Source organism: Ranitomeya variabilis, chromosome 5, assembly GCF_051348905.1.
Source record: "Ranitomeya variabilis isolate aRanVar5 chromosome 5, aRanVar5.hap1, whole genome shotgun sequence".
Taxonomy (NCBI): Eukaryota; Metazoa; Chordata; class Amphibia; order Anura; family Dendrobatidae; genus Ranitomeya; species Ranitomeya variabilis.
This window is the reverse complement of record NC_135236.1, coordinates 473,916,710-473,988,798: the sequence shown is the minus strand read 5'-3', so window position 1 is coordinate 473,988,798 and position 72,089 is coordinate 473,916,710. Positions and strand designations below refer to the sequence as shown.

General features: G+C 42.4%; 2 protein-coding genes across 3 annotated transcripts; both read left to right on the top strand.

Moving 5' to 3' along the window:
• The first annotated feature begins 31,172 nt into the window (after nucleotides 1-31,172).
• On the top strand, nucleotides 31,173-37,039 carry MYF6 (myogenic factor 6). 2 transcript variants are annotated; one of them, XM_077261098.1, is made up of 3 exons: nucleotides 31,173-31,739; nucleotides 32,703-32,793; nucleotides 36,280-37,039. In XM_077261098.1, exons 1-3 carry the CDS (start codon nucleotides 31,230-31,232, stop codon nucleotides 36,408-36,410), a joined length of 732 nt encoding a protein of 243 aa, XP_077117213.1. In that variant the 5' UTR covers nucleotides 31,173-31,229; the 3' UTR covers nucleotides 36,411-37,039. The 2 variants fall into 2 exon arrangements, with proteins under 2 accessions (XP_077117213.1, XP_077117212.1); XM_077261097.1 differs by having other exon boundaries at nucleotides 36,277-37,032.
• An 8,670-nt stretch (nucleotides 37,040-45,709) lies between these two features.
• MYF5 (myogenic factor 5) lies at nucleotides 45,710-47,993 on the top strand. Its single transcript, XM_077261096.1, has 3 exons — nucleotides 45,710-46,362; nucleotides 46,863-46,938; nucleotides 47,348-47,993. The coding sequence occupies exons 1-3, from the start codon at nucleotides 45,862-45,864 to the stop codon at nucleotides 47,539-47,541; spliced, it is 771 nt and encodes a 256-aa protein (XP_077117211.1). The 5' UTR covers nucleotides 45,710-45,861; the 3' UTR covers nucleotides 47,542-47,993.
• Nucleotides 47,994-72,089: the final 24,096 nt, after the last annotated feature.

Genomic DNA, 72,089 nt, shown 5'->3' with positions numbered 1-72,089 from the left:
TGCAGCTCCCCAACACACAGTATAGTGCAGCTCCCCTCCAACACAAAATATAGTGCTGCTCCCCCGACACACAGTATAGTGCAGCTCCCCATCACATAGTATAGTGCAACTCCCCCAACACATAGTATAGTGTCGCCCCCCCACACACAGTATAGTGCAGCCTCCCCAACACACAGTATAGTGCAGCTCCCACAACACACAGTATAGTGCAACTCCCCCAACACATAGTATAGTGTCACTCCCCCCACACACAGTATAGTGCAACTCCCCAACACACAGTACAGTGCAGCTCCCCACACACATAATATAGTGCTGCTCCCACAACACAAAGTATAGTGCAGCTTCCCCAACATACAGAATAGAGCAGCTCCCCAACACATAGTATAGTGCAGCTCCCTCTACTTATAGTATATTGTCGCTCCCCCCACACACCGTATAGTGCAGCTCCCTAACACACAGTATACTGCAGCTCCCCCAACACACAGTATAGTGCAGCTCCCCTCCAAAACAAAATATAGTGCTGCTCCCCAACACACAGTATAGTGCAGCTCCCCATCACATATTATAGTGCAACTCCCCCAACACACAGTATAGTGCAGCTCCCCCAACACATAGTATAGTGCAGCTCCCACACACACAGTATAGTGCTGCTCCCCCTACACACACAGTATAGTGCAGCCTCCCCAACACACAGTATAGTGCAGCTCCCACAACACACAGTATAGTGCAACTCCCCCAACACATAGTATAGTGCCACTCCCCCCCCCACACAGTATAGTGCAACTCTCTAAAATACAGTACAGTGCAGCTCCCCACACACACAATATAGTATAACTCAGGAGAAAAAAGAGTAACCCGGTTTTTTATAAAAGTATGCAAAGAATTTTATTAATAAATATATAACACCATAGCAAACAATTTATATATAGTAGATAGCAGGGGAGAACCCCAAGAAAGGAAAAACAGGACTCCCAAAACAGGCCCGGTTACCAGATGCTAAGCACATCATAATTTCAAAGCATGGCATAAAGTGCACAGTGCTAGATCAGAGCCGCATCCAGGCAGCATATCAATATATAACCCCATGCGTCGCAGCACAATACTGTGGCGGTAAATAGCCCCTTAGGGTGAAATGCTTACCGGGCAGTCAGAGTTAGGAGGTCCTGGGTCAGGTGTGCGGACACATAGTATAGTGCAGCTCCCTCAACTTATAGTATATTGTCACTCCCCCCACACACCGTATAGTGCAGCTCCCTAACACACAGTATACTGCAGCTCCCCAACACACAGTATAGTGCAGCTCCCCTCCAACACAAAATATAGTGCTGCTCCCCAACACACAGTATAGTGCAGCTCCCCATCACATAGTATAGTGCAACTCCCCCAACACATAGTATAGTGTTGCCCCCCACACACACAGTATAGTGCAGCTCCCACACACACAGTATAGTGCTGCTCCCCCTACACACACAGTATAGTGCAGCCTCCCCAACACACAGTATAGTGCAGCTCCCACAACACACAGTATAGTGCAACTCCCCCAACACATAGTATAGTGCCACTCCCCCTCACACACAATATAGTGCAACTCTCTAACATACAGTACAGTGCAGCTCCCCACACACACAATATAGTATAACTCAGGAGAAAAAAGAGTAACCCGGTTTTTTATAAAAGTATGCAAAGAATTTTATTAATAAATATATAACACCATAGCAAACAATTTATATATAGTAGATAGCAGGGGAGAACCCCAAGAAAGGAAACACAGGACTCCCAAAACAGGCCCGGTTACCAGATGCTAAGCACATCATAATTTCAAAGCATGGCATAAAGTGCACAGTGCTAGATCAGAGCCGCATCCAGGCAGCATATCAATATATAACCCCATGCGTCGCAGCGCAATACTGTGGCGGTAAATAGCCCCTTAGGGTGAAATGCTTACCGGGCAGTCAGAGTTAGGAGGTCCTGGGTCAGGTGTGCGGACACATAGTATAGTGCAGCTCCCTCAACTTATAGTATATTGTCGCTCCCCCCACACACCGTATAGTGCAGCTCCCTAACACACAGTATACTGCAGCTCCCCAACACACAGTATAGTGCAGCTCCCCTCCAACACAAAATATAGTGCTGCTCCCCAACACACAGTATAGTGCAGCTCCCCATCACATAGTATAGTGCAACTCCCCCAACACATAGTATAGTGTTGCCCCCACACACAGTATAGTGCAGCTCCCACAACACACAGTATAGTGCAACTCCCCCAACACATATTATAGTGTCACTCCCCCCCACACACAGTATAGTGCAACTCCCCAACACACAGTATAGTGCAGCTCCCCACACACACAATATAGTGCTGCTCCCACAACACAAAGTATAGTGCAGCTTCCCCAACATACAGAATAGAGCAGCTCCCCCAGCACATAGTATAGTGCAGCTCCCTCAACTTATAGTATATTGCCGCTCCCCCACACACCGTATAGTGCAGCTCCCTAACACACAGTATACTGCAGCTCCCCAACACACAGTATAGTGCAGCTCCCCTCCAACACAAAATATAGTGCTGCTCCCCAACACACAGTATAGTGCAGCTCCCCATCACATAGTATAGTGCAACTCCCCCAACACATAGTATAGTGTTGCCCCCCACACACAGTATAGTGCAGCTCCCACAACACACAGTATAGTGCAACTCCCCCAACACATATTATAGTGTCACTCCCCCCCACACACAGTATAGTGCAACTCCCCAACACACAGTATAGTGCAGCTCCCCACACACACAATATAGTGCTGCTCCCACAACACAAAGTATAGTGCAGCTTCCCCAACATACAGAATAGAGCAGCTCCCCCAGCACATAGTATAGTGCAGCTCCCTCAACTTATAGTATATTGTCGCTCCCCCACACACCGTATAGTGCAGCTCCCTAACACACAGTATACTGCAGCTCCTCCAACACACAGTATAGTGCAGCTCCCCTCCAACACAAAATATAGTGCTGTTCCCCAACACACAGTATAGTGCAGCTCCCCATCACATAGTATAGTGCAACTCCCCCAACACATAGTATAGTGTCACCCCCCCACACAGTATAGTGCAACTCCCCCCACACACAATATATTGCTGCTCCCCCAACACAAAGTATAGTGCAGCTTCCCCAACAAACAGTATAGTGCAGTTTACCCAACACATAGTATAGTGCAGCTCCCCCAACACATAGTATATTGTCGCTCCCCCCACACACCATATAGTGCACCTCCCTAACACACAGTATAGTGCAGCTCCCCCAACACACAGCATAGGGCAGCTCCCATAACACAGCATAGTGCAGCTCCATCACACACAGTATAGTGTATATCCTCCCACACACACACAGTATAGTGCAGCTCCCCAACACACAGTATAGTGCAGCTCCCCCAACACACAGTATAGTGCAGCTCCCACAACACACAGCATAGTGTAGCTCCCCCCAACCCATAGTATAGTGTCGCTCCCCACACACACACACAGTATAGTGCAGCTCCCCAACACACAGAATAGTGCAGCTCACCCCCGCACACAGTACAATGCAGCTCCCCTCCAACACACAGTATAGTGCAGCTTCCCCCAACACACAGTATAGTGCAGCTCCCTAACACAGAGTATAGTGCAGCTCCGTCCCCAACACACGGTATAGTGCTGCCCCCCAACGCACAGCATAGTGCAGACACAGACACACACACAGTATAATGCATACATTCACACACACACAATACTCACCTCTCCTCCTTTTTCCGGTCTCGTCGGCTCCACTGCTGACAATGAGTGGCGCATGATGAAGCGATGTCATTGCACGTCTGCTGAGTCACAGGCAGGGGGAATAATGGGAGAGGGAGCATCAGCAGGTGCTCTTTCCTCCTTCAATACTTTCAACTGTATCAGCGTCTATGATGCCAATTAGGCTACTTTCACACTTCCGGCAAAGTGCCTACGTTGCATTGCGTCATTTTGGAAAAAAAAAACGCATCCTGCAAAGTTGCCCGCAGGATGCGTTTTTTCTCCATAGACTTGCATTAGCGAAGCATTGCGATGTATGGCCACACGTTGCATCCGTCATGCGACAGATGCCTCGTGTTTTGGCGGACAGTCGGCACAAAAAAAGTTCCATGTAACTTTTTTTGTGCGAAGTGTCCGCCATTTCCGCCCCCTCCTCCCCAGACATTACAATGGGGCAGCAGATGCATTGAAAAACTGCACCTGCTGCCCCCGTTGTTCATTTATTTCACAACATCTGTCGTTCGGTTGAGAAACACGTGATGGTGTCTCCGCGGGGTTGGATGTTATTTCTACATGCATTTGCATATTTCCCTTAAGGGATGGGGGCAGTGTTCTAGATCACTGCGTTGAGAAACACGTGATGGTGTCTCCACGGTGTTGGATGTTACAGTTTTTCTACATGCAAACGTCTGTCGGTACGTCGGGCAGATGCATGGCGACGGCCCCGTACCAACGGAAGTGTGAAAGTAGCCTACGTTGAATCAGCAAAGGAGGGGGCGGTGCCGGGCCCCTTAGCGGCCATGTGGTGTGCCGCCATTAGAGACCCTAGGCAGCTGCCTGGTCTGCCTGCCCCTAACGCTGAACCTGCTTGCAGAGATCATTTCATCTTCAACTTGCTTAACGGTTCACAATAACAGTAATTTTGACCAGGGTAGCCCAAACTTTTACATACCACTGTATACAGTTGTGCTCAAAAGTTTACATACCCCGGCAGAATTTTTGCTTTCTTGGCTTTTTTTCAGAGAATATGAATGATAACTAGTGTTGAGCATTCCGATGCTGCAAGTATCGGGTATCGGCCGATACTTGCTGTATCGGAATTCCGATACCGGGATTCCGATACTCTTGTGGTATCGGGTATCGGGTATCGCAACAACATTAATGTTAAAATGTGTAAAAGAGAGAATTAAAATAAAAAATATCGCTATACTCACCTCTCCGACGCAGCCGGGACTTCAGCGAGGGAACCGGCAGCGTTGTTTGTTTAAAATTCGCGCTATTACTTGGTTACGTGAATTCCCGGCTTGTGATTGGTCAGGTCGGCCACGTTGCCGGGACGCGGACCAATCACAGCAAGCCGTGACGAAATTACATCACGGCTTGCTGTGATTGGTCCGCGTCCCGGCAATATGGCCGCCCTGACCAATCACAAGCCGTGACGTCACGGGAGGCTGGACACGCGCCCATTTTAAAATGAGCGCGTCCAGCCTCCCGGCTTGTGATTGGTTGACCGCGGCGCAACCAATCACAAGCCGTGACGTCACGGGAGGCTGGACACGCGCCCATTTTAAAATGAGCGCGTCCAGCCTCCCGGCTTGTGATTGGTTGACCGCGGCGCAACCAATCACAAGCCGTGACGTCACGGGAGGCTGGACACGCGCCCATTTTAAAATGAGCGCGTGTCCAGCCTCCCGTGACGTCACGGCTTGTGATTGGTCAGGGCGGCCATATTGCCGGGACGCGGACCAATCACAGCAAGCCGTGACGTAATTTCGTCACGGCTTGCTGTGATTGGTCCGCGTCCCGGCAACATGGCCGACCTGACCAATCACAAGCCGGGAATTCACGTAACCAAGTAATAGCGCGAATTTTAAACAAACAACGCTGCCGGTTCCCTCGCTGAGGTCCCGGCTGCGTCGGACAGGTGAGTATAGCGATATTTTTTATTTTAATTCTTTCTTTTACACATTTATATGGTTCCCAGGGCCTGAAGGAGAGTTTCCTCTCCTTCAGACCCTGGGAACCATCAGGAATACCGTCCGATACCTGAGTCCCATTGACTTGTATTGGTATCGGGTATCGGTATCGGATTGGATCCGATACTTTGCCGGTATCGGCCGATACTTTCCGATACCGATACTTTCAAGTATCGGACGGTATCGCTCAACACTAATGATAACACCAAAACTTTTTCTCCACTCATGGTTAGTGGTTGGGTGAAGCCATTTATTGTCAAACTATTGCTTCATTGGTTGAAAAGCAATGTCTGACTTTCATTTGTGCATCTTTTATTTATTATTACTTTTGTCAGATTCAAGTTATTTCTGTGACCACTGTGGGTTTTTCTGTCATTAAACGAGGCGTACCAACAATTTTGACCACGTGTGTATGCTGTATATATAAAAAACTTCCTTCCCACCCCCCAATGGGGTCGTCTTTTTTTTTGTATTTTCTCATTCTCAGGTCTGGGAGTTTGAGGGCTCTGCGCAGGATCTTAATTGTTCCCAGCATTGTGCTTTTCTGGAGAGAGAGTTCAGATGTTGCTCCTGGGATCTGTTGTTGCCATTTTTCCAACTTAGGGGTCACGGCTTCAAGTGCTCCTATCACCACAGGAATCACTGTTGCCTTTAGAGTGCCCTCATGTCTCCCTGAAGACCCTCTCTCCCTGCAGAGACACCAGCATACTCACCACTGGTGCTCCCGTCCTGCTCTTTGCAGATCTGCAGCTGCCCGGGGTGCGTGCACTCCTAGCAGGTCTCCAGGCACTGTACATAAGGCGCATGCACACTTCCTTTTTCTTAAAGGGGCCACGCATGTTCCTTTAAAGTATCCACAGCCAATATCTGGAGGTTACTTACTATTTAAAGTGCCTACTTCAACATGGAGATGCCTGTGCAATGTTGTGAGTTTGTTCCTAACACACTCGTCAGTTCTCATGTCTCAGTACATGTATCTTAGGCTGCTGCACCCACAACACACAGTATAGTGCAACTCCCCCAACACATAGTATAGTGTCACTCCCCCCACACACAGTATAGTGCAACTCCCCAACACACAGTACAGTGCAGCTCCCCACACACATAATATAGTGCTGCTCCCACAACACAAAGTATAGTGCAGCTTCCCCAACATACAGAATAGAGCAGCTCCCCAACACATAGTATAGTGCAGCTTCCTCTACTTATAGTATATTGTCGCTCCCCCCACACACCGTATAGTGCAGCTCCCTAACACACAGTATACTGCAGCTCCCCCAACACACAGTATAGTGCAGCTCCCCTCCAAAACAAAATATAGTGCTGCTCCCCAACACACAGTATAGTGCAGCTCCCCATCACATATTATAGTGCAACTCCCCCAACACACAGTATAGTGCAGCTCCCCCAACACATAGTATAGTGCAGCTCCCACACACACAGTATAGTGCTGCTCCCCCTACACACACAGTATAGTGCAGCCTCCCCAACACACAGTATAGTGCAGCTCCCACAACACACAGTATAGTGCAACTCCCCCAACACATAGTATAGTGCCACTCCCCCCCACACAGTATAGTGCAACTCTCTAAAATACAGTACAGTGCAGCTCCCCACACACACAATATAGTATAACTCAGGAGAAAAAAGAGTAACCCGGTTTTTTATAAAAGTATGCAAAGAATTTTATTAATAAATATATAACACCATAGCAAACAATTTATATATAGTAGATAGCAGGGGAGAACCCCAAGAAAGGAAACACAGGACTATCAAAACAGGCCCGGTTACCAGATGCTAAGCACATCATAATTTCAAAGCATGGCATAAAGTGCACAGTGCTAGATCAGAGCCGCATCCAGGCAGCATATCAATATATAACCCCATGCGTCGCAGCGCAATACTGTGGCGGTAAATAGCCCCTTAGGGTGAAATGCTTACCGGGCAGTCAGAGTTAGGAGGTCCAAGGTCAGGTGTGCGGACACATAGTATAGTGCAGCTCCCTCAACTTATAGTATATTGTCACTCCCCCCACACACCGTATAGTGCAGCTCCCTAACACACAGTATACTGCAGCTCCCCAACACACAGTATAGTGCAGCTCCCCTCCAACACAAAATATAGTGCTGCTCCCCAACACACAGTATAGTGCAACTCCCCATCACATAGTATAGTGCAACTCCCCCAACACATAGTATAGTGTTGCCCCCCACACACAGTATAGTGCAGCTCCCACACACACAGTATAGTGCTGCTCCCCCTACACACACAGTATAGTGCAGCCTCCCCAACACACAGTATAGTGCAGCTCCCACAACACACAGTATAGTGCAACTCCCCCAACACATAGTATAGTGCCACTCCCCCCCACACACAGTATAGTGCAACTCTCTAACATACAGTACAGTGCAGCTCCCCACACACACAATATAGTATAACTCAGGAGAAAAAAGAGTAACCCGGTTTTTTATAAAAGTATGCAAAGAATTTTATTAATAAATATATAACACCATAGCAAACAATTTATATATAGTAGATAGCAGGGAAGAACCCCAAGAAAGGAAACACAGGACTCCCAAAACAGGCCCGGTTACCAGATGCTAAGCACATCATAATTTCAAAGCATGGCATAAAGTGCACAGTGCTAGATCAGAGCCGCATCCAGGCAGCATATCAATATATAACCCCATGCGTCGCAGCGCAATACTGTGGCGGTAAATAGCCCCTTAGGGTGAAATGCTTACCGGGCAGTCAGAGTTAGGAGGTCCTGGGTCAGGTGTGCGGACACATAGTATAGTGCAGCTCCCTCAACTTACAGTATATTGTCGCTCCCCCCACACACCGTATAGTGCAGCTCCATAACACACAGTATACTGCAGCTCCCCAACACACAGTATAGTGCAGCTCCCCTCCAACACAAAATATAGTGCTGCTCCCCAACACACAGTATAGTGCAGCTCCCCATCACATAGTATAGTGCAACTCCTCCAACACATAGTATAGTGTTGCCCCCCACACACAGTATAGTGCAGCCTCCCCAACACACAGTATAGTGCAGCTCCAACAACACACAGTATAGTGCAACTCCCCCAACACATATTATAGTGTCACTCCCCCCCACACACAGTATAGTGCAACTCCCCAACACACAGTATAGTGCAGCTCCCCACACACACAATATAGTGCTGCTCCCACAACACAAAGTATAGTGCAGCTTCCCCAACATACAGAATAGAGCAGCTCCCCCAGCACATAGTATAGCGCAGCTCCCTCAACTTATAGTATATTGTTGCTCCCCCACACACCGTATAGTGCAGCTCCCTAACACACAGTATACTGCAGCTCCCCCAACACACAGTATAGTGCAGCTCCCCTCCAACACAATATATAGTGCTGTTCCCCAACACACAGTATAGTGCAGCTCCCCATCACATAGTATAGTGCAACTCCCCCAACACATAGTATAGTGTCACCCCCCCACACACAGTATAGTGCAACTCCCCCCACACACAATATATTGCTGCTCCCCCAACACAAAGTATAGTGCAGCTTCCCCAACAAACAGCATAGTGCAGTTTACCCAACACATAGTATAGTGCAGCTCCCCCAACACATAGTATATTGTCGCTCCCCCCACACACCATATAGTGCACCTCCCTAACACACAGTATAGTGCAGCTCCCCCAACACACAGCATAGGGCAGCTCCCATAACACAGCATAGTGCAGCTCCATCACACACAGTATAGTGTATATCCTCCCTCACACACACAGTATAGTGCAGCTCCCCAACACACAGTATAGTGCAGCTCCCCCAACACACAGTATAGTGCAGCTCCCACAACACACAGCATAGTGTAGCTCCCCCCAACCCATAGTATAGTGTCGCTCCCCACACACACACACAGTATAGTGCAGCTCCCCAACACACAGAATAGTGCAGCTCACCCCCGCACACAGTACAATGCAGCTCCCCTCCAACACACAGTATAGTGCAGCTTCCCCCAACACACAGTATAGTGCAGCTCCCTAACACAGAGTATAGTGCAGCTCCATCCCCAACACACGGTATAGTGCTGCCCCCCAACGCACAGCATAGTGCAGACACAGACACACACACAGTATAATGCATACATTCACACACACACAATACTCACCTCTCCTCCTTTTTCCGGTCTCGTCGGCTCCACTGCTGACAATGAGTGGCGCATGATGAAGCGATGTCATTGCACGTCTGCTGAGTCACAGGCAGGGGGAATAATGGGAGAGGGAGCATCAGCAGATGCTCTTTCCTCCTTCAATACTTTCAACTGTATCAGCGTCTATGATGCCAATTAGGCTACTTTCACACTTCCGGCAAAGTGCCTACGTTGCATTGCGTCATTTTGGAAAAAAAAAACGCATCCTGCAAAGTTGCCCGCAGGATGCGTTTTTTCTCCATAGACTTGCATTAGCGAAGCATTGCGATGTATGGCCACACGTTGCATCCGTCATGCGACAGATGCCTCGTGTTTTGGCGGACAGTCGGCACAAAAAAAGTTCCATGTAACTTTTTTTGTGCGAAGTGTCCGCCATTTCCGCCCCCTCCTCCCCGGACATTACAATGGGGCAGCAGATGCGTTGAAAAACTGCACCTGCTGCCCCCGTTGTTCATTTATTTCACAACATCTGTCGTTCGGTTGAGAAACACGTGATGGTGTCTCCACGGGGTTGGATGTTATTTCTACATGCATTTGCATATTTCCCTTAAGGGATGGGGGCAGTGTTCTGGATCACTGCGTTGAGAAACACGTGATGGTGTCTCCACGGTGTTGGATGTTACAGTTTTTCTACATGCAAACGTCTGTCGGTACGTCGGGCAGATGCATGGCGACGGCCCCGTACCAACGGAAGTGTGAAAGTAGCCTACGCTGAATCAGCAAAGGAGGGGGCGGTGCCGGGCCCCTTAGCGGCCATGTGGTGTGCCGCCATTAGAGACCCTAGGCAGCTGCCTGGTCTGCCTGCCCCTAACGCTGAACCTGCTTGCAGAGATCATTTCATCTTCAACTTGCTTAACGGTTCACAATAACAGTAATTTTGACCAGGGTAGCCCAAACTTTTACATACCACTGTATACAGTTGTGCTCAAAAGTTTACATACCCCGGCAGAATTTTTGCTTTCTTGGCTTTTTTTCAGAGAATATGAATGATAACACCAAAACTTTTTCTCCACTCATGGTTAGTGGTTGGGTGAAGCCATTTATTGTCAAACTATTGCTTCATTGGTTGAAAAGCAATGTCTGACTTTCATTTGTTCATCTTTTATTTATTATTACTTTTGTCAGATTCAAGTTATTTCTGTGACCACTGTGGGTTTTTCTGTCATTAAACGAGGCGTACCAACAATTTTGACCACGTGTGTATGCTGTATATATAAAAAACTTCCTTCCCACCCCCCAATGGGGTCGTCTTTTTTTTGTCTTTTCTCATTCTCAGGTCTGGGAGTTTGAGGGCTCTGCGCAGGATCTTAATTGTTCCCAGCATTGTGCTTTTCTGGAGAGAGAGTTCAGATGTTGCTCCTGGGATCTGTTGTTGCCATTTTTCCAACTTAGGGGTCACGGCTTCAAGTGCTCCTATCACCACAGGAATCACTGTTGCCTTTAGAGTGCCCTCATGTCTCCCTGAAGACCCTCTCTCCCTGCAGAGACACCAGCATACTCACCACTGGTGCTCCCGTCCTGCTCTTTGCAGATCTGCAGCTGCCCGGGGTGCGTGCACTCCTAGCAGGTCTCCAGGCACTGTACATAAGGCGCATGCACACTTCCTTTTTCTTAAAGGGGCCACGCATGTTCCTTTAAAGTATCCACAGCCAATATCTGGAGGTTACTTACTATTTAAAGTGCCTACTTCAACATGGAGATGCCTGTGCAATGTTGTGAGTTTGTTCCTAACACACTCGTCAGTTCTCATGTCTCAGTACATGTATCTTAGGCTGCTGCACCCGCCAGAGTTTTCTTCTATGGCAGCCGAGCCAGTTGCACCCAATAGTGCTCGCCTCCATGGCAGCCAAGCCAGCTGCACCCACCAGTGCTCACCTCAATGGCAGCCGAGACAGCTGCACCCACCACTGCTCACCTCAATGGCAGCTGAGCCAGCTGCACTCGCCAGTGCTTACTTCAATGGCAGCCGATCCTGCTGCACCCACCAGTGCCCAACCTCAGTGGCAGCCGAGCCTGCTGCATTCACCAGTGCTTATCTCTCCGTCAGACTGTCCTGTGTACACCTGCAGTTCCTGTCATCTTTTTTGCCTGCCTGTATTGGTTGGACATTCCCCCGGGCCATCCCAGCTGCCTGTTCTTAGGGGTCAACTGCCATCTACCCAAGGTCAGTCCTGGAGTAGCACCTGGATCACCTCCTTTATCTCTCCACGGACCTCGGTGTTGTTAGCTTCTGCATATCCGTGGTCACACTGGGTGAGGCTCCTAGTCATGCCCCTCCTGGTATTCCTTGGGCTTTGGCACAGTGGTTCCATCACCCAGTCCGTTACATTTTGCACAGGCCATGGAATCCCCTGGCTCCCAGGCATCTTCCATCTTGGACCTATACAAGGAGGTTTCCCACCAGAGCGATCAGCAGGACAAGATTCAATCCTATGTACTGTCTGTGAATACCCGTCTTGATATGCTGGCAATATCGGCCGCTTCCACACCCTCTCAGGGGGCAGTTACCAAAACAGTGACCCAGCACGGAGCAAGTTATGCACCAGGTAGGAGAGGCTACCCTGGGCAAGACTTCTACCTCTCCATCATTGACTCTGATTGTATCCATCTCCTGCTGCAAAGGGTTTTTTGTTGAGATGGCCTACATGGACTCTGGCTCCACGGGTAACTTTGTTCAACAGGCTGTGGTATAAGATTCCAGTCCTACGTCTTTCTGACCCGTTAGTGATTTTTTCAGTGGATGGAAAGCCTTTTCCTGAGACCATCCAGTTCATCATGGAAGCTGTGGAGTTTCAGGTGGGGTTGCTGCATTTGGAGACGATTTCTCTTCATGTGCTGTCTGGTCTCTCTTATCCTCTACTTCTAAGTCTCCCGTGGCTGCAAAAACACGAATCTGTTCTGGACTGAAGGTCTGGAGAAGTACTTTGTTGGGGCTCTGGGTGTCACAAAATGTGCCTTGCTCTTGTTCATCCTGTCTGGTCTCCTACTTCTCCTGCTAATTTGCCTGGCCTGCTCGTGGCATATTGGACGTATACGTATGGACATCTTCGACAAGAAGGAGGCTGAGACCTTGCCACCTCATAGGCTATATGACTTCCCGAATGGCCTACTGCCATGCACCTCACCTCCATGAGGTCAAATCTACCCCCTGTCCCAGGTCAAGACTCGTGCTATGTCCGTGTATATAGAAGAGAACCTCACTAGGGAATTTATCCAGAAATCTTCATCTCCTGCAGGAGATGGGTTTTTCTTTGTGAAGAAAAAGGATGGCTCACTGCGACCCTGCATTTACTACAGGTGCCTTAACCAAATCACGGTAAAAAAAATAATTACCCCCTTATTCCTGATCTCCAAGCTGTTTGATCTCCTGAAGGGTTCCAGAGTCTTCACGAAGCTTGACCTGCGAGGGGCATACAAATTGTTTCAAATATGCGAGGAACACGAGTGGAAGAAAGCTTTCAACAACCGTGATGGCCATTACGAGTATCGTGTTATGTCATTTGGACTTTATAATTCCCCAGCCATCTTCCAAGAACTGGTGAACAGCATCTACTCTATACATTTGTGGTAGTATACATGGACAACATCTTGGCATTCTTTCCTGATCTGCCAGCACACAGGAGGGACGTTCACCAGGTTCTATTAAGGTTAAGAATTAACCATCTCTATGCCAAATGTGAAAAGTGTGTCTTCAAACAGTCCTCCCTTCCGTTTCTGGGATGCATCGTTTCTGAGACTGTTCTGAAGATGGATCCCATAAAGATATCTGCCATCATGAAGTGGCCCCATCCAGATGGTCTTAAGACTATCCAGCGGTTTCTCGGGTTTGCAAATTATTATCGCCAATTTATTTCACATATTTCTTCCTGGACTGCCCCTATTTCTGCCCTGACCCGCAAAGGAGCCAATCCTAAGGAATGGACTACTGAGGCAGAAGACACCTTTGTATCCCTCAAGCAGGCATTCTCCTCGGCTCAGGTGCTGCATCGCCCAAACCATAACAAGCAGTTCTTCCTGGAGGTAGATGCATCTTCCACAGTGACTGGAGTCATCCTCACTCAGAAGTCTTCATCTGGTTGCATGGTGTCCTGCAGCTTTTTCTCTAAACTCTTCTCACCACCAGAACATAATTACTCTATTGGTGATAGAGAACTGCTCGTAATCAAGCTGGCTCTGGAGCAGTGGCAGTACTTGCTGGAAGGAGCATTGCACCCTGTGGTAATTTACACTGACCACAAGAATCTGACTTATCTGCAGTCTGCTCAGTCTGCTTAACCCACGTCAAGCCAGGTGGTCTTTGTTCTTCGCTTTCTTCAACTTCACACTCCAATTTCAGCCAGCTGATAAATACTTTAAGGCAGACGCGCTTTCCAAGTCCTTCCAGGCCTCCGACCAGGAGGAGGAGCTTAAACATATCATCAAGCCCTCCAAAATAATCAGAGTCGCTCCACTTGACTTATCTCGTCTACCTTCCGGTAAGACTTACGTGGCTGAACCTGATAAAAGCGGGTTCTTCTCGGGGGACATTTTCTAAGGTGGCGAGCCATGTCAGACAGAAGAAGACAACTCTCCTTAACTCTTGATGCTATTGGTGGCTGACCGTGCGCAAAGATATTGTAAATTTTGTCTCCGCTTGTCCCTCTTGTGCCCAAAATAAGACTCCCAAACAGCATCCGACTAGTCGATTGCTTCCCTTGCCTGTGCTGTCTGCACCCTGGTAGCATATCTCCATGGATTTCATCATGGATCTGCCAGTGATGGCTGGGTATACCGTCATCTGGGTCGTGGTAGATCATTTCTCCAAGATGGCACATTTCATTCTGCTATCTGGTCTTCCATCTGTGCCAGTACTGGCAAAAGAGTTCATTCTTCAGATTTTTTGTCTCCATGGTCTACTGCTTCCCAGGAGTAGAAGCTACTGGATGTTACTCTGAATTTCTCATCTTCTTACCATCCTCAGTGCAATGGCCAAGTGGAATGAGTCAATCAGATCCTGACTAATTTTCTCCGGCATTTTGTCAATGCTCACCACAGTGACTGGGCTGAGGTCCTGCCTTGGGACAAATTCTCTTACAATAATAACATGAGCGAGTTTTCGGACAAATCTCCATTTTTTGTGGTCTATGGTCAACATCCCAAAGTGCAGTTCCTTGTGGCTGTCACCTCTGATATTTCTGCTGCAGATTTCCCTTGTCAGGAACTTTGCTGAGATCTGGGAGGACACCAAGTGTCCTTGGAGAAATCTTTCGATCGGATGAGAAAACATGCGGATAAGAGGCGTCTAGACTTGACTCTGTTTCATCCTGCTTCTTCTGGGTCTGCGGCTGCCCAGGGTGCGTGCACTCCTAGCATGTCACCAGGCACTGTGCTTAGGGAGAGAGCGTGCACACTTTCTCTTTCCTAAAGGGGCCACTTGCATTCCTCTAAAGTGTCCCCAGCCAATAGCTGGAGGTCACTTATTATTTAAACCACCTTCTCCAACAGATGCCTGTGCAATGTTGTGAGTTTGTTCCTAACACGCTTGTCAGTTCTCAGGTCTCAGTACTTATATCTTATCTGCTGCACCTGCCAGTGCTTTCTTCAATGCCAGCTGAGCCAGCTGCACCCACCAGTGCTCACCTCAATGGCAGATGAGCAAGTTCTCTCTGTCAGACTGTCCTGTCTGCACCTGTGGTTTTGGTCGTCTTCTCTGTGTGCCTGCATCTGTTTGACATTCCCCAGGGCTATCCCAGCTACCTATTCCTAGGGGTCAGCTGCCATCTACCCAAGATCAGTCCTGGAGTAGCACCTGGATCACCTCCCTTGTCTCTCCACGGACCTCGGTGTCGTTAGCTGCTGCATGTCCATGGTCAGACTGGGTAAGGCTCCTAGTCACGCCCCTCCGGGTCTTCCTTGGGCTTTGGCACAGTGGTTCCACCACCCAGCCCATTACAGCCTTCACCTTCCACATCTTCTCCAGTTCTCCTTTGAGGCCCTGGTAGTTTACCAACTTCTCATATTCCTTCTTTCTGATGTTGCTGTCACTGGCACTGCCACATCTATTATCATTGCTGTCTTCTGATCCTTGTCTACTATCACAATGTCTGGTTGGCTAGCCAACACCTGCTTATCTGTCTGGATCTTAAAGTCCCACAGGATTTTAGCCCGTTCATTCATCACCACTTTCTCTGGGGTCTCCCATCTGGACTTAGGGGCACTTAGCCCATATGCTGTGCAGATTTTCCGGTATACAATTCCCGCTACTTGGTTGTGGCATTCAGTATACACTATTCCTGCTCACATTTTACATCCTGCCACTATGTGTTAGATATACAGTTGTGTGAAAAAGTGTTTGTTCCCTTTCTGATCTCTTATTCATTTGTATGTTTTTCACACTTAAATGTTTCAGATCATCAAACAAATTTAAATATTAGACAATGATAACACAAGTAAACATAACATGCAGTTTTTAAATGAAGGTATTTATTAATAAGGGAAAAAAATACAAACCTACAGGGCCCTGTGTGAAAAAAGTAATTGTTCCATCACTCAAAATGTAAATTAACTGTGGTTTATTATCACTTCTTTGGGAAGCTGAGTTCAATTCCACTAGAAAGGGGGCAGACAGTTTTTCACACAACTGTATTTCCTCAAAAGGTGGACAACTCCATTAGGTAATTTTTGTGCCATGCTTTTCACGCTGCCTAATTTTGCACAGAATTAGTCGAAATGAGTTTATAAGCTAAGTAGCAGGGAGTTTCCAGAACAAAGTAGATTAATTTAAAACATAACATACAAAAAGGAGACAAAAATCGCAGCACAATACTGTGATAAAACACTTGAAAAAATTCACTAGCAAAGCAATGAAAGAATACAAATAACCTAACGCATTTTTTGGACTATAAGACGCACTTTTTTCCTCCAAAATTTTGGTTTTGAGGTGTAGTTCAGTGTTGGAGTTAGAATATGAAAATTTGTTCAGGAGATTGTTGCTTGGAGTTTTGTTTGTGTGTTCATCCTCATCCTCTCTTGTTTTTTCCTTTATTTAACGCCACTTTGTTCCACTCTGTTGTATGGGTGAGTGCATTTTGTATGATAGCTATTTTCATTTATCCCTGTCCATCTTCCCTTGTTTGTCTGGTTAGTGTTATTTTATACACTTCAGCTGGGTGGAGAGGGTTGATATAGGAGCATAGCATTGCGTCCCCGCCACTTGCGTCTCCACCTTGAGGAGTAATCCGGGGGACAGGAATAGACTAGTGCACCCCTAGTACTAGGAGTAATCTTGGGGACAGGGATAGACTAGTGCATCCCTAGTACTAGGGACCTGGTTACTGGTTAATGCTGACAGTACCAAGGCACTGCGTGACACACACCCTCCATTCATGGCTCAGAAACCTGCAAATCCTTGCAGTGCACACTGCGTGGGCTGAGGAATTCATAAGTCTGCAGTCACATAGAGTGACTGCAGACTTATCAATTTAGACCGGAAAAACACTTGAATATGCATAGAAATAAGGCAATAGAAGCTGATAGCTTTCAGGTGTCTACTCTGAACGTATTCTTAGTAAATCATTCCTAAAGAGCAATCAGTGGTTTGCGAAACATTAGTCCACAATGTATGAAATGCGGTAGCACAAAATTATGATATTTTATTGTGTATAGAATCAGAAACAAATAGCCCCATACCATGTAAATAAGAATAGCAGGCTTTTTACACAGAGCTCTGATCTGGACATGAATAGACATGCCTGGACAAGTAAGGAAAGATGAGCATTTCAGTACTAAGGATACACTACACTGATTATAGCAGAGATCGCACCAGTGTTATTTGTGCCACCTCCCTTCAGCGCTCATGCATGCAATGTAAAAGGGGCAAAAACAACATCTGAAATAACAGCATGGTAATAATGAGTTTTGCGTTATGTAATATAAGGGTCTGCGAATGGTTGGCATTATGTTCCAATGGTGGAATTTGAACAGTTTTTCTTCAGCTTGCACACACAGTCATATTACTGGTCTGCATTCTATGTATCTCCAATACAGCATCTATTAACCTAAGCTGTGTCTCTGAATATCTTTGATTTCATAGAAAAGCATGAGTTTCTCCTATCTATTGATATTCCACCATAACCTAGCAGCGACTGTTTACCGACTAGTAACATTTCTGGAGTCAGATACGCTGTTACTATTGATGAATATGATGGATCCCACTCCACTGCTCTCCAGCTTCTCCTATTTTGGTATGGCGGCTTGAGGCTGTGTGCACACGTAGCATATTTTTCACGTTTTTTTCGCGGTTTTTCGCTATAAAAACGCTATAAAACCGTGAAAAAAACGCTACCATTAAGCATCCTATGTAACAGAATGCATTCCGCATTTTTTGTGCACATGCTGCATTTTTTTCCTGAGCGGAATCGCATTCCAGAAAAAAACGCAGCATGTTCATTAAAATTGCGGAATCGCGGCGATTCTGCAGCCATAGGAGTGCATTGATCTGCTTACTTCCCGCACGGGGCTGTGCACACCATGCGGGAAGCAAGCAGATTATATGCGGTTGGTACCCAGGGTGGAGGAGAGGAGACTCTCCTTCACGGACTGGGCACCATATAATTGGTCAAAAATAAAAGAATTAAAATAAAAAATAGCGATATACTCACCTTCGATGTCCCCCGCAGTCTTCCGGCCTCTCCGCTGCACGCTGCCGCTTCGGTTCCTATAGCTGCTGGGCGGTGAAGGACCTGCGATGATGTCACGGTCTTGTGATTGGTCGCGAGACCGCATGTGACCGGTCACGTGACCAATCACAACCGTGACGTCATCACAGGCCCTTCACCGCACAACAGCTATAGGAACGGACGCCGCTGAGGTCTGCAGGTGAGTATAACCATGTTTTTTATTTTTTTAATTATTTTTAAACATTTTATCTTCTACTATAGATGCGGCATAGGCATCATCTATAGAAAAAAGTTGGTCACACTTGTCAAACACTATGTTTGACAAGTGTGACCAACCTGTCAGTCAGTTTTCCAAGCGATGCTACAGATCGCTTGGAAAACTCTAGCATTCTGCAAGCTAATTATGCTTGCAAAACGCTAGTTTTCTGCGGGTATATGCATGCTAATTCTGCATGCGATATATCCGCGGCAGGAGGCGCAGAATTGCCGCGGAAATTTCCGCTGCAATTCTGCAACGTGTGAACTCAGCCTGAAAGTAGCTTGAAAACCCGCACAAATCAAACAAATGTTTTTGTCGCACAATTTTTCTAAGAGTAGTTTTTGCGCAGCACTTGACACTGTATGGCCCTAAATTAGGAGCCAATCAAATGACCTTGTGATTTTACTGCATGATGGATAAGAACCTATCTTTATTTACCTGCATTAATTTTGATCAAAATCACAACTTCATTTGCTGATTTAGAATCCTGGAAGGCTCTTTCATTAGAAGGAAATTCCAAAAGGAATCAGCAGAATGTTGTCATGGATGAAAAAAAAATATATATATTTTATACAAAAAAAAACCATTACAACATATTTTTGTTGGAGCGGTATTAGGAAAATACCAAACATAAAACATAGCAAACACAATGCATGTCGGCTAATATATCCTTCATCAGGTGTCTGAAGATATATGCCTTGTAGAGGGTACTTATATCTTTCTCTGTTCATATGGATGGAGTTTCCAAAAGGAAAAGCAAATCATTTCAAAGTCTCCCACATTGGTTTATGGCCAGACTGATTTATACAGGCATATTAGTACCTTAGGCCATGTTCACACGTTGCAATTTTTACCGCGGATCCGCAGCGTTTTTGATGCTGCGGATCTGCAGCAGTTTTCCATGTGGTCTACAGTACCATGTAAACCTATGGAAAACAAAATCCGCTGTGCACATGCTGTGGAAAAAACGCGTGGAAACGCAGCGTCGTTTTTTCCACAGTATGTCAATTCTTTGTGCAGAACTGCAGCGTTTCTGCACCCATTGACTTGTGTTGAGTCGGGCACTTCCACAGCAAAACCCCAGATGTAAAAAAGATCTGCTGTTTAGATAAGGAGGAAATGCTGAAGTCTGTGAGGGGGGAAGAGTGTGGGCGGAGTTTGGGTGGTGACTGTGTGTGTGTGTGCAGGTGGGGTCTGCGAGCTCTCCATGCCAGGTCTGTGGGCTGTCTGAGTGGTCTGCTGGCTGTCTGGGGGTCTGTGGGCTCTCTGTACCGGGTCTGCAGGCTGTCCGGGTGGTCTGCGAGCTGTCCGGGGGTCTGCAGGCTCTCTGTGCCAGGTCTGCGGGCTGTCCTGGTAGTCTGTTGGCTGTCCGGGTGCTCTGCAGGCTGTCCAGGTGGTCTGCAGGCTGTCCGGGGGTCTGCGGGCTCTCCATGCTGGGTCTGCGGGCTGTCCTGGTGGTCTGCAGGCTGTTTGGGGGTCTTCGGGCTGTCCGGGGGTTTGCGGGTTCTCCGTGCCGGGTCTGTGGGCTGTCTGGGTGGTCTGCTGACTGTCTGGGGGTCTGCGGGCTGTCTGGGGGTCTGTGGGCTGCTCAGGTGTCTGCAGGCTCTGTGTGCTGGGTCTGTGGGTTGTCTGGGTGGTCTGCAGGCTGCCCGGGGGTCTGTGGGCTCTCCATGCCAGGTCTGCGGGCTGTCCAGGTGGTCTGCGGGCTGTCCGGGGGTCTGTGGGCTCTCCGTGCTGGGTCTGCGGGCTGTCCAGGTGGTCTGCGGCCTGTCCGGTTTGTCTGTGGCCTTTCCGGGTGGTCTGCGGGCTGTCCGGGTGGTCTGCGGCCTGTCCGGGTGGTCTGCGGGCTGTCCGGGTGGTCTGCAGGCTGTCCAGGGGTCTGTGGGCTCTCCGTGCTGGGTCTGCGGGCTGCCCGGGTGGTCTGCGGGCTGTCCGGGGGTCTTCGGGCTCTCCGTGCCGGGTCTGCGAGCTGTCCGGGTGGTCTGCGGGCTGTCCAGGTGGTCTGCGGCCTGTCTGGGTGGTCTGTGGGCTGTCTGGGTGGTCTGCGGCCTGTCCAGGTGGTCTGCTGGCTGTCCGGGTGTGTGTGGCACTGTGTGTGTGCATGTGTGTGTGCACAGTCCCATCTGGCTATGCCTGCTACAATGATAGTGATTAACACATTAGCCAATGATGGGACAGTAGTAGTCCCATCATCCAGCTAATGTGTTGAATGTATAAAAAAACAAACATACAACATACATACAACATATTGCATACAATATAAATACATACAACATGCATACTACATACATACAACATACTACATACATGTAACATGCAACATACATACAACATACAACATACATGCAACATACTACATACATGCAACATACATACAACATACTACATACATACAACATACTACATACATGCAACATACTACATACATGCAACATACATACAACATACTACATACATGCAACATACATACACCATGCAACATACTACATACATGCAACATACTACATACATGCAACATACATATAACATACTACATACGTGCAACATACATACAGCATGCAACATACTACATACATGCAACATACTGCATAAATACAACATACTACATACATGCAACATACTACATACATGCAACATACATACAACATACTACATACATGTAACATACATACAACATGCAACATACATACAACATACTACATACATGCAACATACATACAACATGCAGCATACTACATACATACAACATACTACATACATACAACATACTACATACATGCAACATACTACATACATGCAACATGCATACAACATACTACATACATGCAACATACATACACCATGCAACATACTACATACATGCAACATACATATAACATACTACATACGTGCAACATACATACAGCATGCAACATACTACATACATGCAACATACTGCATAAATACAACATACTACATACATGCAACATACTACATACATGCAACATACATACAACATACTACATACATGTAACATACATACAACATGCAACATACATACAACATACTACATACATGCAACATACATACAACATGCAGCATACTACATACAGTGGGGCAAAAAAGTATTTAGTCAGTCAGCAATAGTGCAAGTTCCACCACTTAAAAAGATGAGAGGCGTCTGTAATTTACATCATAGGTAGACCTCAACTATGGGAGACAAACTGAGAAAAAAAAATCCAGAAAATCACATTGTTTGTTTTTTTAACATTTAATTTGCATATTATGGTGGAAAATAAGTATTTGGTCAGAAACAAACAATCAAGATTTCTGGCTCTCACAGACCTGTAACTTCTTCTTTAAGAGTCTCCTCTTTCCTCCACTCATTACCTGTAGTAATGGCACCTGCTTAAACTTGTTATCAGTATAAAAAGACACCTGTGCACACCCTCAAACAGTCTGACTCCAAACTCCACTATGGTGAAGACCAAAGAGCTGTCAAAGGACACCAGAATCAAAATTGTAGCCCTGCACCAGGCAGGGAAGACTGAATCTGCAATAGCCAACCAGCTTGGAGTGAAGAAATCAACAGTGGGAGCAATAATTAGAAAATGGAAGACATACAAGACCACTGATAATCTCCCTCGATCTGGGGCTCCACGCAAAATCCCACCCTGTGGGGTCAGAATGATCACAAGAACGGTGAGCAAAAATCCCAGAACCACGCGGGGGGACCTAGTGAATGAACTGCAGAGAGCTGGGACCAATGTAACAAGGCCTACCATAAGTAACACACTACGCCACCATGGACTCAGATCCTGCAGTGCCAGACGTGTCCCACTGCTTAAGCCAGTACATGTCCGGGCCCGTCTGAAGTTTGCTAGAGAGCATTTGGATGATCCAGAGGAGTTTTGGGAGAATGTCCTATGGTCTGATGAAACCAAACTGGAACTGTTTGGTAGAAACACAACTTGTCGTGTTTGGAGGAAAAAGAATACTGAGTTGCATCTATCAAACACCATACATACTGTAAAGCAAGGTGGTGGAAACATCATGCTTTGGGGCTGTTTCTCTGCAAAGGGGCCAGGACGACTGATCCGGGTACATGAAAGAATGAATGGGGCCATGTATCGTGAGATTTTGAGTGCAAACCTCCTTCCTTCAGCAAGGGCATTGAAGTTGAAACGTGGCTGGGTCTTTTAACATGACAATGATCCAAAGCACACCGCCAGGGCAACGAAGGAGTGGCTTCGTAAGAAGCATTTCAAGGTCCTGGAGTGGCCTGGCCAGTCTCCAGATCTCAACCCTATAGAAAACCTTTGGAGGGAGTTGAAAGTCCATGTTGCCAAGCGAAAAGCCAAAAACATCACTGCTCTAGAGGAGATCTGCATGGAGGAATGGGCCAAAATACCAACAACAGTGTGTGGCAACCTTGTGAAGACTTACAGAAAACGTTTGACCTCTGTCATTGCCAACAAAGGCTATATTACAAAGTATTGAGATGAAATTTTGTTTCTGACCAAATACTTATTTTCCACCATAAAATGCAAATAAAATGATAAAAAAACAGACAATGTGATTTTCTGGATTTTTTTTTCTCAGTTTGTCTCCCATAGTTGAGGTCTACCTATGATGTAAATTACAGACGCCTCTCATCTTTTTAAGTGGTGGAACTTGCACTATTGCTGACTGACTAAATACTTTTTTGCCCCACTGTACATACAACATACTACATACATACACCATACTACATACATGCAACATACTACATACATGCAACATGCATACAACATACTACATACATGCAACATACATACAACATGCAACATACTACATACATGCAACATATTACATACATGCAACATACTACATACATACAACATACTACATACATACTATATACAACATACTACATGCATACAACATATTGCATACAACATACATACAACATACTACATACACACAACATCTAGACATACAGTACATACAACATACGTGCAACATACATACAGCATGCAACATACTACATACATGCAACATACTGAGTATGTACTCACCATCACTTGTCACTTTGATCCCCGAAGTCAGTGTCACCTGTAAAAAATATTAAAATAATAAACAAACAATATACTCCCTGATCCGCAGAAATCCAATTAAAACGAGTGTCCCATGACAATCTCCCATGGAGAGCAGCAGCATCAGCTGATGCGACCGCTCTCCAGGGGTTCCAGGAATACAATGACGGAAGGTAAAAAATAGTCCCTAGTCTCACTTGTAGCACTGCTGTTTCAGAAAGTTCCCACACAGCAATGCCATAAAGTGAGACCCTGAACTGAGGTAACCTCAGTGATACACAGCAGGAGCCATTGTCTCATGTCAGTGTGTCACTGAAGGCCCTATAGAGCAGTGACATCACCCAATGTCACTGTTCTATAGGGGAGATCGTCGTGGGACATTCATTATTAATTGGACTGCGCCGGACAGGGAGTATACGGTTTATTATTTTTTTATTTTTTACAGGCGATTGAGTATGGTAAGTATGGTTGAATTAAGAATATTAAAATACTTTTTTCTGGCTGTGTCTTTATTTTTTTTAACTCTTTCACTACTCTAGGAATAATACTGGATAGGCGTCTTATTGTCGCCTCTCCATTATTAACCCGGCTTAATGTCACCTTACAATAGCAAGGTGACATTAACCCCTTATTACCCCATATCCCACTGCTACTCAGGGGGAGTGGGAAGAGAGGGGCTAAGTGTCGGAATTGGCGCATCTCACAGATGCGCCATTTCTGGGGTGGCTGGGGGCTGGTATTTGTAGTATCCGGCAAAAAACAGATGAAATGTGAGGCCATCAGGCCCAATCCGTCGCTAATACAACTCTATGAGAAACAGAACGGATCAGGCGAAAAATTAACGGATCCATTTTTTCCAAAACTCGCCAGATTATGCCTGACGGCAAAAACCTGATGTGTGAAAGTAGCCTAACTATCCATATTTCTATCTTCCTCAATCTATCTCTTTCCATCTACCTATCTATCTGTCTGTCTATCTGTCTGTTTAGCTATGTGTGTAATGCAGTGTGGGTTGGACAAATGTAAAAGAGGAGGTTGGACAAGACATGACATCACAAATCTTTTTTTTTGTTCAATAATACAATTTTATTTAGCTTTCAAAAATGCATACAAAAACGCATCAAAAACCCCGCAAAAAAGCATCACAATCGCGCAAAAAATGCATCCGCGTTTTCTGCCAAGAGCTGCAGATTTAGTGCAGAAAAAATCCGCAGACAAATCTACAACGTGTGCACATACCCTTATATCTTGTTTGTCTGATTTGAGAGCTACAATTTAGGCACAAAACAAAAAAACAGAATCATTGTCATATGTTACATTTAAGCACACTGGAAACCAATACGCATTAAAAGACTCCCATAAATACCAAGAAATGTGCATTTGGTGTCATTTTGCATTGTGGCTAGTACTGAATTTTTAATCATTCTCGGGTTATATGTTACATATTTTATACTTTTTTTATATTTGATCTTGATTTGTATTTCTAATTATTGCACAGCAATAGAGAATGCCCCATGAGATCACCTGAGCACACTCCCATAAGGACAGACTAGCTAATCTCTGTACTTGATACACAGCTAACCGCTTGCCATTCTCCAGATGGACCCCACTCACAGTCACACTGAAGCCCTGTTTTTTTCTGCTGGGCTGTCCCCCCAGTGAGTTGATGCATGTTTAGACCTGTGGTCACACATATAGTGGGAGATTTTGGAACAATTGAATATCCAACCTTAATAATATTGCCTTCCAGGATTCTCCATCCACACATTCTTTCTTTGGGTCAAGGAAATAATTGGTAATTAAACATTTCTTCCATGGTCCACTGGAATGGCAGCATGCTGATGAAGGAATCCATATGTTAACCAAGTGACGTTTAGTGTTCTGCATATTTGCACAGCCTATGTGAAGGTGAGTGAATTCATTTCATTCTCCCTGGTACCAGTACACACTCACTATGCTTAGATAGTGCCTTCTGTTTTCACCCCAATTTTTTTCCCTTTCCACATTCCAAGTGGCAACTTCATTTGCTGTATTACAGCCCAAAACTTGCAAGTTACTTCCGCCATGATTTGCTGTTGCCTGCAGACATCCATTATTGGACTGTTCTGCAGCCCTTTGTTAAACAAACTGCCTTATGTTGCAGCCAAATATTTCAAATTTTGACTCTGCTATCATATCATTTTTTTGCACCTCAGTTCTTGTTTTATGCATAGTTGTGTGGCTTGGCCTAGTTTCACTGTTGAAGCTATGGCTTTTCGGCCATAGTACTTCTGGCCAAAATTTTCAGAACATCTTAGCCTGGAAGATGCCTTGCCGATGCAGTATAACTACCTTGTGTCTTGTTGCTGCTCTTAATCTTGACATGGTATGTGACCTGTGACATGAAAATGTCTTTCACAACATCATCTTTGTAGAAGAGTGTGACTGTACCTCATTCAGTTGTAAGCATATATATATTTTATATAAAGTATAATGAAATATATATATAAACAACTGAGATAACATTACAGTAATTGACTCCATACATTTTATATGCTGACAATTAATCCACACATTCCAATTGACACAATTAGAAGAATACTTGCCAATTTAATTTGATGACTTCAAGGCTCTTTAAAAATTACAGCAAAAACAGTAGATATGTTTGTGCAGTGGTGACCATTTGTCAATAGAGTTCTTGACATAGGCATTACAGCATTTAAACAAATATGTCGTAAAGACCAGTAACATGGAAACTGGAGAAGTGCACTTAATACACACTTCATCATCAAGGATTGAAGATGTCTCTTCTACCAACCAAAGATACAGCTCCCAAAGCATAATTGTGATGGAGCTAAGCTACCATACCAAACAATATAGGATTCAGCAGAAAGAATTGATGAGAAGGATTCATTAAACCTCTTGTCACTGCAGCCATTATTGACAGTGACTTTCCTTTCCAGTTGACGTTGCCATATGAGGGCTTTTTGTGGAATGAGTTTAAAAAATGTAATGGTAACATTTAACATACCAGACAAATTAAATAATGTGAAAAAAAAAATTATTTGGGGTTTCACTTTTACAGATATCACTGTCAAGGAAAAATGGCGTGTTTCTTTAAGTCTGTGGGTCTGTACTAATGTGGCAATTCCAAATTTAGATAGCTAAAAATATGAATAATTAAATATTAAAAGTCCATTCTATCAGATTCCAATAAAATCCAGAGAGGAAAAATATACAAGAAAAATAACACATAAAAAGGGGGGAAGAGAACCCCAAAGCAAACACCTTATGCATTTCGGACAAGTATGCAGCTACTCATAGGCATGTTGAATAGAATGAATACAGTTCTGTGACACATACACACCCAATTCCCCAGAAATTGATTAGGGGAAAGGCCTGCAATGTTCTTTTTGGAGATCCATGGCTTTTTCTTTGAATACCATTGTTTTTCAGTGTCACACTGAAGGTGGACTCATGAACATTAACATGAGCTAATGTATGAGAATCCTTTAGTTACTTAGTGGGTACCTTAGGCTTCATTATGATCTTGCAGACTATTATACCCATTGCTTTTTGGAGTCATCTTTGCTGGTTGACCACTCTTGAGGAGGTCTTAATGGTCTCACATTTCTTCCATTTGCACACAATTTGTCGGACTGTGTATTGGTGGAGTCCAAACTTTTTTAGAGATGGCTTTGTAACCTTTAGCCTGATAAGCATCAACAAGGTCCTCAAAAGTCTCCTTTTGTCATGTCCTGATACACTTCTGCAAACGTGCGGTGAAGATCAGACTTTGAGAGATTATAGTTTTTTTTTAAACAAAACAGGTCACCCATTCACACCTAATTATTATCTGCTTACCCTAATGGTTCACATAATTTGTCATTCACAGATATGTGATATTGGATTATTTCTGTCATTAAAGAAATGAAAAAGTGTAATATGTTTTACATTTGTTGTCTTAATCTACATTAAAGACTTGCATTAAAACCTGATGTAGTTTTAGATTACATTTTTGTAGGAATGTGAAAAATACTAAAGGGTTCACAAACTTTCAATCACAACTGTGTATGAGGTTTTGAATAAAATCAACTAAGCCAACTCTCCTAAGTTATTACCCCTGGTTGTTAAAGAGAATTTGTCTTTTAAGCATCAAAAATGTAAAAGAAATGGATTCGTCTACATGTTAATGGATTTATCTATCTGTTATATTTTTCACAGCTTTTCCTGTAGAAAATCCACTCATTTTCCAAATCCAACTCTTCAGCTCTGGAATACTATAAAATATGAGAAAATAAAGCTTAACCCTATCTTAGCTCTGGACCTAGAAATGAGTCCTACTGTATGTTCAGAGATCCCAGTGAAAAGAACAATGATTATCCCTAGGGCACTACAGTATATAAAAATACATAGCACATAATTCAAGTTTATTATTACAAGCATCAGAGTTCAGTGAAATGCTAGCCTTAGCATAACAAGGGGGAAGTAAAGATTGTTCCACTATTTTATCTGGTCAAATGTACCCATTATAACAAAGAAACTGTACAATGGTCTAAAGCTTCATAATGTAACAATATCACCAGTGCCAGGGTCAGCGTGTATATTTCATGATGTGAAGTCATGCTGAAGGAACTGAACGACTTGCCAATTGGCAGCTACAGCCACAGGATGTGTGGTCATTTAGATTATATCACTTTCCGCATTATTATTCATGATACTGTGCCATTGAGACGCCAAATGAAGAACTGCAAGAGTTTCACTCAGATTAGGGCGTCTTGTCAAACAATGATTCCGAATTTTGAATGTGAATTCACACGACGTTAAGAAATTGGATAGAACCCTTTCCTTAATTTAATGACTAATTCAACAATGATCTCACACTATTGCTCTAAACTGCATGTATGTTCTTTGATGAAGGCTACATGGAGGCTTTTATAGCACGACCAATTATAACTGTACAGAAAGTCCCCATGTATCCCAGACGTGAATTCTTTCTAAAGCTAAAAAAATCTTGGCCTTCAAAAGATAAATCATTTGCCAGAACTTGACAACACCAGATGCTCTTGGCTACAAAATAACCATATGGCATGTCTATGTACTGATATGGTAGTTGGGGAATAGCCACTTAGATCAATGGTGAAATACCAACCAGTGAAGTCATCAAAATATTAGATATTGCAAGGAGGGAGACATCAAAATGATCACTTTGTGATCTTAAAGCAGCCATAGACTATAGATAAAAGCAGGTTGATGCCTAAACAATCATGAAATGAGAGATCGTCTGTTGAACAATTCCTACTCGGATAGTGCCATACACATTTTGATCTATATTGGCTGTTACCTTCATTCAATGTTACCATACATTATCAATGATGCAGGGTCTATGAAGATCAATGTTCCTGATAGAATTCTTAAACCGTTCTCAGAATAATCTTTATAAAGTTCTGTTTTGGATTTGAAAGTATGCCAGCTAGATTTCAGATGATGACAATTTGTCATGGGTGGATAAATATTTCCGAATGAATGGTGTTTGAGCATAATTTGCCAGGGTCACAGCTCAGCAAATTTTAAAGTGCTATTTATATGTATAGAGCTGACACAAATCATGGCAGCTTCTTTTATCAACTATAAAGATATATGAATGTCGATTCCTCATCGGATGAGTAGAGGTGTTGATGACATTGAGGTCTCACACACCAGCTGCATACACGACTGATCAGCAGGTTTCACAAATGGAAGAAGAACTAAAAAAGGTGCCCCACGATTGTTCCAAAATCAAATGTCAAATAGGATGCGCACCTATAGAAAAGGTCTCGGAGATCTGCAGCAAGATGCAAAGAATGCGAATATTGGATTTGCTAACGATGATGGAAGGTATATGAATGTGCCTAGGAGAACTCTGAAGCCATGGCAAAAGACATAGAGGCTGCATTGGTACCATAGGAGCATCAAACAGTAAGTAGAGGCCGTGTAAACTATCCATGTTAAATTTTAAAGTGAATGTACTCAAACTACTTCATAGCTAGGGAAGTCAACAAAGGAGTTATGATAACACTTCAGGAAAGAGGAAGGTAACTGCAGTGAGTGGTATTACTGTCGCTTGTAAGATACAGTGACTAGGTAAGTTAAAGAGATTGAAGCTACAATTTAAAAGAAAAAACACTATAACCTCTAAGACTTAAGCAGTTGAGGAGTCTATAGACAATATGCAATGCACTGGCTGACAATTAGGTCCCCCATAAGTAGTAGCCACTAGAAGGTTTCCTTTCTTAATGTGGCAGTAGCTCTTTATACCCTCTTTGAGCAGGATGAGGTTTGCTTCATAGGATGACATAGAGAGGATGGTGCCTTCCTTACCTTCACCTCCTACAGATATGGTTTTAAAATGGATTGTCAACTTTGGAAAGGAAAGAATGTTCCTTTTGTGTCCGACAACAATTCTTAGATACAGTTACCACTTAGTTCTGGTACTGTGGTGTACCCAGCACAAGTACCATCTATCCAAAACAGAGTATTTACAGACAATGGGCCCGATACATCAAAGGTTTCAAGCCAGAATTCTGACATAAAAGTTTTGAAAAATTGAAAAATGTTGTGAATGTTACTGTTCCCACGCCAGTTTCTCCCATCTCTGGCAAACTGGATGGAGCTGGAGCAAGACATGGATGTGATGACCGCCACTCCTCAAATTAATGATGTGCAGGGGTGTTTGCTATGCCACAAATCTTTTTACAGGTGGGGATGGAGTAGAAATTGTGACAAGGCACACTCAGAGGTGTATGCAGCTTGTCTGATGCACCTGATTCACGAAGAGAGTGTTTAACTCCAGCACGCCCCCTAATAAAGACTGGTGTGAACAGTGCTGGTCTTGATGTATCAAGCACTTTGCTTATAATATTGATCATCAATTTTATTTAAGTTTTTTAAATTTTACTAATAAATACTGTTATATAGTCTTTAGGTTTGAAGGTGTTATGTGAGTATGTTGTAATTTTGGGCCATTGCTTTGATAAAGAAGCTATAATTTAACAGTCTTTTTTCACACTGTATAATATTAATGTAATCCCTTAAAGTAGCTATTTAATTTTTCATCTGTATCTAAGTTAACCTTGAAGGGGATTTTATCTCCATAGATGTAAGAGCTGAGAGGGGCTGCACCCAGGAGACTCTTGCAATCAGTTTTGAAGGGTGATGCACTGCGACAGATAAAAGTTGGATAGAATTTCAGGAGCTATATAAAGACAGACTTATGTCACTGTACTAATTAAATTCCTTTAGGGCTGTGCTGTTTTGAACATAGCACTCGACCAAGAGAGCTTCAGTAATCAAGGGCAAAGCATAATGATGGACCTTTTTGAAACAAGTTCCTATTTCTTTTACTTAGAGGGAGATAATGGAGCATTTCAACAACTGGAAATGACAGATGGATCCCCTTTGTATCCAGGTAGTGAGGGGACATTATCCCCTTGTCAGGATCAATTGCCAGGAGATGCTGGAAGTGACAGCAGTGGAGAAGAACATGTTTTAGCTCCACCTGGTCTACAACCCCACTGTCCTGGACAATGTTTGATTTGGGCTTGTAAGACATGTAAACGGAAGTCAGCTCCAACGGACAGAAGAAAAGCTGCCACTTTGCGGGAAAGGAGAAGGCTAAAGAAAATTAATGAAGCTTTTGAGGCTTTAAAACGGAGAACTGTTGCCAACCCAAACCAAAGACTCCCCAAAGTTGAAATTCTACGCAGTGCCATAAATTATATAGAGAGGCTACAAGACCTCCTTCAAAGTCTGGATCAACAAGACAAACCCCAGAAACCTGACGAGCCCTTCACATATAGTCCTAAGGAGGCTGATGTAAGCAAACAAGTGTATTTGGTGTTCACATTACTTGTGTTTAGATGTTTGTCTAATTGGATGGAAGTAGAAATTATGATTAAAGTAGACAAATAACTGTATAATAAGGAACCTACAGTAGTAAACTTACAAGTAGGTTACAGGATGCATCACAAGGATTTACTTGTATACAGCGTACACAATTTTACAGCAATACTTTTGAAAAAAGGCAGATGTAGATCAGTTATGTTTTGTTTAGGAAAAAGTTGAAATGACTTACCCTGAAAAGAATTAACACAAAATACAAGTAATGTAGACTCAAGGGCATATGACCAATACAGGCGAAACGCAGTCTTGTGTCATAAAAGTATGTGTTACACTCAGCCACTTCTCAGCCAAGAATTTGTTGCTGCAGCTGTCCCAGAAACTTATTTCAAGCTTGACCATTGTAACAGAAACAGCAAATGAAGACAGCAAGGCGAGCCAAAATATCATACATTAAAAGGATGCGTTGTAATGTTTCCACCAGGCAAAATTTCCTTCAGTTTTACCCAAATTATAAAACTGCCATATTTATGTACAGCTTCCAAAAGCTAGAAAATAGTATACAAAATATGGTAACCGATCATCTACCACATTAATTTTGCAAAGTTACATAAAAGAGTTAGAAATAAAAAGGCTCTAAAATGTCATACTTGTGTCAATCACAAGTAATGCAAACTATTAGCTCTAATGTTATATTATCTATAATATCAGACAAAAATTAGTATTTGTGATACTCAGAATCAATACATTCCGATGGGCAAATAGCAATATAAAAGGGTTTAAGTCATACCCTTATCTTTAATATATTTCCAAGTTTAGAAAGCTGAGTTAAACAATATGTGCCTAATTGTTGGAGTAGAACTTAACTTTAGTGAGCCACGAACTTTTAGAAATCTAACTTGTGATTTGATATTGATTCTTGATATATAATTATAATAGGTACACAGAGAAGATTTCTTAAGTGGCTGTCATACGGACTGGCACAAAATTTCCAATCATTCCACGATGTCAGAATTGAACTCCAAAGGAGGTAACTATATGCATTTTTCAGTGACTTACATAACTTGAGCAAATCATAGTCACAGATCACCCTACAGGAGAATTTGGACCACCCTGATGTAGGTGTAAGGGTACGTTCACAGGTGGTGTGCACACTAGAATTTCCATCTAAAACTGGTCACAGATGGAAGAATAATTGACATGCAATTTGTTAATTTATGCTGAGTTTTTACAGTGCAGCAAAATTCACAAATTCTTTAGAAAAGTTAAAAATAAAAAAAAAATTTGTGCACAACGTTCCCTGGCATCTGTGGTACTCTTGCCCATTCTTCCTGCCAATCTCTGAACAACCAGCCCAGCTGTAATGATTTTTGTCCCATGTGACCACTGCAGCCAATCATAGACTGCAATGATCATATGGGATGAGACGTCATTGTAAGAGGCCAGGAAGTACACAGAGTGGACGGGTAGTGGGTCAGCATTACCAGGGAAGGTGTGTTAGAGTTTCTTTTTAACTTTACGTTGTCCACATAGGACAATACAGGTTTGCTGCTGCAAATGTGGTTTCTGGTGGAGTTGCAGTTTAATTTTTAAGCAGCCTTTACACCCCTTGTGAACATACTCTAATATTTATCTAATAAAAATATTAATACATAAGAACGATGGGGATCATTAATTGTGTTAATCTAGTTACTTACTTGTACCATTAACTAAACACAAAAATATAAATGAACATAAAATAACTTTTAAAACAAGAACATTTTCCACAGTTCCCCTATAACATTGGAGACCATATATAGCTCTTCTGTTATTAATGTATAGGCAGAAAACTCACTGCCACTTAAAGGGACTGTCAGTAAGACGTTCACTAAGAAACTAGAGGTAGCTCCTCTCCTGATAGGGTAGGATGAAACATCTCAAATTACAACACTTATTATATCACCCTCCAGTCCCTCCAATGCTGCATTAGAACAAAAATGAAACTTATATTCATAAGCAAATTACGCTTACAAGTGAACTGGTGTGTGTATGAGTGCACTTGCAGTCTAATGCTCCTCTTAGTTTCTCCTCAGTGGCATCGTCCCAGCTTTTTGATTGACAGTAGAGACAGAGGCTCCACTGCAGGACATCAACTCTGGTCTTGTCTGTCAATAAAAAATAGGTGTAGTGCTATCAGGGAGAAGCAAAGGGGAGCCATAGACTGCAAGTGCACCAGTGCACGTGAAACGCTAATTTGCATACGACCAAAAGAAAATTTTGGTGTGACACAGCACTGGAGGCCAATGAAGCAGATATCATTGGAAATATTTCATGCTACCCTATCCTGCCCTACCTTTGGTTTATTAATGAAAGTCTTACTGCTAGACTCTCTTTAAAGAAGTTACTCAGGGCTTTGAAATTGATGGCATAATGTTACAACAGGCCAATGCATAGGACAATCAAATGTTTAAAGGGGCCTGTGATGCTCCACTGAGGTAGGTTCCCATTAATTGTTTAAAGGGAACCTGTCAGCTTGTTAATGCTGTGAAATCTTCAAGCAGTATAGTATAGAGCAGGAGACACTGAACAGATTGGTGTAAAGGTTATGGGAAATGATTCACTATAACATTGAATCCATACTCTGTAGTCAAGGGGTGGTCCAAATCAGTGATTACCATCCTTCTCTGTGTAGGTGTGCATATAGCGATAAGACCACCCACCAGACTGTCAAGCCTGAAATGAGCGAGGATTTCAATAAAAAAAATCCAAGTTATACTGAATGTATTCCTATAAAACCTATATATTAATCTGCTCATATCAACTGGTCTCTAAAATAATGTCTACAGATTGCATAGCATTTCCAAGCTGGCAGGTTCCCCTTAACAGCTCCACAGTGAAAAGATTATATTGTTTAAAGTTATTTCATGCATATGTTAATATAATTGTATATGTGTAGTTTATGCTAGAAAAACCCTAATAATATTAATAACATTGGTGATGCACCATCTTTATATTGAATCAGTACCTACATTTTAATAGTGTTTTCTTAGAGAACCTTTAGGGTATGGGTCTGGTACTGCAGCTCACTGCCCCTTTGTCTCTTTCACATGATTAGACTGAGCTGTAATACCAGGCCCATGTGATACAAGCAGTACAGATTTGTGCCTGGTACACAATGAAGGATACCCAGCCTCACTAGCAGTAATCAGAGGGGATGCAGGTTTGACACCCATTACACAATAATCCAATATTTATGGCCCATTACTTGAGATCAATTTAAAAGTCTCAAAAAACAGTTTCATCATTATCCAGAGGAAAACAGCTAAGACATGTACATTTGTCTTCCTCAGGGGGTTCATATCAGGCACATTGTGAGCAAAAGCATACTTTAACATGTATTTTTCAGACTGCAGCCTACCATAAACAGATGTCCACAGTCTAATGTACTTTAATCTACTTTTAGTCTAATGTACATGAATATTTTAGGATAGGTTCGTCAAAGATATATATGCTTTAAGGCCAGATTCACACATCTGTGTCTTGTAATCCATATACGCAGTAGCATAGCTATAGTTTGATGGACACTGGTGTAAAATTTGGACCTGGGCCCCCACCTGCATGTTGGTCAAATGTATGGGCCCTTGTAGTGTTCTAAATCCTATAAAGACATACATGCTGCCCCCCCCCATGTAATAAGGTCTCCCATCATATATTAATGCCCCCCATCCTGGTATAGTATTCTTCATCCTAGCTACTTCCTGGTATAATGCTCCCCATCTTGGCACAATTTCCCCATCCAGTAATAAAGCCCCAGATCCTGGTGTAATGTCCTCTCTCCTGGTCCCATCCTATAATAATATTTCCCAATTTACTGCTATTCTCTAACACATTTAAAAAAAAAAAAAAGATTCTTCTAACCTTTCTAGGCTCACGTGATGTGTGGTGACGTCTTCTGTAGCCAATGCAGAGGCCAGTAGTTTGCTTCAGTATGCCTGATATTGGCGATGCATAACATTACTGCTATGCCCTGCCTGTGACTGTCACACCGACATCAGCAGCCAGCCTATGATTGACGAATGGAGTGTATACCGGTGCTGGGATATGGTGGGTCTCTGCACCACAATATATTTCAGCTGGATGTGCTTCCTCAGATGCACATCCAGCTGAATAAGGTGCTGGCATCAGTGGGCCCCTCTTCCGCACGGACTTGGTCGCTCTTGCACCCTCTGCAACCGCGATTGTTACATACATGAGTGTATAGATTACAAAGCACGAACCAGCCATGAGTCTCCTGACCCAAACTCAACAGCCTAATAGGCTAATATAGAAGACTGTCAAGTTTGGGCGAGGAGACTCACAGCCATTCCCTGCATCAGGATCTGTAAGTGAAGCACAAAACATGGACGTGTGAATCATAAGAGGTACCTCTGAAAATAGGACCATTAGTAGTCCATGACTGCATCACTGGGAAAGCTGATGTAGCTGCTGTAATTATCTTCTCTTGCAGCATTTGTCACTGGTATTTGTTTTCCAGAAGGATCTATTCATGAGTCGTCAGCTTCCTGCAGCCTTCAGTGCCTCTCTTCCATAGTAGACAGTATATCATCTGAAGAGCCGAAGGTCACATGCACTATTCAGGAACTGGTAGAAAGCACTAATCCTATGTAATATGTCACGCCTGTCTGCCAGACAAGAACCATTGCCGTGATAAAATGGATGCCACTAGTAAAGAGATGGACGTAATGCTCCCCCGACTAGTTAAAGTTGTATATACTATTTTATCTATAGAGGATTTCCACAAAATCATTCAAGTCTATTTATTACCAAAATGTCATTTTGTGCCATGAAAGTATTTCCTTCACATTCAGCAAAATTCATTCCTGTCTTTGTCACATGCAAAGATGTCATTTTATATTGTTCCTTACATACTGGTAATTCCCCATCTTCTTATAGGAAATTCTTTTTATTCTGGAAGTGGACAAGTTGTAAATGTGGCTTATCTATAACATGTAAGATATGTAAAATGTTACTTTAAAGAACAGAAATGTAGATTTGCTGTTATAAAGTGAGTTCTCTATGTGTGTTGTTGGCATATATGTATTTTACAGTAATACAAATATACTAGATATTCAATCACATGGTTTATGAGTATTTCTGATTTACACAATTAGCATAATATTCAATGTCCTAATTGTCTCATATCAATGTCACTTTGGGCCCTATAGACTGTTGCTCCTTGTATTTACTTTAAGGGCACTTTCACAGTGCGTTTTGGCACCCGTTCATTGGCCCCATCAGGGCTTACAACAGAACGCCCCGCAACATGATTTGGGTGTCTGCGCCGACAGCAGACTATAATTGTGACGGCAGAGCGAACATCAGTGTACACCTACTGAAAAATGGTGCACAACACAGCACACGTTCGCTTTCTCAGCACTATTATAGTCTATGGCCCCATCGGCGCATACACCCAAATCCCGTTTTGTGGGAGGTTCAGACATAAGCCCCGACAGGACCAACGAATTGGAGCCAAAATGAAGTGTGAAAGCACCCTAAGTCCATTGTCTGATGGTTTTACTACTTTTTTAATAAATATATTACATCTTCAAAAACCCAAGAAAAATTAGAATAAGCCGGTAAATCAGTAAATAACAAAATTGTTTATTTTTATTTATTTATTTTTCTCAGTTACAGTATACAGTGCCATTAATTCCACAGCACTTTACAGACATTATCAGCTTTTTATTATATTTATTCAAGCATTTAAATACAAGAGTTCATATAACATTACAAACTTACAGGGGTAGTCATGATTTAAACTTAAGAAAAATATACTTTTTTTAATTCAGTGACACTTTAATTTAGTACAGTTGAGGCCAAAAGACTGATCCTAATCTTGATTTTCACAAAGTTTGCTGCATCAGGTTTTATAGTTGCAAGTTTCAAAAAATTGCAAAGTCATTCTTTGACATTGAAATGAACGTCATCACAAAAACGCCATTGAATTTCAATCCTGCCACAAAATGAATCTTAATTTATTTCAGTAACTGTGTTTGCTCCCGAGAAAGTGTTAACGAGGACAAGGAAATAGTGATGAGCAAGTGTGCACCTTACTCGAGATTTCCGAGCAAGCTCAGGTATTCTCCGAGTATCTTGGGCGTGCTCGTAGATTAGACAGCCTGAATACATGTGGGTAATGCCTGTTTGTTAGGGAATCCCCACATGTATTCAGGTTGTCTAGTGTCTAGCAGCCACAAATCATGTAGCTGCGGTGACACAAACATAATCTACGAGCATGCCCAAGATACTCGGAGAACACCCGAGCATGCTCGGAAAACTCAAGTAAAGAGCACACTCGCTCATCACTACAAGGAAAGTGATATTACTTTGTCACTTAGATTGAATTATATTAATTAAACACTATTTTGATCAAAAAAGTGTAAAATCCAGCCTCCTATCCTTTTTTAAGTATTAAAACCTTATCCCATGTCAGTCGAACTCAATGTGAATAAGGGCAGAGCAGGACAAGGGCCCGACTGTTCAGACACCTGCCCATCGGAAGCTATATAGATAAATGCTTAGCTCAAAAAGATGGCCATGTTCCTGTTTGTACAAATTACAAGAAACTACAGCAAAACCAAAGAAATGAGCTGGAGTAAAAGTTTGTATAAGTGAACTGTATAAAGAGCACATTCACACAGTGGCCATTTTTACAGACAAAAGCCAAGAAGAAAACAAAATGAGCATACACCCTATAGTAAGTCAAAGGTATTCGTATATGTAGTACACAAAAGCCAAATCACTAGATTTTTCATGAAAAAACACAGATATCGTCATATATTACAGCTCAAATCTACTCCAGCGAAATAGCTAGCTTAGATTTATTTTTCTGATATGCAGCCATACAAAAATTCTCAAAATTTAAAAAGAGGTATGAGCCTTTTAAAGGCGTTGACCAACTTTAAATAAAAATATTGAGAATGAAGGGTTGGTAAAAACGTGTAAGTGCCTCTGATGACGTCCCATGCCAGTCACCAAAGCCACACCTAGACATTGCGGCAAAAAGCCTAGAAACTAGGACCACCAGTGACACCGGAGTGGCCTGTCCTAAAGTTACAGTGGGTAAAATGCGTGAGCGTACCATCTTCTGTTATGTTTTCGCCATACCTTCCATTTGAAAATATTTGAAAACTTTTTAAGCAACTTGGTGAATCTTACTCCAGCCCAATAAAGTGTAAGACTGGCGTTGAAATACTAGTCTTAGTAAACTCACGATGGACTCATGGGTCACGTGGTTTTATGTAATAATCACAGTTAATCATCTGACTGATGCAATCACTGGATGTATGATGGAAGATCCATCATTGGGATGGTAAAAACAGAATAATAGTGTATGGACAAGACATCAGGAATAAGCAATTGCAGGTACTCCAGCTGTTGTAAAACTACAAGTCCCAGTTATGCCATGAGAGCCAGTTGTCAACCTTTGGCTGTCAGGGCATGCTGGAAGTTATAGTTTCACAACAGGTGGAGCCCTGCAAGTTGTTGACCCCATGAGGGATGGTGGATTTAATAATGGCCATAGGACATGAGAGTCCTACGAGCCACCAAGCCGGCACAGCCTACTTCTCCATAGTACTTCACAAAGCAGTAGAGTGTAATAAGCTGTGGAAAGTCTTCTGCCTCCTAGTGGACACACTCACTAGGACAACATGAAATGTTAGCAGACTTTTACTGATAATCTGTTCAAGTGATTTTCTTCTCGCCTTTACACATCCTTAATGATCTTTAAATATCTACATGGAAAACATTCACTACACTCCTCAGGCTGCATTTGGGAGTCATATTATCCATCTGTTCCCCAGCATTGCCCTTTACTGTATAACATGTGGATAGGGTGGCCTATAAGTAGCCTATGATATTTGGCATTTGCCCAAGGCAAATAATAAAGTGTCTTTTTAAATATGACGTGTGACATTACAAATTGACCTGGGCTAAAAAAGATACAAATAAAATAATCTACAAATTAGGAACACAAGACTTAGAATCTAGGAATATGCCTAAAAATGTTACCTACAACACCAATAATAATTGTGAACAGAAGTATCGTAGAGTATAAAAATAAAAAGGGAAACTGCTCTCTAATGTTCACATTATATTTAACTTTCATCTTGTACAACCTCCTATTTAACATTGTGTAATGTAGAAAGAGTTTAGTTCTTTGTGCAAAAAATTCTTTATAGAAATAATTTATTTGTAAATAGTTAAATAGTTAACTTTGGATATTTATTATATGTATCCTTCATTGTCATATACTTAGCACTTCTACTTAAAAAAGATCACATAATATGTGTTACAGAATGCCTAAATTATCTATCTTACCCATCATTATAAATGATTGCCTGTCAATTGTTATGATCAGTTTAATGATCGATCTATCTATCTATCTATCTATCTATCTATCTATCTATCTATCTTTATCTATCTATATCTATCTATCTATCTATCTATCTATCTATCATCTATCGATCTATAGATCTATCTATCTATCATCTATCTATCTATCTATCTATCTATCTATCTATCTATCTATCTATCTATCTATCTATCATCTATCTCTCATCTATCTATCACCTATCTATCACCTATCTATCTATCTATCTATCTATCTATCTATCTATCTATTATCCATCTATCTCTATATCTATCCAGCTGTCTATAAATCTATCTACCTTTTTATCTAATGTACATTATTTCTTTTCATGTTCCTATCCCATGTAAATATCTGTCTTTCTTTCTATCTAGATATTTTTCTACCTAAAGTACAGTATTCCTATTTACACACCTATCCCATATATATGGTATAAATATATATACATAATCTATCCGTTTATCTATCTATATATCTTTCTATATGATGCACGTTATTTCTATTTGCATAACTATCTCATATCTGTCTATCTATTTTTTAACCAAATGAACAGTATTTCTATTTCCCTAACCCCTATCTATCTATCTGAAAATTGAAATTTTGCACTTTGTGTTTAAAAAAAACTCAAAATATTTTCTAAGAAAAAATTGAAAGCATAATGTGCTTAACATTTACTTTATTCTTGTTCTATAAGACAAATAAAAGGCAATAACTAAATATGTCACTTTGTCTAAACTAATTATATAACTAATTATATCAATGTTATAGTTAAACATTTCTGATTGCATTGTACAATACAGATTAAATGAAATAATTATAATTATTATATTAATACATGTTCAAAACAGAATTTTGCCTATACATATTAAAATGAAGATATAAGCATCTCACCATTTGCTGTCAACTCACCACAAAAGAAAGAAAAAATCTCTAGCATCCAAATTCTACTGCTAGAAACTGTCATCTCTTTTCCTCTTAAAATAATTAATAATTATGACATATGCAGAGTTGAATAATGAATAAGGAAATACATATCATACTTAATTTCCTTTAATTATTTTCCATAAATAATTTCATAATTTCCAATGCCTTGAGTCATTAATTATATTTTTTTTCAGTTCAGTTTTTCATTATAGTGATTCATTATTGTAAATATTACACTAGCGATAATGTGAAATAATAAATAGAATATAGCAAAAGTACTTGACACTGATACATAAACATTGGAAATGGCCCAAGAAAGGGGTTATACAAAGGTTTTTCATTGTCCTACTCCTGTTCGTGTTTCCTCAGCTTGTAGCAGGAACTAGCAGCTTCTTGTATTCCCAGAGCTGCTAAGAGTATTCATCTCTTTGATCTCTCTTGGGAGTCAAAATCCAAGCTGAAACCAATGTCTTCTTCAGCTGTCCTACACACAGATTCTTCCTGCGGCCTTAGCAGGCACTAATTTGTTTGCTTAAGTGTGCAAGGTTCCCAGAACCCAAACTTAGCAAACTCCTCACACTTTGGCCACGAGAAATACACACAGCACAGGGCTACTGAATCTTACCTTTCTCAACCATAAGCTCGGAACACAGACGCCCGAAGGAGTCACATACAATGGCAAGGGAAGGTATTCAGAAGACCAAGATTTCATCATTTCTGGAGTCAGGGTGGTATAACAAATGCAGCCATAATAACTCCTATGTAAAAAGAACAAATAATATTACAATATATTCAACCACCAAAATCTGATACCTGGCCAGGTTTTGGCAATTTAGTATTTTGTAAAAGGGTTGTCCTGTAATAAATAAATGTGTCCTTCAAGGAGCTGCACTTGTCCATGGGATGTGTCTGATTTACAAGACATCTACATTCCCTTTGTGAGCTTAAGCTGTAATACCAGACCTGGCCCAAGAACAGGAGTGGCACTATTTCTGAAAAAAAATAAAAATCATATAGTCAGCAACCACTTCGGGGCTATCGTATGTCTTGTTATATATTTATTTTTCATACTAAACTTATAGCAGTTGGTATGAATTTCTTATTATAGAGTGGATTTTTTAAAAAGCGCTACATATCTTGTAGATTGTGAGCCCTCGTGGGCAGGGTCCTCACTCCTCCTGTACCGGTTATGACTTGTATTGATTAAGATTATTGTACTTGTTTTTATGATGTATACCCCTCCTCACATGTAAAGCGCCATGGAATAAATGGCGCTATAACAATAAATAATAATAATAATAATATTAGGAATTAAATGAGCATATGAACTGTGCTAGGAGCATGTTATGTGCGGTATCATGGCGTCATTCCTTTGTTAGCCGGTCAGTTCATTACGACAAGATACATGAGTCTTGTCCAGACCTTGTTTGGGTGCGCTGTGATCCCATTTTCAGCACTTCAATCCCCAAATCCCCGAGGCACAGATTTTTTTGCTGCCCCATTAACTGACCTTGTAGTAGGTGTTTTCTTTTGCCCCATTTAGTTCCACTTGCCAATTGCTTTAGTTTTGCTTAATTTGTTTGGAGATCAATTTACAAAAGAAAAGTGTAATCCCTCAGGGATACTGTCCACACATAAGCCGGTGACGCTGAGTGCAGACAGAGCCTTTCTTCCTCGCTCACAACTTCAAATATAAGAACTGGAGATAATAACCTATGCAATTAAAATGAACGTACACCAGCTTGTCACTTGTTCTGTATGTATAGGGAACGATTGCTGCTCTGCAAGGGTTCACCTTCTGCATGCAAGAAATATACAAACCACACATGTGTATATCATTAGCAGAGAAATGACAACGTGATAAAAGGAAATAAATATAATAAATATAAGTGTACATATACATTTCTATCTAACGATATTACACCCGTGTACTTCATTCTTCATTAATATATTTCTCATTATAGATAGATAAATAAATAGATAGATAATAGATAGATAGATAGATAGATAGATAGATAGATAGATAGATAGATAGATAGATAGATAGCTAATATATAGATAAAAGATAATAGATAAATAGGTAGTAGATAGAGCGCTAGATAGATAGATAGATAAAAGATAGATAGATAGATAGATAGATAGATAGATAGATAGATAGATAGATAGATACATAAATAGATAATAAATAGATAGATAATAGATAGATAGACAGATAGATAGATAATATATAGATAAAAGATAATAGATAAATAGGTAGTAGATAGATAGATAGATAGATAGATAGATAGATAGATAGGTAGATAGATAGATAGATAGATAGATAGATAGATAGATAGATAGATAGATAGGTAGACAATAGATAGATAGATAGATAACAGATATATAATAGATGATAGATAATAGATAATAGATAGATAGATAATAGATATATAGATAGATAATACATAGATAGATAGATAGATAGATAGATAGATAGATAGATAGATAGATAGATAGATAGATAAAGCTTCTCCATTGGTCCGATTGTGATTAATGTTAAATCTATAATAATACAATATTATATATATAGATAAATAGATATATAGATAGATATGTAAATATATATTAATATATACATAGTAGATATATAAATAGATATATACACCCACACACAGACACGTAATATATATACACATATATATATATATATATATATATATATATATATATATATATATATATATTTATTTATATTACATTAATCACACTAGGACCAATGGAGAAGGATTATAATTTAATACCGGAGCAATTATAGTGGACTCTACATATCCAATATTTTTTAGCACCTGGTGTTATTACCTTTTATTTGTTAGATACTGATGAAGTAGTAGTAATATAACGGTATATATAACATTATGGCAGTATTCTACGGAATGATACAGCTCCTGTACATATGTAAGTGCCATTCAAGAGGCAACATAATAATAACTAATGGTTTAAACTGGCATATATGCATTATATTAGCATTTAATACAGTCATATTTTACAATTAATTAATCAATTAAAATGTTGAATTGTAGAATATTATGTTTATTAATTAAAATAATAATAATTGTATTTAATATATACAGTGAATAATCAAATGCAATTTTATCCTACTCATTTTATTTAAATTGTGCCAATATGATCTTAATTAGTATTTTGTAAATATACAATTGACACAACAACATGCGAATATATATATATATATATATATATATATATATATATATATATATATACACATATAATAATACAATACACATTGCCCAGACACATAATAACTTGCAAGATATACTGTTCTATGCATGGATGTATTCAGCATGTTTAGGAGGACACAAGTCAAATACTACAATAAAAAGTGGATGAATGGCCCAAAAAGTTCCAGAACACTGTTAGTAACAAAATCAGATTACAGAAAGTATGTAAAAGGTGGATTTTACAAGACCTTTAGATGCTCAGCTGAAAATACAACACAATTGAGCTTTCCATAGTAGCTGTGCAGTTCAGTTCTTATTTAGACTTTCAGTATTGCTATATAATGCTAGAATTTTAAAACATCAAACACTCGCAAATTGACTTCATCATCTGCTTCCTAAAAAGACATTACACATGAAATTCATTAGGCAGACTGATTATTTGCCTTCCATTTTAAATGGGCCATACATTAAAGCTTTATATGTGAGAAAACCATGCAGAAAAGTGTGCCCACTGAATTGCTAACATCCTCTTTACCTTCCTCCTTCCTGAACCAAATGTGCCCGCCAGCTCAATGTGACCCAAGTGTTGTTGCACCTTGGCAAAAGCCTGCTAATGGCTTCATTACCACTTTAATTACCCCTAACAGCTCCAGTGATGTGCTGCAGCCTTTGGGAGACTTGTCATTGAGCTGTGTGAACTAGCCGAGTGAACCAGGGGTGGAGATTCACGAAGCAGCTGGGACCCATCTGGAACTGTGCAAAGAAGCAGCTACTGGCTACTGTTGTGACACCAAACACTCCAGTTATATATATATATATATATATATATATATATATATATATATATATATATATATATATATATACACACACAAGTATAGGTCTCCCCCAAAGTGACATCTTCTGCAATTCTGAAGATATGAAGATGCACATATACAGTCTGCTCGGTCAGTTAGAATTGCGCCATGATGTCCTTTTTAAGATGCTTAACATTAACTATGAAGCAAGAAATTACAATGTTACTTTCCAATCACATAATCTGGGAATTTCAATATTCTTATATGACACGTCCAAATATTAATCTGGAAAAAGGAACAGTTGACTTAGAATTAATTTAGATTTTATAGTGAAAATTAGAAAAATATTCACCAGTAGAAATTCGGGTTTTCATAAATATGTTTGAAAAGCACACAATGCTACATGTTGAAGGCAACCAAATGATGTGCTTCCATGCAGATATAAAATAACCTTAGACAAACAGTAATGTGTCAAAAAGCTAATAAACTGAAACCAGACTTTGGAAAGGGAGGGTCTTCCTAGACAGCCCCAGCAGGGGGATGTTTTGGGATATGCTAATGGAAATTAGTCTCAGTGGACCAACCTCCTTTCAAGGTGATATATATAAAGCTGGTGCTTCAATAAAGAGACACTGAGCCTAGGCTTACTAATTATTGAAGAAGCCAGTCTACGAAACCCTATAGACATTTCCTGGGGCTTTATCGCTTCACCCTGAGCAAGCATCTATTTTATTTCACAAGCACTAAGCATGGAGTTGGTAGACAGTTGCCATTTTTCCCCATCAGAATTCTTCTATGACAGTTCCTGCATCCCTTCTCCCGAGGAGGAATTTACAGATGACTTTGAGCATGGGATGTCTGTCTATGAAGCGCACAAACAAGCCTTCCAGGAATCAGATGAAGAAGAGCATGTAAGAGCACCCACCGGTCATCACCAGGCTGGTCACTGTCTCATGTGGGCTTGCAAAGCCTGCAAAAGAAAGTCCTCTACGATGGACAGAAGAAAGGCAGCAACCATGAGGGAGAGGAGGAGGCTGAAGAAAGTTAACCAAGCATTTGAAACTTTGAAAAGGTGTACCACTACAAACCCCAACCAAAGGCTGCCCAAAGTGGAAATCTTAAGAAATGCAATCAAGTACATAGAGAGCCTCCAAGACTTGCTAAGAGAACAAGTGGAGAGTTATTACAGTCTTCCAGGACAAAGCTGCTCTGAACCTAACAGCCCACTGTCCAGCTGCTCAGATGGCATGGTAAGTGTTCTTCTTAATGATACATAGCTTGGCATTGTTGTGGTACAGTAGGCAGAGGGACTGTATTTGTAAACCGTGGAATTTATTGCAGACCAGTAGACTACAGAGACAATATGTGATACTTCTGAAGAAAAATAATGAGAAAAATATTCCCATGTGAGCTTACATTTCCACGCAGTGTACAGTTGCCTGCTTGTTTATATCTATAGCATTGTGGGAAGCTTTGGAAAAAAAAAACTTCAGTTAAATTAGTAGAGCCTCCCCCGGCCCCAATCCATTCTTCATGCTTAACATGTTACACATTTTTGTGAGATTGCAATTTAGGCATGCTGCTCATTTTACAAGAAACCTCTGAATTAGCAGCAGTTGATGTCATAAAAGAACATGGGATACATCTTCCAAATCTCTAGCTTAAGGTGTTAAGCACAGAGGGCCCCTAATGCAATGTACAGATTGAAATTTGCAGTGAACTCAAGCCATATTCTTTTTTATCTTTCTAGTTGGAATGCAGCAGCCCACAGTGGTCCCGAACAAATAACAGTTTTGACAATACCTACTGCTCTGACTTATCAACATGTAAGTATTTTAGCTATACTTCGGGTTGACATTCAGATTGTTGGCCACTTGAGGTTTTATGATGTTTACATGTCATTATTAATCTGAAAAGAATGTTTATCTGTATTTCTATATAAGACCACTGGAATATTGGGATGATTTCTGCTCAAAGACAAACCCAGCAGCTTGTTCTACCTTACCAACTCAACACTGTTACATCTGTAGACATATTTCAGGCTTAGACAACCTACAGATCTCCATCTGATGTCGATTTATAAGTACCAACATAATGTGCAGGGATAGAAAGTTCATCAAGAGCTGGATTGCCACGTTATAGATAGACTATAGGTCCTTCATGAAAAATGATGACTAAGTGTAGACTAAAACAATGCATTTAATATGAAACTAAAAGCCTTTTTTTCTTCTGCAGCATTTCCTACAAATAAACTGACCGCACTCTCCAGCCTTGACTGCTTGTCTAATATAGTGGATCGAATCGCCTCCGCTGAGCAATGTGTTCTTCCTCTTCAGGACTCCAGCTCCTCATCTCCTTCCAACAGCACTGATTCTATGCCCAGTACCCCGGAAACCCCAGATTCTCGACCTGTTTACCATGTGCTCTAGATGTAGCATCTACAATGAAGAAGGCCATGTGCTTGAAACTAAGACAATTCCTTGAAATCAGAGGATCACTATCTCTACATATTGGGAGCAATACATTGTACAGTATATGTATATATAAAGGACGTAATTTACAGGCCTAAATTATATTTCTACATGGCTACATATCTTATTTAACTGGACTGTGCTAATTTCTGTGGCAATTAGTATTCTTTTTTTACAAACACCAAAAATATTAAACTTCTTGTCTTTGTATTGAATTCATATAAACTATAAATGACATATAGCGCACTGTGTCATTTGGAAGGTACAACAGACGTGTGATATCCACAAATCTTGAAATGCAATTTGTAATAAATATTTTGCTTTGTAAGAAAACACAAGTGCATTCACCTCAAGAATGGTTCTTGCTATTTGTATCGAGAAGTATAACTTTTACAGAAATAAAATATCTCTTGCCGTTGCAAACCAACGCCCATTCTATATGTCTAATTGTTCTCATACATAGTACAACATCAAATACCTGGACAAAAAAATCCTCCTAAACTAAAAATCAAGAAATAACCTGACAACACAATCAGGTAGTGATTAATTCCTATGTGTGATTTGCTTATCACAATGGTCAGAAGAAGGTTCAGGGTTTGGTAAACAAAAAAGAAATGGGCCACTTAGGTCCAGCGGTAGGCATTTTCATATGGAGGTACATTTATAGTCAGTCACTTTCCACCAGGGTCTAATATATTTGGGTTGATTCACAAATTTCCTATTAGACCACAATGATTATATGTTCACTGCGCTTAATATTTCACAAAGTTCATAATGAAAGTTAAAATTGGATGTACATGTGTTCTCTATAAATGGTCTGTGGACCACAAAAGTAATTTTTCTTTTGATGGTCCCGTAAAAACTCATTATGACATTGATAAAAACACCTACATACATGATGCCACAGCACAGAGGGACTAATGAATGCATGAACTCCAATATTGCTCTAAAATGGTAAAAGCATAAAAAGGTACTTAGCGCTTTTTGATCACAAAGCGCAAAAGCTATCCAAACAAGTCAAGATGACCTTTTAGTATGGATGGTCCCTAACCACTAAATATCCTACCTCCATGGCTCAGCACCCTTATCCATCCATCTTTCCCATATAAGGTTTTAATTGTGAGCTACACCTGGTTTCCTTTTCACTCCCCATTCACATGAGACATATAGTGGCTAGGGACCATCCATATTAAAAGGTACACCTTTTAGGTGGTTGAACGGCTTCTGCGCTCTTTGATTAAAAAACGCTAACTAAGTACCTTTACATTTTGCAGCAACACTGGAGTTCATTATTTCATTAGTTGCAAAGTGCTGAAGCATCGTGTACGTATATGTTCATATTTTGGCCACATATATTTGTGCACCTGTGTGTTAATTTAGTACTAAGTATTAGGTATTTTAAATTTTTTTGTGCATTGATAAAGACACAGTGATAATTTTACCCCATTATGCTTCTTTGAATAGGATACCGGTAAAAATCTGAAATATTATTGCACATTTACTAGCCCTTAAATAGTTATAGCTAGAATCCTACCTAATAGCCTAGAAAAGTCCAGCATCTAAAATAGTAAAATTCTAATTTTTTGGGGTGAAAAAAAATCATAAAATGAGGAAGACTGGTATGGTCCAATATCCTACAAACATTTCAAAAGTGACATTCAGTCAAATGGTCTTCCTATATGTGATACGTCAAGACCCCTTTGAAATTAAATGGTTTGTATCAAGATAGCAATTTTACATTTGCATGAGAGGGGGTTTAATCCCTCCAGAGCACTCTTAAAGGTGGGCAACCAATGATCATCTAATACGTACTGTATATATGATGTTTTTGACAATTTTTTAAAAACTATTTTATCCACTAAAAAATAAATTCAGCTCAGACATTTGAACTGAATGTTCTCACCACATTTCTGCACTCAAGTGTCATAGTCTCAAGTGTCATTTTCAACACTACATAACCATAAAGTAAAACTGACATTGACATGAAACATCATAGTCTATTTTTTTCTGTTACAATAAGAACGCAAAGATTTATTTCTAAGAATATTGACAAATGCAGTTGGCTTTAAAGGTACCGTTTCTTCATTATGACCGGAAGTAACATTTTCCATAACTACATATTAACACGCTTTGAACTTTGTTGTATGGGTTGGAGTGATGTAAAGGTGATAATCCAATATCAAGAAAATAATTGAAAGAGGTAAAATGGGAGGGATTGAATTTTCTTTGAGTCTATAAGCAAAATTTGACAATAAACATGGCCAATGTTGCAGCTCCCGCAGTTGAACAAGCAGTACATCCAATAAAAATTGGAAAGCTCAAATGCAAAAATTGTACTCTATATTATTTAATCAGAAAAATAACAAATACAATAAAATTAATACATAAAAAGAGTATGAGATACAGAGATCTCTCTTACCCAGAGGACAGGTACACAAACATTCAATTAAATACAGTACAGACCAAAAGTTTGGACACATCTCATTTAAAGATTTTTCTGTATTTTCATGACTATGAAAATTGTACATTCGCACTGAAGGCATGAAAACTATCAACTAAAACTTGTGGAATTATATACTTAACACAAACGTGTGAAACAACTGAAATTATGTCTTATATTCTAGGTTCTTCAAAGAAGCCACCAATTGCTTTGATGACTGCTTTGCACACTCTTGGCATTCTCTCGATGAGCTTCAGGAGGTAGTCACCGGGAGTGGTTTTCACTTCACAGGTGTGCCCTGTAAGGTTTAATAAGTTGAATTTCTTGCCTTATAAATGGGGTTGGGACCATCAGTTGTGTTGAGCAGAAGTCTGGTGGATACACAGCTGATAGTCCTACTGAATAGACTGTTAGAATTTGTATTATGGCAAAAAAAGCAGCTAAGTAAAGAAAAACGAGTGGCCATCATTACTTTAAGAAATGAAGGTCAGTCAGTCCGAAAAATTGGGAAAACTTTGAAAGTGTCCCCAAGTGCGGTTGCCAAAACCATCAAGCGCTACAAAGAAACTGGCTCACATGAGGACCGCCCCAGGAAAGGAAGACCAAGAGTCACCTCTGCTTCTGAGGATAAGTTTATCCGAGTCACCAGCCTCAGAAATCGCAGGTTAACAGCAGCTCAGATTAGAGACCAGGTCAATGCCACATAGAGTTCTAGCAGCAGACACATCTCTACAACAACTGTTAAGAGGAGACTTTGTGCAGCAGGCCTTCATGGTAAAATAGCTGCTAGGAAACCATTGCTAAGGACAGACAACAAGCAGAAGAGACTTGTTTGGGCTAAAGAACACAAGGAATGGACTTTAAACCAGTGGAAATCTGTGCTTTGGTCTGATGAGTCCAAATTTGAGATCTTTGGCTCCAACCACCATGTCTTTGTGAAACGCAGGAAAGGTGAACGGATGGACTCTACATACCTGGCTCCCACCGTGAAGCATGGAGGAGGAGGTGTGATGGTGTGGGGGTGCTTTGCTGGTGACACTGTTGGGGATTTATTCAAAATTGAAGGCATACTGAACCAGCATGGCCACCACAGCATCTTGCAGCGGCATGCTATTCCATCCGGTTTGCGTTTAGTTGGACCATCATTTATTTTTCAACAGGACAATGACCCCAAATACACCTCCAGGCTGTGTAAGGGCTATTTGACCAAAAGGAGAGTGATGGGGTGAAATGCCAGATGATCTGGCCTCCAAAGTCACCAGACCTGAACCCAATCGAGATGGTTTGTGGTGAGCTGGACCACAGAGTGTTGGCAAAAGGGCCAACAAGTGCTAAGCATCTGGGAACTCCTTCAAGATTGTTGGAAGACCATTCCCGATGACTACCTCTTGAAGCTCATCAAGAGAATGCCAAGAGTGTGCAAAGCAGCCATCAAAGCAAAAGATGGCTACTTTGAAGAACCTAGAATATAAGACATAATTTCAGTTGTTTCACACTTTTTTGTTAAGTATATAATTCCACATGTGTTAATTCATAGTTTTGATGCCTTCAGTGTGAATGTACAATTTTCATATTCATGAAAATACAGAAAAATCTTTAAATGAGAAGGTGTGTCCAAACTTTTGGTCTGTACTGTATATCAAGAATAATGTACGCCCATTAACCCCTTTCTTCAAGAAGAAGAGGATGTCATCGTAAGAAGATGGGAGGCCCCAGACCGCGACGCCCATCGGACCCAGACCTCAGCGGGACCGCCCCTGGGTGAGTATAATCTAACCTCTTTTTCTCATCTTTCAGGATACATCGGGGGCTTATCTACAGCATTCCAGAGTGCTGTAGATAAGCCCCTGATACTGGTGGGCTTAGCTCACCTTCGATTTTGGGGGTGACAGGTTCCCTTTAATTAGTCAGGCAGCAGAGTTAAGAACGGACTGGAGAGGTGCAAGGGTGTTAGCAGGGAGGCCACAAAGGAGGATGTTGCAGTAGTCGAGGCGAGAGATGATTAGGGCATGCACAAGCATTGAGTTTGAGGAAGCGAGAGGAGAAGAAGGAGGATTACCTCCCAAACTGTATAATGGCCCCGCCATTAGCTTCCACACTGAACTGAGACTAAGAAAACAAAAGTCCAAAGGCCATATACACAGGGATCACCTTAAATAGACAAATATTTTGTTTGGTACACTAGACAACTGAAAAAACACGCATAAAAACATTTAAAAGTCTTGAAATTACATAGAAAATATGCAGCTATGCCCGTAATAGAGCTACAGCTCTCAGGAAATTGACATAATATACATGCTTTATGAATAAAAAGATGGATATAGCCATATAAACTATTCATACAAATGGATAAGATCAGCACACCAAAAAATTCAAAAAAGAGATCATTGTACATATGTGTCATCAAATAAAGATCATGGAGATATTGATTATAGTAGGTATGTGATAATCCTAAAGAACAATTTGAACAAGTGAACAGAGAGAATATATCGCAACTAGTGTTGAGCATTCCGATACCGCAAGTATCGGGTATCGGCCGATACTTGCGGGTATCGGAATTCCGATACCGAGATCCGATACTTTTGTGGTATCGGGTATCGGTATCGAAACAACATTAATGTGTAAAATAAAGAATTAAAATAAAAAATATTGCTATACTCACCTCTCCGACGCAGCCTGGACCTCACCGAGGGAACCGGCAGCGTTCTTTGCTTAAAATGCGCGCTTTTACTTCCTTCCGTGACGTCACGGCTTGTGATTGGTCGCGTGCCGCCCATGTGGCCGCGACGCGACCAATCACAGCAAGCCGTGACGTAATTTTCAGGTCCTCAATGCCTAATTCTAGGCATTCAGGAATTTAAAATTACGTTCCGGCTTGTGATTGGTCGCGTCGCGGTCACATGGGCGACGCGACCAATCACAAGCCGTGATGTCACGGGAGGCAGGAGACGCACGCATTTTTAAAATTACGTGCAGAAATAGGCATCAGGACCTGAAATTACGTCACGGCTTGCTGTGATTGGTCGCGTCGCGGTCACATGGGCGGCACGCAACCAATCACAAGCCGTGACGTAATTTTAAAAATGCGCGCGTCTCCTGCCTCCCGTGACGTCACGGCTTGTGATTGGTCGCGTCGCCCATGTGACCGCGATGCGACCAATCACAAGCCGGAACGTAATTTTAAATTCCTGAATGCCTAGAATTAGGCATTGAGGACCTGAAAATTACGTCACGGCTTGCTGTGATTGGTCGCGTCGCGGCCACATGGGCGGCACGCGACCAATCACAAGCCGTGACGTCACGGAAGGAAGTAAAAGCGTGCATTTTAAGCAAAGAACGCTGCCGGTTCCCTCGGTGAGGTCCAGGCTGCGTCGGAGAGGTGAGTATAGCAATATTTTTTATTTTAATTCTTTATTTTACACATTAATATGGATCCCAGGGCCTGAAGGAGAGTTTCCTCTCCTTCAGACCCTGGGAACCATCAGGAATACCGTCCGATACTTGAGTCCCATTGACAAGTATTGGTATCGGGTATCGGTATCGGATTAGATCTGATACTTTGCCGGTATCGGCCGATACTTTCCGATACCGATACTTTCAAGTATCGGACGGTATCGCTCAACACTAATCGCAACCTGTAAACCTGTATAATAGCAAAGAATTTGAGGTGTGACCCATATAAATATACATCCACAAATAGCAAACAACCATGATAAGTGTAGCATTCCTGCTGCGAATTATACTTATGGATCCAAGGTAAACACTTGCTGGATCCATGGTCCCTTCCAGAGAGCAGGCAGCTCAAATCCTGTGGAAAACACTTTCTCTTGCAGCAGTGTCCCTGAGTCTATGTGCTACTGAGCTACTGGGCAAAAGCACACTACTGCTCATTATATGAAAACTGAGCAGTCTTTCAGTTTAACACAGACCCTGGAAATCGCTGTGCTCTAGGGACTGATACCCTGACTCATACAGCTTGTCCTGGCAGAGAGAGCATGCTCCTGTCCTCTGGCTGTGGATCGCCATTTTCCTACCTCTACCTACATCTTCAGTGCTCTGCACATTGCAACCTCTCAGAAGTACTGCTTCTGCCTGAGGCATGGTGCACACTTCCTGATTCAGGCAAAAGTGCACAATCTTCCAGTAAGGGATTGGGCAAAATGTGTGAATGCAGTTTTTCCCGGTAGAGAAACCAGCTCTCACCACAGCTGGCAATACATATATAAGTATATCACACATGTAGTCATTTTGTGGCGCTACAAACACGGGCACCACATATACATGGGACCCTGTGGAGAAGGCAGCTATGTGCAGACACATAGCACTGAGTGCTGTATAGAGTATAGAAACATTGGCACTGCTGATGCTTCTATTGAACCCAGTAGTCACATGATTGCTGAGTCTCTGCCTGACATGGCACAGCTGCTGGGTTTAAGCAGACCCAGATCAGCTCTTCCAGTGACTTCACATTGGCTGTATTCCCAGTATCTGGGGCTCCTAGGCTTTCCACGGTACAGTGGAAAATATGCACAAAAGTCTGTCCCTCTGAGATCATTTATGATCAATGACAATATATGTCAATTAATAAACAAAATAAAAATCAATATGACAATATTGTAAATAAATAAATGTATACATATAAAAATCCATGGAAGAATACAACAAATAAAGCCCCACTCCCATGAGGGAAAAAAACGTTATTTTCTCACAAATACATTGTATTGTATAGTTAAAGGGGGTTGTCCATTACTAGAAAATAAAAACAGTGAACAGACTTCAGTTAAAATAAAAATACTGTATACTCAGCTCCTGCAGTGGTGCCCTACCAACGATGTTGGCGCTGCTGCTCCTGGACGTGATGTGACTTCTTTTATGTCACGTGTTAGCTGCAGCCTAAGATCACAATGATGATGCAGTGTTTATTACTTTAATATTTTTACCTGCCTTTATTATTTCATCAGAGCTGATGTCCACCCTGACGGAATATTGATGAGCTGCGGCCAATCATTGGCTGTAGCTGCCATGTAACACAATGTCATGTCACTTTCTGGGAACAGAGGAGGCCATGCTGCAGGAGTTGTGCATACACTTCTAAGGATGATGGACTGGGCTGTTGCATTCCTGCCCCTGAAGACACCAATCGCGTTGTGCGTATAATGTCTTGCGTTTTTGTATATATTGTGTTGTGTAAATTGTGATATGGTAATGTATAGTGTGTAGTAGTAAGCAATATACAGTGCAGGATGTAATAATGTAAGGTATTATAATGTAAGGCATAGTGAGCATGTAAGGCATAATGATTATACTTTCATGTAGCTTGCTAGGTTGTAAAAGGAGACGAGTGCTTCACCCGTGGCTGACGCCCCGCGCTGTTTTACACTTGCCATAGTCTGCAAGATCAAAACTTGCATCTGCAAAGGCCACGCAGTACAAAGTAGACTTGAGGGTGAGAAAGATGGAGACTGCAGCACAGTCTGAGATTGCGCTGAACAAGGACTTCAAGATTGTTGTGAGTGGCGCTAAACTGCTAAACGGATACATCCATCATTTTCGCATGGGAAACAAAAGGGTGCGAAGCAGTGTCCAGCCCTTCATCTTATACACCTACAGAGGGGATTGCCATAACTGAAAGCACCTGTCCACAGCGGGGAGTGACCGCCATCACAGAGTGAGGTGAAAAGAGAAGATCCATCCAGTAAGGTGTGACCCAAAGAAATGGGCAGGTACATTAGAGAAACAGGATAGTGAGTCAGGGTGGACTCCACCCAGTGAAAAGCGGGACCATGACGAGCCTCAGTAGGCAGAAGGGACAACGCCATTCGAGGATTGTATTTCAGCCAAAGAATAGCAGTGTGAAATAATAGCAGAGTGGCAATTCATGCTGCCGGGAAGCAAGGCGACCGAGGAGAGATGTGGCCAAGGACGGTTGCGTCAGCTCATGGAGATGGTGAGCCAGGAGATGAGGCTGGCCAGCTTGGAGGAGACATCCATACAGTCTGTTCGAGGAGCAGGTATGGATGTTTCATTTCTCTGTAAACAGAGATATAAATATAGTAGGACCCCATCAACTGTTATGGGTTATGGTATATTTTTTCCATGGATGGGTAATGCAACTTTGTGTATAACACTGAATTCACAAGAAAAAAGAGTAGGCTTTCCCCCTTCAAGGATAACCTTGTTTGTAGTAAATAGTGTTACATGCAGTAATGAATACTTCTATTTGGCTGTAAATTACTTTTGGAGCAACAACAAGCTGCATTAATTTAATCTGTGGCAAGTGGGTTTCAAAATACCCTATTGCATCACATTCTGTTTTTGTCTTGTGTTCCAACAGGATTAGTGCACCAAGTGCTTATGTGTCTAGTCCAGCCATAAAAATCAGAAATGTTCACAGTAGCATGTAGGATAGTGTTTATAGCTATTTGCTTTATCTTTACATGTATTCTGTTATGTATATACACATTTTTAAAGACTTTGTTAGGGCTTCTAGGTGTGATATGTGATGATATAAAATTTTAAATTCTTGTGGTATGTGCAAATGACAATCTTGTGAAACAACATACAACATGATGTAAATTTCTTGCACAATATCTCATTAAAATTACTAATTTTGTCATAATATACAATTGTGATAAAGATAATGGGTAAAATTCTTCATGACCGGCATTTTGCTTGCGAGTCTTGATGAACAGTCATGCACCTCTTAAAGGGAACCTGTCACCCCAAAAATCGAAGATTAGCTGTGGCCACAGGCATCAGGGGCTTATCTACAGCATTCTGTAATGCAGTAGATAAACCCCGATGTACCCTGAAAGATAAGAAAAACAAGTTAGATTATACTCACCCAGGGGCGGTCCCGCTGCGTTCCGAGTCCGATGGGCATTGTGGTCTGGTCCTGGGCCTCCTATCTTCTTACCGATGATGTCCTCTTCTTGTCTTCACGCCGCAGCTCCGGCGCAGGTGTACTTTGTCTGCCCTGTTGAGGGCAAAGCAAAGTACTGGACCTCTCTGACCTTTCTCGGCACCTGCGCACTGCAGTACTTTGCTCTGCCCTCAACAGGTCAGACAAAGTACGCATGCGCCGGAGCTGCGGCGTGAAGACAAGAAGAGGACGTCATCGTAAGAAGATAAGAGGCCCCGGACCGCGATGCCCATCGGACCCGGACAGCAGCGGGATCACCCGTGGGTGAGTATAATATAACTTAGTCACCCACCAGGGCTGTGGGGTACTCGGTAAAGGGTCCTGTGGTTCACAGGGGGATGTCACGGTGGCTGCAACCCGGTCCGTGGCCCAGGGTGCCCATGTAAAAGGGAAAGGTCTTTAAAGGGATAAAGTTTATGTTCGTGATGCCACCTGTGGTATTCGGTCAGGGTGACCAAAGCTGCTTTAAGGGGTCCGCTGGGGTGATGTTAAGGCAGCTGGATGGTATACCTTCCCACAGGTGAAGTATATCCCCAGGGCTTCCCAGTGTGTAGATGGTAGAATGGTGAGAGGTGCAGTAAGGAACGAGGACACAGGTTTGCAGTCTCTTTACCTTGTTTACTGAAGTCTTCAGCAGCCACAGTCCAGGGCACTGGATCACAGGGCAGGTAGAGTCCGGCCGGTTTGGAGGCAAGTCCAGAGTCCCCTTATCCAGGTGGAAAGTAAAAGCCTTCCTCTGCGCTGTAGTGGTGTAGTCCCTTACTGCTAGAAGCTTCACATAAGGTCCTCACAGATGTTATCTCTTTATCTCTCTGTACCCCAGTTATGATAGGACAAAACCCATATGACTGGTGACTTGAGCCTGTTTATAGGGTCTCTTAGATGACCCGGCTCTGTGGGGTGTCACCGTGCCTCCTGGGTATGGGTGCGGACAGGTAACGTGAAATTAGCTGTCCTGCCGGTCTCTGATGTAAGGTGTGGAGGTCCTTACAACCTCGGTATTTCTGCTACCGATGTTCTGCACCTCAGAAGGAGGCAGCCTGCTTACAGCTGGTCTCCTTTTGGTATCCTCTCCTGTGCTCTGCTTTCCTGCACACTCGCTGCAATCAATTCTGCTTTCTAAAATGTCTCTTTCTGGGAGCTGCAGCTCTGGGGGCATGCACAGCTCCGTAAACCCTCTGTCCTCCTCAGATGGCTGTCTGGAGCTTTCTAACTTTCCCTACAGACTACCGGTTATATATATATGCGGAGTTACCTAGTAAATAGGATCAAAAGCTCCCCCTGGTGGCCTGGAGTGTGAATGTGTTGCATGTTTGTGGTACTTGGTTAAAGTTATCCTTTCCTGCCTCCAAACGTAGCATCACTCTACCCGTGAGGAAAGTGACAATACTGTGATGACCAGGACCCTGGGGTGCCACATAACCTCTTTTTCTCATCTTTCAGGATACATTGGGGGCTTATCTGCAGCATGCCGGTGGCCAGAGCTCATCTTCGATTTTTGGGGTGACAGGTTCCCTTTAATGAATTTGGCACATCTTTCAGCTGCTGCGCACCACCACAAGAAATATATTCCAGGACGTGACCGGAGTACATTTCTCTTGTAATTTATGCATTCACACATTTTGTCATGTATTCACAGCTATACCTCCATTTGGCAAAGCTCCACCTACTTTTCAAAAAGTGGTGTTGTTGACCAGGACTGGAGTAAAAACTCAAAACAATTCTAAAGTAGTTTAAACAGTTTTACACCAGAATTCCAGTGAAAATTGTTCTATGAATCATGGACTTTGTGTTGATATTGCTTCATGAGGCAAAATGACCTACTATTTTTTGTTTATTAGAAAATTACTTACTATTTTAATCGGATTTTTATATTAAATGTATTTTTAAAATATTTTTATATATTTTTTCCTTTCTATATCACAATTTTTATTAAAAAAAAAAACCCTGAAATTTTGCATTTTTATCACTTCCCTCTAGGGCTAATATTCGATTCATATTTACTGTTTCTTACAGACAATCAATATTTCATCAGACTCAATATCATCACAGATCGGATTGCAGTGAAAAGAAACTGTGAGATTTTTTCTTTTTTTTTAAATAAATATCATTATCTAACACATTTAAAACATGCGTTTAACACCAAAAATCTGATTTAAATAGGTTGTGCAAGAAATAAGAAAAAAAAAAATCTTAACAGCAGAATAGAGTCTCCAGATATTCTAGTGCCATTGCTACAGTGATCACTGGCAGCATTGTTCACTTTGAACGATCACATGTCATATTCCCACATGACAGCTGCAGCTAATCACTGGCTTGATGGTGATTAGTGGTGATTCCTGTATGTACCACACAACATCATTGAGTACAATAATTGGCTGCAGTGGTTACATAGACGTACGTGATGTTATCAGTGCAGTAAAGTAAACTAAGACTGTCGAAGACCACCAAATCAACATGGCTGGAAAAGCAAGTTATTTAATAAATGAATATTATTATTTTTATTTATTTATGTTTATTTTTGTGTAATTTTATATGAACTTACCGTGGGCGAGGCAATGTAATAGATAAAAAAAAGTGATTTTTTTTTTTTATAAATATAGACTTTTATTTGGTTCTAATATTGTTGTAGCTGTAATACAAGTATGTGAGTTATTCACTATGTTAAGAGGTGCCTCTATATCAAAATGGTCTGCAGCCTTGATGGAACAGTATGGATAAGCTCGTCCTGTTCTCACAAGTATTTATGAGTTACTATGGAGGTCAGAACTGAGGCAGGTTCTGTATCAGGCCTGTTGGTATACTGGCCCGCCAAGCACTGACACCAGTACATTGGTGGAGGCAGGTGTTATTACTGTAGCAATCTCTCAGCTAAATTCTAATAATATTGATATATTAGTGAACTGCTAACTGTACAGCCCCCTAATACATTTAGAAACATTCATTAAAAGTGGAAAAATGCCAAATTGCTATATATTATACAAAGTAGAAACATTTCCAGAAAACATGCTGATGTATGAACCATGAAGAGAAATATACTGTAACATGATCGGGTTCTAACAGGTGATGAAGACAGATCCAAGAAACTAGCTCACAAGGCATAACATGGGCCAAATATTTGGACTGCGTAACCCTGAATGAAAAGTCTCCATATCTGAGACCTGAGATTTTGTTCTACTTATCTTGTTTCAAGAGGGGCATACTGAGTTTGTGTAATGCATGGGATTAAGTTCTAAGCGCCATTGGCACAGGCATTGGCACAGGTGAACACAGTGTGTAGAATATGTCAGCAGTGCAAATATTGTTAAATGAAAAACATGACGAGGAAATTAATAAGAACAATTGAATATATACACACATATGCACCCAAACATATATAGACACACGGTAAAAATTGTTGGTATCCCTCGTTTAATGACAGAAAAACCTACAATGGTCACAGAAATAACTTGAGTCTGACAAAAGTAATAATAAATAAAAGATCTCTGAAAATGAACAAATGAAAGTCAGACATTACTTTTCAACCATGCTTCCACAGAATTTTCAAAAAAATAAAACTCATGAAATAGGCCTGGACAGAAATGATGGTACCCTTAACTTAATATTTTGTTGCACAACCTTTTGAGACAATCACTGCAATCACGATTCCTGTAACTGTCAATGAGACTCAAGAGCAAACTGTTCCAGTTGTCTCATGTTTGAAGGTTGCCTTTTCCAGGCGGCATGTTTCATCTTTTTCCAAAGATGCTCAATAGGATTTAGGTCAGGGCTCATAGACGACCATTTCAGAATAGTCCAATGTTTTCCTCTTAGCTATTCTTGGGTGTTTTTAGCTGTGTGTTTTGGGTCATTATCCTGTTGCAAGATCCATGACCTGCGACTGAGAACAAGCTTTCTGACACAGGGCAGCACATTTTTCTCTAGAGTCCCTTGATAGTCTTGAGATTTCATAGTACCCTTCTAGATTCTAGACACCCTGTGCCAGATTCAGCAAAACAGCCCCAGAACATAACAGAGCTTGCTCCATGTTTCACAGTAGGGACAGTGTTCTTTTCTTGATATGCTTCATTTTTCCATCCGTGAACAGAGAGCTGATGTGCCTTGCCAAAAAGTTAAATTTTTGTCTCATCTGTCCATAGGACATTCTCCCCAAAGCTTTATAGCTTGTAAACATGTAGTTTGGCAAATTCAAGTCTGGCTTTTTTATGATTTTTTTTTTAACAGTGGTGTCCTCCTTGGTCATCTCACATGAAGTCCACTTTGGCTCATACAACAACGGATGGTGCGATCTGACTCTGATGTTCCTTGAGCTTGAAGTTCACCTTTAATCTGTTTAGAAGTTTTTCTGGTCTCTTTTGTTACCGTTCGTATTATCCATCTTTTTGATTTGTCATCATTTTTCGTCCTGCGGCAGCATCCATTGAGGTTGAATACATTCCCATGGAACTTAAATTTCTGAATAATATGTGCAACTGTTGTCACAGGAACATTAAGCTACTTGGAGATGGTCTTATAACTTTTACGTTTAAAATGTTTGTCTATAATTTTCTTTCTAATCTTCTGAGACAACTCTTTCCTTTGGTTCCTCTGCCCCATGTTGAGTGTGATACACAGCTTGTCACCAAATAGAACAGTGAGTTTCTGCTTCCCTATATACTGGCTGTCACGCTCACGCCCTGACTGGTGGGTGTGAGCTCGGGGGGTTTGCGGCCCCACTGTGCCATGATCCAGGCTACCCTGGAAGGGGTGTGATTATGACAGCTGCCTTGGTTTTCACTGGAGCCTCTGATGGTGAAGTCAGGCTTGTGCAGCAGGCAGCTGCCAGGTGCTACTCCAGGGTGGTTTCTGGCTGTGGCTGCTGATCTCACTTGGAGAACAGGAACACTAGGACAGGTGTGGGCATCAGGCAGGACTAGCAGATGAGCACGGCTGAAACTCAGATGAGTAGGCGGCACGGCTGAGACACAAGGCTGGCAGAGACACAGGACTGGCAGGCATGGCAGAGAACACAGGGCTGGCAGGCATGGCAGAGAACACAGGGCTGGAAGGCACAGCAGACAACACAGGGCTGGCAGGAATGGCAGAGAAAACAGGGCTGGCAGGAATGGCAGAGAACACAGGGCTGACAGGAATGGCAGAGAACACAGGGCTGGCAGGAACGGCAGAGAACACAGGGCTGGCAGAAATGGCAGAGAACACAGGGCTGACCGGAACGGCAGAGAACACAGAGCTGGCAGGAACGGTGTATGAAGGTGTGGTGTATAAAAGAACAGCTAGGGACCTGTTCACACAGAAGATGCAGGTATGGTAACAAGCAGGAAGGAATGGAGTGTGAAGGAACAGGTTGGGACCTGTTCACACAGGAGATGCAGGTATGGAAACAAGTAGGAAGGAATGGAGTGGGAAGGAACAGGTTGGGACCTGTTCATACAGGAAATGCAGCAGCAACAGAAGCTAAGCAGAGCGGAACCGCAAGGAATCCAGAGAGGAGCTGCAGCAAAAGGTTTCTGCAGCAGCAAAAGCTAAGCAGAGCGGAACCGCAAGGAATGCGGAAAGGAGCTGTAGCAAGAGATTCCTGCAGCAACAGGAGCAGAGCAGAGTAGAATGGAGCAGAACCGCAGGAGTGCAGAGCAGAGGTAAAGCCACAAAGGTACAGGGCAGGCAGAGCCGCAAGAGTGCGGAGCATAAGCAGACTGAGAACACAAGGAAAGACACAGCAGGGAAGGAAGCCACAGACAAGGAGACCGAGATAAGACTAAGTTCAGACAAGGTAATGTAACAAGACAAGGAACAAGAACAAAGACACAGGGACCAGGATATTCTGCGTCCTGGAGGGTGGACAACAAGATCAAGGCAAGAACACTGAGAAAAGCCTCTAGAGAGGGAGAAACACAGAGCAAAGCCTGGCAAACTCAGATGCTAAACACAAACTGAGCTAACACATTGCACAGGCCCAGTCCACTGGGTGGAGCTGCACTAAATACTGGAGGCCTCTTGGTAATTAGTCAGGAACAGATTAGACAGGTGCACCTGATTCCAATAAGAACCAGAGAGTTCAGGCGCCGCCCCCCTATGCACACAGCAAGGAAGCATGCAGAGAGCAGAGGCACATAATATGGAGCTGGCAAGAAACAGAAACCACATCATGACCTGGAGCAGTGGGTAAGATAATGTGAGAGATGAGAGGCCATGCCGTGATGCCAGCAGAGTTGTAACACAGGCCCACTCACTGATTCCAAGATTGTAAACACCTGTGATGCTAGTTAGTGGACACACCTTGATTTAACATGTTCGTTTTGTAATATTATTTTCAGGGGTATCATCATTTCTGTCCAGGCCTATTTCATGAATTTTATTTATTTATTTTTTTAATTCTGTGGAAGCATGGTTGAAAAGCAATGTCTGACTTTCATTTGTTCATTTTCAAAGATCTTTTGTTTATTATTACTTTTGTCAGATTCAAGTTATTTCTGTCACCATTGTGGGTTTTCTGTCATTAAACGAGGGGTACCAACAATTTTGACCACGTGTGTAAAATAAGAAGTAGATTCCTTTGTATGGATAGTTTTAACGCAATACAGCTGTGGACTGCAGGCTTCAACAGTTTGTTTCCACTCAGAGGCAGGAATATCCTTGTTGTCAGTATTCAGATTCACACAACAAAATAGTCAGTTGTCACACACAGTGTGGGAAGACTAAGTGCAACATGAGGGAAAGAGGGGAAGGAAGCCCAAATGCTAGGGAAAGGGGGAGTAGAGAACCCTAGGTAGATCTAATAGCACCCTGACTCCTCTACCATCTCTATATTGGTTCCACATCAATCGACTAGCAGGAATCTAAGCCCTGTATATCCCTAGAGCTCAACTCTGAATAGGGAAGTGGGGGTGTGCTCTGGTCAGTCCTCACTGAACACTAAAGATAAGAAGGGAGACAAACAAGGGGAAGCAACATAAGTTGAGCACACTCCAGAAAGATAATGGAGCGCCCCCACACCGCCGCAGGGCCGAGGGGTACCCGGAGCCGGGCCTCTAGGTCTCAGTCCTGGGGTTGTCACGGTGGCTAGACCCGGTCCGTGGCCCTGTCTCTCAGTGGGGGACGTCCGGTGCAATAAGTGGTGTAGTAACGGTGTAGCGGTGCAGTTGTGGGGTGCAGGTCGCGGTAAATAACGAGGACACCAGGTTGCAGTCTCTTTACCTCTTTACTGAAGCTCTCTGGGTCCTCAGTCCAGAATACGGCTCACCAGGCTGCGCAAGTCCGGCCGGTCCAATGGCACTTCCAGAGCTCTCCTTGCAGGTGGAAATCGGTGCCTTCCTTCTAGCGCTATGTGTTGCAGTCCTTCCCTGCTGTGCTTACGGAAAGTACCCCACAACTGTTGTGTCTGTTTCTCGTGTTCCCTCACAACAACTTAATTCGCAATGATCTTCCTCGTCCCTCCAGATACTATGGTAGGAACGCACCCGTATGACGGGGAGGCTCGGAGATCTTCCGGGACTCTATCTGCACCCCTCTCCTGTTGGTACCCCCCTTTTGCCTTCCTGGGTGATGCGTGAGACAGTCCGCCTCAAGCTAACTGCCCTGCCGTAGGTCTGAGGTATGGCTTGAAACTCTTTACCTCCTCGGCGTTCCGGCCACCGGTAGTGCGCCTCAGTAAGGTGCTGCCTCTTTCAGCACAACCCTCACTGGTATCTCCTTTCGCTTGATTTCGTTTCTCACTCAGCACAATCTATCTCGCTTCTAATCCTTTCTTGAGTCCCGCCGCTTCCAGGAGCCTGCGCGGACCCGTTACGTTCTTTCAATGCCAAGCCTCTGCCAGGATCCCACCCCTGGCAGAGACCCTACAGTCTCTCCCTTCACAACACCCCCTGCCACAGGGTGTTGCTCCGTTCAATCCCGTCAGTGTTCTCTCTAACTTCCTGCCTGACCCCCAGTTTACCCACTATGGTGGGGAGTGGCCTAATGAATAGCACCCTTAGCTCCCCCCGGAGGCCCAGCTGTGAAATGTATTGGTGACTGTGATACCTGCTCAGAGAACTCCTTCAGTGCCATCGAACGCACCATGGCCCCCCTTAGTGGCTGAGCCATGATACTGCAACGACCAGGACTCTGGGGCGCTGCACTCCCCCCTGGTTAAACACAGTACTCCGGGACTGGGAAGAAAAACAACAATACAGGTTAGCAAAAAGACATACAATTTTGTTGAGTGCAAATAACAGTAAGTATACTTAAGTTGGCTTCCCTTTATGGGAGGTGAGGACACTTTTAACGTTACAAACATAATCAACATTATAAATTACAGAGCATAAATAACTTCTGTTACCCAACCGGGTATTCTACTTAGTGCAATTTTTGGAACAATAACTTAACATTGCCTTTAAGAAACTCACACTCTTAGTCTATCAAAGGCCTTCCTATAATCACATTATAAGGCATTTCAACTTTACATTCTCCTTCTTGTGAACCTGCAGGACCGCCTGTCCCTACGGCACCAGGCCTACTGCCTCTCCTTTCTTCTACAGGACCGCCCTGTTCAGCCAGGGCCTACTGCCTTTCGCTACTATACACAGTATAGACATAACATTCCTTTCGGTTGAAGAACTCTGAGCCAGCTCTACTCGGCTCCTTTAAGGACTCACTCTCTAACCCCTACGGGTTCACTCTCTGTCCTTAGTAACAAAGTAACTTTTCAATGGGGACGCGGGGTTTACCTTCTATCCTCACTTTCATTATTACTTCTTTTACTTTCAACTATGCAGGCTTCTACATCTACCCCTACGGGCTCTCTGCATCTTTCCTTTCTTCAAAACATTATTCAGATTTCACATTTCAACAACTTCAACACATATAACTCAGCATGTAAAACAGTTACATTTTCTTTTTCAAGGCATCATTATCACATTACTGTTCGGTAACAGTATCTCTTTCAAATTTACTTCGTCACATCCCCTTTAAGAGGGGACCAAGTCTTTCTGAGGTAGCTCGTCTTCTCAGCCTACCAGTCTTATGCAAAGTTCCAGTCCGGGATCTTCACAAAGTGTCTTTAACTAGGACTAGTAGGAAAGGTTTCTTCGCAAAGTGTCTTTAACTAAAACCAGTAGAGAAGGAATCTTCGCAAAGTGTCTTTGGCTAAAACCAGTAGGGAGCACCTTTAAGAAGGTGCAAACTATTTACAAGGGAAGTTCGAATCATGCACAGTCCATGATTTCTGCAGTTCTTTTAAACTTGTGCAAAACTTTGAGAACAACAATAGTGGCCCCGGGTCAACAAGGGGTCACCTTTAACCCTAGACGGGTTTAGTAGCAAACAGGAACAGTTAAAGGAATGAACAGTTAACTATTTACATTTTCCATGGTATCGAGGTTTATTCTTCTTCTGGTGGCTTGGGCTCCTGAACCCCGGCCACTGTAACACGGACACCAGCGGCAAGCTCCGCAGGGACCACCTGATCGCCTGCTGTCTGAATTTGAAGCCTAACTCTGTCGGCAAGTTCAGGAGCTGCTACAAAGCGTACAGTAGAAACAGTAACAAGATCTGGCAGCCCTGGATTGACCACAGTTGGGGCCGCAGGTGCCATTCTCTCAGACTCGCATCGCTGAACTTTCCGGGCACGCCATCCTTGTGTGTTCCAGTGGCGGGTATATGTCACCTGATCCCCCTCCCGGAGTGGTTCACCTTCTCGATCACAGCAAGGGGTCTCCACATCGTAGCCGGCAACGAAGATGCCAGTAGGTAGACCCGACTCCCAAATGGAACCCCACCCCTTCTTTGGGTGGAATGCCGCCACCGTCCCTCGCCTGACAGCATCCGTCCCATCATAGAGCATTTTTTTGCTCTGCAGTTCCCGTCTTTCAACTTCGGTGCGCTGTCCCCAATGCTGGAGCACGCATTGTTTGTATTGGTCCCAGGTAAGTATCGCAATAGTGAGACCTTCCATTGGAATCCCATCCTGCTCGACCCAGGGAACATCCCATCGGAACATCACCCCTCCTGGGTCCATTTCTATGGGCTCTCCCCACCTGGTTGGCAATGGTGGTAACAACTTCCCCAACGCACCTGGGGTGAGAACCGCTCGGTCGATTGTAAACGCGGGGTTACTGTTGTGGGGAGGATCGGTCGGGAGAGCAGAACCGTCCAGGGGAGTAGGGGCGCCGCCCATACCTGCGCCTGATGTGGTTCCATCGGTGCCGCTCCGGTCCGTTAACAAAGACGCTGGAATCTGCTGCAGCCCGGACCGGGGCTCCTCCAATGGGATGCTCGGATTCGGCTCCGCTAGCTGTGGTTCCTCCTCCTCTAACTCCGAGGTCGGGATTGGTGAACGTAACTCCGCTGTCGGGTCCGCAGGCTTCCGGTCCATCTCCGGTGAAGAAGGGCAGGCCGGAACTGCTTCTTCCTCGCTCAGGCACTCGCCGTTCATCATCGCCGCCTGATAGTCGCTGGCAGTGCATGCACCTAACTCCGCCATTTCTCTGAGGTCGGGCTTCTCCATCACCCGCTTCCCGCCGTTGCATCTCAGGGGGTTGTCTTCTGTTTTGGGGCAGGTCATCTCTTTGCAGCCAGAAGTGCAGGGGGCGGTAGCCATTTCTCGCGCCACACTGAGAGTCTCCGCCCATAACACACCCTCCTTCTCCTGGGGTGTAGCAATGGCGGCGCCTTTTGGCGGGAACTTCTGGCGGCCAATGGCGCAGCACAATCTTGCAATAAAGTACAGTCCAAGCACAGTAAATCACAGTCTCTAGGCACACATGACCTGATTCTTCAGGCTTAAGTAGATCCTGTTCGTGACGCCAAGTTGGAGCGCCCCCACACCGCCGCAGGGCCGAGGGGTACCCGGAGCCGGGCCTCTAGGTCTCAGTCCTGGGGTTGTCACGGTGGCTAGACCCGGTCCGTGGCCCTGTCTCTCAGTGGGGGACGTCCGGTGCAATAAGTGGTGTAGTAACGGTGTAGCGGTGCAGTTGTGGGGTGCAGGTCGCGGTAAATAACGAGGACACCAGGTTGCAGTCTCTTTACCTCTTTACTGAAGCTCTCTGGGTCCTCAGTCCAGAATACGGCTCACCAGGCTGCGCAAGTCCGGCCGGTCCAATGGCACTTCCAGAGCTCTCCTTGCAGGTGGAAATCGGTGCCTTCCTTCTAGCACTATGTGTTGCAGTCCTTCCCTGCTGTGCTTACGGAAAGTACCCCACAACTGTTGTGTCTGTTTCTCGTGTTCCCTCACAACAACTTAATTCGCAATGATCTTCCTCGTCCCTCCAGATACTATGGTAGGAACGCACCCGTATGACGGGGAGGCTCGGAGATCTTCCGGGACTCTATCTGCGCCCCTCTCCTGTTGGTACCCCCCTTTTGCCTTCCTGGGTGATGCGTGAGACAGTCCGCCTCAAGCTAACTGCCCTGCCGTAGGTCTGAGGTATGGCTTGAAACTCTTTACCTCCTCGGCGTTCCGGCCACCGGTAGTGCGCCTCAGTAAGGTGCTGCCTCTTTCAGCACAACCCTCACTGGTATCTCCTTTCGCTTGATTTCGTTTCTCACTCAGCACAATCTATCTCGCTTCTAATCCTTTCTTGAGTCCCGCCGCTTCCAGGAGCCTGCGCGGACCCGTTACGTTCTTTCAATGCCAAGCCTCTGCCAGGATCCCACCCCTGGCAGAGACCCTACAGTCTCTCCCTTCACAACACCCCCTGCCACAGGGTGTTGCTCCGTTCAATCCCGTCAGCGTTCTCTCTAACTTCCTGCCTGACCCCCAGTTTACCCACTATGGTGGGGAGTGGCCTAATGAATAGCACCCTTAGCTCCCCCCGGAGGCCCAGCTGTGAAATGTATTGGTGACTGTGATACCTGCTCAGAGAACTCCTTCAGTGCCATCGAACGCACCATGGCCCCCCTTAGTGGCTGAGCCATGATACTGCAACGACCAGGACTCTGGGGCGCTGCAATAACACCAAATGTCCTCCAACAGCACCAGAGAGGAAGTAAGCCGACTGCTATAGCTCCAAGCCTTCACAGGGGGAAAATGCAAATATCCCTGAAGCAGACTGGGAGTCTATAAACACCCAGGTCCAGGTGTGTCAAGAAGTGTGTCAGAAGTATTAAGAAGGCATCTGCAATGCCAAACGCAGAGACCTTCCGACACACCTGTGACATCAGTGTGAACTTCAAGAAAGTAAACACAATCCAAATTAGTTTACTATGGGATGACATTGTAATTTGAAAGTATTGTAGCTGCTAGAGATGATTGAATCCTTTTAAATTTGAATTAACAAGGATTGACAAATTTTTCCCTAAAATCGATTCATGGCTTATCAATTCTCAATATTGAAAAGCCTCCAATTGGCCTAAAAGTGCATATGTATGTAACACTCTGAGGATTCCAATGACTGTATAAAACTCATTTAAAGCTCAGTAGTGTCCCTGTGACCTCACCATAGAAATATTTGGAAACCCAGTGGTAACAAACAGTCCATTTTATAGTACAGTGCACTGACAGACGTTTCATGTTTTATTACAATTACAAAATGGTCCAAAAATTATCCCTCAGTCATTTCTGATCAGGCAGACCATTCTGTGCAGAACTCTAAGTCAAACCAAAGGTGTTGCTACCAGAGGTAATGTCATCCTGATGTGACTTAGGCAAGTGATGTGCTATATATTCAATAATACCCTCCGATACATTCCTACTAATATGCTTGCCAGAAGGAAAGGAGGCCAATTGTGGCCAGCATACAGTAGTATTACTGACTGGATGACTAGTGCCATTGGTGGTGGTAATTCCACTAGAAGCTGCAAGATTCTTAGCCATGGTATGTTTTTCTTCTTTCACTACCGCATGCATTGCCACTTTTTATTTTACCATATATTTTGTACAACATTAAAATATTGTTTTTGACAATTTATTTGAACCCAAAATATTTCACCCTTGTCAAAAAGGATGTAACAAGAAATGCTAGGAATGTAGGTACACATACAGAAAAGCAGAATGTGGCAATAGTAATGGTACGACTTGTATGGTTATCATACTGAACTTGAAAAAACGGGTGTGCAAAAATACACATGCTCTGTTACAAGCAGCAAAAATTGTTACAAAAATAGATTTAAAAAGTCTCAATAAAGGTACAAAATATTTTCAGTAGAGTTGTTCCTATGTATGAGCAGCAACTCTACAAGGTACTCTGCAACTGGCAAAATTACAGTAAAAAAGTAAAATTAGAGCCACTCAAGACTACCAAAGTTGGAATGGTGTCACAAAAATCTCATAGACCACCAGCTATTGTATTAATTATTTTTCTGGGCAATTTTTCCAATCAGGCAGTATTTACTGTATTAGAATAGATTTTACATCACGGCTTTACACTCGGCAATTGTTCTCAAAGTCTAAGATGTTCTACTCCAAACAAAATATGTGATTTTCTATAAAATTAGAGTAGTCAAAACATGGTGCAAAAATAATTTTTGATTCTAAAACGTATTTAGAATACACACAAAAGAGCATAAGAAACTCAGCACATCAATATAATGCAATTTCTGAAAACAAAGCCATACGCTTAGCATGCTGTCCTAGAGAACTTCTTGGATAAAACATTAATACAAAGCCGATGGTCTGTGTACAGTGATAATACAATAAATGGCATTCAAAATAAAACCAGAGATGGATGCAAAATAGAGAAAGTATGTTTGGGCTAGGATAGATACAAAGTTGAGAGTTAGGCTATGTGCGCACATTGCGTATTTGCTTGCAGAAATTTCTGCAAGGTTTCTGCATCTCTTGGCAGAAAAACACAGCGGAAAAATACACACATTTTTGGTGCATTTTTGATGCGTTTTTGCATGCATTTTTCATGCGTTTTTGTAAATCCATAGAGCTAAATAAAGATATATTGTTTTAGAAAAAAAGAATTGTGATGTAATTTCCTTGTTCAGCCTCTTCTCTTTCATTCTCCATTGAAGACCATAATGTTTAATGTTGAACATACCATGTTTAAACTTATAATGTTTACACACACAAACATAGAAAATATAAGTGAATATATATATATATATATATATATATATATATATATATATATATATATATATATATATATAGTATATGTGTGTGTGTAATACCAAGCCCAAGATTTAGTAATGAACAAGTGTCAGCCAGACACCCTCATTAATAAAATGGTACATAAAGAGTTAAATAAAGACACACACACGCTCACCAACCTATGCAGGAGCATTAACGTAATTAACCTACATATGCTGTAGCAAAACAGCAACTGTCATAGATCTGCGTAACACTCAATGTCTGTTTATTGTTCAAAAACATTTTTTTTTAAATTGCGCGGGCTCCCGCATAATTTTCATAACCAGCAGAGGGAAAGCCGATTGCTGAGGGCTGATGTTAATATTCTGGGAAGGAGCAAATAGCCATAAAGTTTCCCAGGCTATTAATATCAGCTCACAGCCGTTTGTTTTGCCTTTACTGGCTAGTTTACAGGGGAACCCCAGAAGAAAATTGACATGGGGTCCCCCTATAAAATCAAACCAGCAAAGGTTAGGCAGACAGCTCTGGGCTGATATTAATAGCCTTGGAAATGTCCATGGATATTGGCACTCCCCAGGCTAAAAACATCAGCTCTCAGCTGCCCCAGAAATGGGGCATCTTATAGATGTGCCAGTTCTGGCACTTAGCCTCGCTCTTCTCACTTGCCCTGTAGCGGTGGCAAGTGGGGTTCATATTTGTGGGATTGGGGTTCATATTTGTGGGATTGATGTCATCTTTGTATTGTCAGGTGACATCAAGCCCACAGGTTAGTAATAATAATAATTATAATAATAATAATAATTTTTATTTATATAGCGCCAACATATTCCGCAGCACTTTACAATTAAGCGGGGACATGTACAGACAAATTCAATACAAGTTAAGACAATTTAAACAGTGACATTAGGAGTGAAGTGAGGTCCCTGCTCGCAAGCTTACAATCTACAAGGAAATGGGGGGGGACACAATAGGTGAAAAGTGCTTGTTATTTCAGGTCTGGCAATTATGGTAAATAGGGATTTTCATATAAAGCTGCATGATCCGGTCATCAGCCCGTGTGTTTAAGTGCAATAGTCAAGTATCAAGTGCAGTTATCATGTGCATGGAGGGTGTGGAGACAGATGAATAGT

Bases quoted from the DNA above. Each gene is read 5' to 3' on its own strand.
- MYF5 (XM_077261096.1), top strand. From the start codon at position 45,862: ATGGAGTTGGTAGACAGTTGCCATTTTTCCCCATCAGAATTCTTCTAT. The intron at 46,363-46,862 runs GTAAGTGTTCTT...TTATCTTTCTAG, and splicing joins CCAGCTGCTCAGATGGCATG to TTGGAATGCAGCAGCCCACA. The intron at 46,939-47,347 runs GTAAGTATTTTA...TTTCTTCTGCAG, and splicing joins CTGCTCTGACTTATCAACAT to CATTTCCTACAAATAAACTG.
- MYF6 (XM_077261097.1), top strand. From the start codon at position 31,230: ATGATGGACCTTTTTGAAACAAGTTCCTATTTCTTTTACTTAGAGGGA. The intron at 31,740-32,702 runs GTAAGCAAACAA...TAATTATAATAG, and splicing joins ATAGTCCTAAGGAGGCTGAT to GTACACAGAGAAGATTTCTT. The intron at 32,794-36,276 runs GTAACTATATGC...TTTGTTTTCCAG, and splicing joins AGAATTGAACTCCAAAGGAG to AAGGATCTATTCATGAGTCG.